Source organism: Peromyscus eremicus, chromosome 6 (genome assembly GCF_949786415.1).
Source record: "Peromyscus eremicus chromosome 6, PerEre_H2_v1, whole genome shotgun sequence".
Classification (NCBI taxonomy): domain Eukaryota; kingdom Metazoa; phylum Chordata; class Mammalia; order Rodentia; family Cricetidae; genus Peromyscus; species Peromyscus eremicus.
In genome coordinates, this window is record NC_081421.1 from 60,374,959 (window position 1) to 60,447,047 (window position 72,089).

The 72,089-nt window shown below is 41.3% G+C and overlaps 1 protein-coding gene and 1 non-coding gene across 4 annotated transcripts in view; both read left to right on the plus strand.

The window, feature by feature from the left end:
• The first annotated feature begins 4,882 nt into the window (after window positions 1-4,882).
• LOC131913900 (U6 spliceosomal RNA) lies at window positions 4,883-4,994 on the plus strand. Its single transcript, XR_009379977.1, has one exon. It is a non-coding gene; the product is annotated as a U6 spliceosomal RNA (small nuclear RNA).
• Window positions 4,995-43,515: 38,521 nt separating this feature from the next.
• Window positions 43,516-72,089, plus strand: part of Lrba (LPS responsive beige-like anchor protein) — a 561,905-nt gene continuing 533,331 nt past the window's right edge. Inside the window, exon 1 of one of the 3 annotated variants that reach the window (XM_059265566.1) lies at window positions 43,516-43,947. In XM_059265566.1, the coding sequence (XP_059121549.1) occupies window positions 43,732-43,947 (216 nt within the window). In that variant the 5' untranslated portion in view covers window positions 43,516-43,731. The remainder of the gene's footprint in view (window positions 43,948-72,089) is intronic. The other 2 variants (XM_059265567.1, XM_059265565.1) reach the window with 2 other exon arrangements.

Here is a 72,089-nt window from a genome sequence, read left to right on the forward strand (position 1 = left end):
GCCCTGAACTTCCTTGTCTTACAACATAGTAAATGTCCTTATTGTCTGTGAACATGATTCATGGGAATGGGTTTTATTAAGTGTTCACAACCAAAGCACTCTCACTGATCTATTATTACGTGTTCGTGTCTTTGGTAACTAGTTGCTATGGCTTGAATCTGAAATGTCCCCACCCAAGACTTTTGAAGCCTTGGTTCACAGCTGGTCGTGCTGATGAGAAGTTACGGGTCCTAAAGGGGCTAATGAGTTGGAGGAAGTTAGGAAGTAGCACCTACTTAGAGGAAGTAGAGGAAGGTAATGAGGTGATATCCTACTTCCTGTCCACTGTGTGCTTAGCATCCTTTTCCCAACATGACTGTCCAACATGACATTTTGCCTTGCTACAAGCTTACAAGTAGTAGAGCCGGGCTGGTCACAGACCGAGACCTCTGAGCCTGTGAGCCAAAATAAACATGTCTCCCTCTTATATTATTTTCTCAGGGATTCTGTCACAGTGATGGAGAGTATCCACCCAGCACACTGCTTTCCCTAGATGCTGGTAAAATATTTTCTTCAACTCATCCAGTACAGTTAGAAGACTCTGAAAAATACGCACAGCTCCAAGTTTACAAGTACTCTACAAGGTGTCCAGTCCCCAGCACCTTGTTAGGATCCGTTAATGTCAAAAGCTCTTGTTGCCATCTTTTTACAACCCACACTGCAGACCCAGGTGAGGTTTGAGAATGTAATTCTTTCCTTAAGCACATTAAAATTCCCAGGTGGTTAGAGGGTGTCGCTGAGCGACAGAGCTGGCGTAGCGTGTGTGGGGTCCTGAGGCTGAAGCAGGCTATTTAACTCTGCTTAAATTCCGAATTCTTTAAAGAAGACTGCTTGAGTAGATTTCTGACCCCATATTTCTCTTCTTGCTTGTCTTACTGACCCAAACTTCCCTTCCAGTGCTCTCAAATTTCAGCCCTGCCTGCCCACCAGGAACCATTTCTCCTTTAAGCATCTTCGTGTTCCTGTAGGTGTGGTGGGGTGTATTTACAAGGAGGAAATGAATAGCCCAGAGAACCCAGGAGATTTTCATCAGGATGACCACAATAGAGGTACCCAGTTTCTGTGCCTGTTTTCCTCTGTGAAAATGAAGAAAATTTATAAACTGTTAACTCTGTGCACTCCCATGAACTTCTCTAAAAAGTTCCAGAGGTATATTGAAGTCAGTTTTAACTACCAAAGATTTCAAAGAGGGATGGGGAGTTAATCAGAAAGCCTTATTTCAAGAGCCACACTTATTATTTAAAACATCCCTGGCAATCATTCAACATATAAAGGGAATAACTTCTTTAACGTAGCCATTTGTCATTTCTGGCCGCCAGCCCATTAACCCAAGTAATCAACCCTGGGTTCCTCTCAGTCCCTCTCAGCTCAGCGGGGCAGATTTTCCTTCAGCTGTGTTTCACGTTTCAGCCTCTCACTTTATATACACTTACAGGTATGAGTAGAAGTCAAATATTTTACAGCCTCTTTATTCTTACATAGCAACTCTATGAAATTTAATTTTCTACCCATTAAATACTTTGCCTTTTAATTACTTATCAATTTTTTTTTCTTATTTTTCTTGGAATGTACTCCTAAATTACTTTCCTATGTGCTATAGAAGTCTGTGAGACTGTTTAGTGTGAGTTAGAAAACATTTCCCTGTTTTCAGGTTCCCCTAGGACTTTTTTTTTTTTTCATTTATTTAATTAATTTGTTTTTCTTCCTTTTCTTTTTATTTTATGTGTATGGGTGTTGTGCCTGCCGGAATGTCTGCACACCACATGCCTGCAGTGCCTGTGGAGGCCAGGAGAGGGCAGTAAGTTCTCTAGACCTGGAGTTACAGTGTGAGCCACTAGGTGGGTGCTGGGAATTCAACCCAGGTCCTCTGGAAGAGCAGCCAGTGCTCTAAAGCACTGAGCCGTCTCTCCAGCCACTAATAACTTTGTTTTGAGATATGTCTCACTCCTGAGGGACTCAGTCTGCCACCTAGAGGATGGCCTAGAGCTCCTTATGTAGCCCTGGCTGTCTTGAAGTCATGGCAACGCTTCTGCTTCAGCTTCTAAGATACAGGGGTTATAGGATGAGCCACCACTGCCTGGTTCCGAAAGCCCTTCAAAAAAAAAAAAAGCTGTTTTATTTTTTATTTATTTATTTTTTTATTTATTTATTTATTTTTTTTTTGGTTTTTCGAGACAGGGTTTCTCTGTGTAGCTTTGCGTCTTTCCTGGAACTCACTTGGTAGCCCAGGCTGGCCTCGAACTCACAGAGATCCGCCTGGCTCTGCCTCCCGAGTGCTGGGATTAAAGGCGTGCGCCACCACCGCCCGGCTGCTGTTTTATTATTAAAAGAAGTTTTTTAATCTTTTGTGGAAAAGAATGAGAGACTTACAACTCCAACTCCCCAAAACAAACATTTTGTGCTCCAAACGGATACCAAGAAAGTGAAAAGACAATCTGAAGAATGGAAAAGAATATTTACAAACCATATATAACTGACTTACACTCAAATATATGACAAATGGTTATATTATGATTAACAATAGCCTTTTTAAATAATGAGCAGAGGGACCGGACATAATGGTACACACCTACAGCCCTTGGGTGGTGGACACAGGAAGTCATTCATCCTTGGCTTCATAACTATGTTGAGGTCAGCCTGGGATACATGAGCCCTTGTCTTGTGTGTATGGGAATACAGAAAGGAAGAAATTCAAGGATGGTCTATAAAGTTAAATACAGCTGGGTGTGGTGGTACACACCTTTAATTCCAGCACTTGGAAGGCAGAGGCAGGCGGATCTCTGTGAGTTTGAGGCTAGCCTGGTCTACAGAGTGAATTCCAGGCTAGCCAGAGCTACATAGTAGGACCCTGTCTCAAAAAAACAAAACAAAAACAGAAATGAATTAATAAGAATAAGGATTCAGGCCCTTCTTCCCAAAAGATGTGTGTGTCCACTAAGCACAAAAAAGATACTCAGAAGTATTAATTAGTAGAAGCCATAACACTATTTTATATGTGCAAGGATGAATGATTATAATTATAATTAAAAATGATAGACACTAGAACCCTTGGAGATGCAGAGAAATTGGAACCCTAGTGTATGGCTAGTGGAACTGTAAAATCATACTGTCACTGGGGGAATCAGACTGGGAATCACCTAAGTCACTTCCTGAAATGGCTTAATAAAGAGTTCTTATATAACATAGAAATCCCATGAAATTGAAAACAGTGCCAAGATACAAATATGCACACCAATGTGCACAGCAGCATTATCAGAACCAAAAAAAAAATGGAAGTGATCTAAATGCTAATAAACTGGTAAATTGATAAAATGTGTTGTGTACACTTAGTGGAATATAATTATGCCCTAAAAAGGAATGAAGTGTTGATACATGCAACACATGGGTAAACCTTGGAAACACTGTGCTAAGTGAAAGAAGCCAGGCATGCAAAAGGCCACATATAATTCCACTTCTATGAAATGTCCAGAATAGGCAAACATATAGAGCTTAAAATTTTGTCAGTATTAGCCAGGAGTATTAAGGAGGGAGAGTAAGGGATGAAGAATGAACCTAATGGGTATAGTATTTATGGACTATTGAAGACTATGTTCTGGAACTAGATAATTGTGATGTTGACAACTGACTAAATGGTTACCTCTGCATATAATACAGCCCAATGCATTGTATACATTGTAATTTTTTTGTGGTGCTAGCAATTGAACCCATGGTCTTTCATATGCCAGTCAAGTACTGTACCAATAGGCTACACCCTCAATTCTGCATATTGTATATCGTAAGGACAAATTATATAGTAAATAATTAGAATTCAATTAAGAAATCAATTATATTGTCTGGGAAGATTGCTCAGTGGTTAAGAGCACTCGCTCCTCTTGCAGACAGCCTGGGTTCCCAGCATCCATACTGGATGGCTCACAACCTCCTGTAACTCCAGTTCCAGGGAATCTGAGGCTGCTTCTGACTTTTGTGGGTTTCTGCATACACGTAGTGAACATATACTCAGGCACACACACATACACATAAAATTAATATTAAAACAAGAAATCAACGATTATATTTCTACTCTATTCTATTATAGTAACAAAACTGGTTCTAGAAATATCTTCAGAATCCAGAGAAGAAGTATATAGAAAAAAAATAACAATAGCTGGATGTGGTCATGCACACTTGTAATCCCAGCACAGGGGAAATTGAGGCAGAAGGCTTGAGAGTTCCAAGCCAGCCTTCACTATATATTGAGACAGACCCTGACTCAAAAAAATAAAACAAAACATAAATAACAATAGTCAGCAATGGCAAACCATATATGAATTCACATTCTACTTTTTCAAATATCTCACCATAATATATGCTTACATGCTTCCTTACTGTTTTCTACATTGAAATAATAACTACTTCTAGACAACTCTAACATCGTTGAGGTGAAGGGTACAATTAAGGCACAGCTCATCTGCTGCTGTTGGCTGGGGGTGGAATGCAAAAATAAAATCGTCTTTATCTGCTCTTTTCAATTTGCTCCCCAAACCATCAGATCTGAAAAAGGAACCCAGGTAGAAGTTGCTGTCCAGAAGGTGCGAGTCTCTGCCTGTCTCACAGAAAGATTAAAAAGTAGGAGATTTCAGGAGCTTTGGGTTCCTATTAAATTTGTTGTTTATGAATTTTTCATAATTCCTTAAGTGTAGATAGGCATCTCATGGATGATGAATCACAGAAGTAGAAATAGATCTCTGAAAAGTCTCCAAGCTTCACTGAACACTAGGGATGGACACATTAGAATAAGAAAAAGACCCTTTTAGGTCTGGAGTGGTTGCTCAGTGGTCGTGTACTTACCGAGGTGCACAGAGTGATTCAGAAAAAGCAGGAGCATCTATACTAAAATTGGAGCGACATAGAGAAGATTAGCACGGCCCCTGCACTAAAATTACATGCAAAAGCATAAAGCATTCTACATTTTTATAAAGGCAGTGTGTGTGAAAGTAGTAGGTATTGAATGAATAATATAGTTACAGTTTTTGCAGTTAATATTTATGTAATCTTGGATAATATGAATATGTAGTACAGGTGCTTGTTAATTACTTAGCTTATATTCAAATTAATGTATAGATTAAAATATGCAACTAGGATCTTAGCTCAGTATGGTAACATGTGCCTAATGTCCCAGCAACTTGGGAGGCTGAACTGAGAGGATTTTCAGTTCAAGACCAGCCTGACCAAAGAGTATGACTCCATCTTAAAAATAACAACAGTAATAAATGAAATTTAGAAGCTTATGCAAGAATACTGTTTTTAGAGATTACTTCTCAGTGTGGTTTTCTAGACATTCATTTCCTAAGTTAAGCATTTGGGGAATATTTTTTCTTTTTTCTTTTTTTTTGGTTTTGGTTTTGGCTTTTCGAGGCAGGGTTTCTCTGTGTCTCCCTGGCTGTCCTGGATTTCCCTCTGTAGACAAGGCTGGCCTTGAACTCAGAGGTCTGCCTGCCTTTGCCTCCTGAGTGCTGGGATTAAAGGTGTGGGCTACCACTACCCAGCTATTTGAATTTCTTTTTTTTTTAATAATTTATTTTATTTTATTTTATTTTATTTTTATTTTTATTTTTTTTGGTTTTTCGAGACAGGGTTTCTCTGTGTAGCTTTGCGCCTTTTCCTGGAACTCACTTGGTAGCCCAGGCTGGCCTCGAACTCACAGAGATCCGCCTGGCTCTGCCTCCCGAGTGCTGGGATTAAAGGCGTGTGCCACCACCGCCCGGCCTAATAATTTATTTTATTTTATGTGCATTAGTGTATGTATGTCTGTGTGAGGGTGTCGGGTACCCTAGAACTGGAGTTACAGACAGTTGTGAGCTGCCATGTGGGAATTGAAGGCAGGTCCTCTGGAAGGCAGTCAGTGCTCTTAACCGCTGAGCCATCTCTCCAGCCCCTGAATTTCTTATAAAGATTATGCATTTATGATACATAAAATAACATTTGTTCTTTTTTGTTTTTGTTTTGTTTTGTTTTTTTTTTCTGAGACAGGGTTTCTCTGTGTAGCTTTGGAGCCTGTCCTGGAACTCACTCTGTAGACTAGGCTGGCCTCGAATTCACAGAGATCTGCTTGCCTCTGCCTCCCGAGTGCTGGGATTAAAGGCGTGCACCACCACTGTCTGGCAAACATGTGTTCTTTTAAGAAAGATTAATGAAAATGTCCAAGTAAACAACACACCAGGATCCCGGTGGCCATTAATATTACCTATGCTTCCTTTCTCCACGATTCCCTATTAGTTTAGATTGAATGGTCAAGAAAGGGAGTGAAAACAGTTGGAAATTCATAGAATCAAACTCTAAGGCTTGGCACAGCCCAGTGATAGAGTGTTCATGTAGCATGCACGAGGCCCTGGGATTGATTGTCTGTCTGTCTGTCTGTCTGTCTCTCTCTCTCTCTGTAGTTTAGTAGGACAGTCTTCAGCCGGAAGCCTCCTCCTACTTTAGCCTCTGGAGCAGGCCTCAGACTCATACCACTGTGACTGCTGACCATGTTTATTTTCTAAACCAGAACTGAATCTTTATTTATTTATTTTTTTACAGTTTTGTTATTTTGTCTTTTTTTTTTTTTTCCAGAGCTGAGGACCGAACCCACGGCCTTTCGTTTTTTTACAGTTTTATATTTTTTATTTTGTGTATAAGCATTTATATGTGCATGCCTAGTGTGCACGTGCAGATCAGAGGACAGCTTGTTGGAAACGGTTCAAACCAGCATGACTGTGTAGCATATGCATGCAGTGCCCATGAAGGCCAGCACTAGATTTTCTGAACTGGAGTTACAGAAAGTTCTAAGTCGTCATGTGGTGCTAGAAACCGAACCCAGGTCCTCCAAAAGAGCAGCAAGCGTTCTTTTTTTTAATTAAAAAAATTTTTAATTCATTTTATATACTAACCATAGATCCCCTTCTCATCCTTCATCCCGCTTCTCCCCGCTTCCCCCCCACCAGACCTACCTCCCATCCCCTCCTCCAAAAGGGTAAGTCCTCCCATGGGGGGACAGCAAAGCCTGGTACATTCAGTTGAGGAAGGACCAAGCCCCTCCCTGCTGTATCAAGGATGAGCAAGGTGTCCAACCATAGGTAATGGGATCCAGAAAGCCAGCTCATGCACCAGGGATAGATCCTGATCACACTGCCAGGGGCCCCTCAAACAGACCCAGCTGTCTCCCATATGCAGAGGGTCTAGTCCAGTCCCATGCAGGTTCCACTGCTGTTGGTCTAAAGTTCGTGAGTTCCTATGAAATTGGTTCGGTTGTCTCTGTAGATTTCCCCATCATGATCTTGACTCCCCTGCAGCAAGTGTTCACAGCAAGTGTTCTTAACCACTGAGCAATCTCTCCAGCCTCTGGTAGTTTTGATTGTGAACTCAATGCAATCTAGAGTCATCTAGGAAGAGATTCTCAATGAGGAATTGGGTTTGTGTGTTGGCATGGCTCTGAGGGATCGTCTTGATTGATGTGGGAAGACCCTACGTCGCTTTTTGTAATGGCATTTGATCAAGACAACAGAAATAAAAGTGGGACAGCAGGCGAGCACTCTACCAACTGTATGACTCCACCCACGGTTATCTTGAAGGACTATTAAAAACCTGTAATTTAAAAGCTAGAAGATGTATTAATTGGTCCAACCCCTTCGTTTTCCACAGAAAAGTGGGTTGAATGGATATGATCCTGACTTAATGTCACATAGATAGATTGGGGCTACTTGGGGACATATCCCTGGATGTTTGATTAAAGCAGTTGTGCTGTTTTGTATCTCCAGGGGTGTGTGGGTAGAAGCCATAGAAAAGACAAGTTTCATTAGTTGTAAGAAAGAACATCCTGGCAATTTGATTTCTTTAAAAGTGAAGTGAATAGGTTACCACATTGTGTAAATAGGGTCTCTGATATTGGAAAGGTTTTAAAAATGAGCTGGGGCCGGGCGGTGGTGGTGTACACCTTTAATTCCAGCACTTGGGAGGCAGAGGCAGGCGGATCTCTGTGAGTTTGAGGCAAGCCTGGGCTACAAAGTGAGTTCCAGGAAAGGCACCAAAACTACACAGAGAAACCCTGTCTTGAAACACCCCCCCCAAAAAAAAATGAGCTGGGTAACTTAACTAATTAAGACAGTAAATTGAATCAGACTGCTTTCAAGAGTCCCATCCACTTTAACATATGATTTCATGTTGCTGTTAAGATGGAAAAGAATGTAAAGTAGGGATGGATATATATCTCACTGGTAGAGTATTTGTTTAACCCTAGCTTCCATTCACAGCATGATAAAACAAAAAGGAAAAAAGGAAAACAGATCATGACAGTTAAAACAGAATTTTATGATTAAAAAAATTGACTTTCAGCCGGGCGGTGGTGGCGCACGCCTTTAATCCCAGCACTCGGGAGGCAGAGCCAGGCGGATCTCTGTGAGTTCGAGGCCAGCCTGGGTTACCAAGTGAGTTCCAGGAAAGGCGCAAAGCTACACAGAGAAACCCTGTCTCGAAAAACCAAAAAAAAAAAAAAAAAATTGACTTTCACTTTCTTTTTCACAGATATATACACACATTACATTTTATGTCTGTGTGTGACCGCATTAGTGCGGAAGTCGGAGGACAGCTTGTGGGAATTGGTTCTCTATTTCTAGCATGTGGGTCCTGAGGCTGGAGAGATGGCTCAGTGGTAAAGAGCACTGGCTGCTCTTCCAGAGGTCCTGGGTTTGCTGCCTAACACCTACACAGCAGCTTACAAACATCTGTAACTCCAATTCCAGGGGTTCCAATGCCTTCTTCTAGTCTCTGTGGGCATCAGGCACACACATGGTGTACAGATATAAAGGCAGGCAAAACAGTCATACACCTAAAATGAAATAATAAATAACAATAAACAACAATGCGGGCATAGCAACGAGTGTGCTTACCCATTGGATCATCTTGCCATCCTAGAATTCTGTAATCTTAAAAACCAAACAAAACTCACTTTATGAAATTAATGCATTTCTAAGGTTGGAGGAATAGTTTAGTTGGTCCTGCACAAGCATGAGGATGTGATTGTATTTTCCCAGCACTTATATAAAAGAAAAGCCTGCTGCAAGAGTGTGTGTGCCTATAGTCTCAGCCCTGGTGAGGAGGAGACAGGAAGATTCCCTATGGTTTTCTTGCTAGACAGATAAACTAAATCGTCAAGCTCGGGGTTCAGTGATAGATCCTGTCTCAAAACAAGCTAGGGGCAAATGTGGTGGTGCATGCCCTTAATACTGGTACTGTGGTAGGTAGATCTCTGTGAGTTAAAGGCCAGCCTATTTACAAGACTCAAAATAAACAAACAGGGAAAGTTTCATAGTGTTACCCCTGGTTTCTGCATGTACCTGTGCATATGCACACAAGCATATATACATATTACACACACACACACACACACACACACACACACACACACACACTAATGCATTTCTATTAAAGAATACCAAAATAAAATGCAGGCCTGGTAACTGTGGTTAAAATAAGAGTAAAGCCATGAAAGCTAGGAGTTTTATTTTTTATTTTTTAATTTTATTATTATTATTATTATTATTATTATTATTATTGTTGTTGTTGTTATTATTATTGTGCATGCCTTTAATCCCAGCCCTTGGGAGGTAGGGGCAGGCAGATCTCTGAGTTCAAGGCCAGCCTGGTCTGTACAGTGAGTTCCAGGACAGCCAGGGCTACATAGAGAAACCCTGTCTCAAAAACAAACAACAACAAAAAGAGATGAGATGAGAAGAAAGGAGTGTGTAGATTTAGATTTACACAATTTGTAGAACTAGAGCAGGAGAGTGAAATATTCCCTGTGGAGGACAGTGGATAGTCACTGCAGAAAATCTCTGTAGGGAAGACAGCTAAGCAAGAGACAGTTCCCACAATTCCAGGACTGCCGCAGCAGAGCCAGCATGGATCACTGTGCTCAAACACCCATGACGTGCCTACAAGAGCTCAGCAGCTGGGCGAGAGCAAAGACCACAAACTTCAGAAGAACAGTTGGGAGGGTTCTCTCCTTCACCAGCCTCTTGCTAGGAAAGTTCCCTCATAGTTAAAAATAATCACCTATCAGTGTCCCCCATGCCCGCACCCCAGGTTCAAGCAACCTCAAGTAGAAAACGTTTAAAACATTGCATCTGCATTAAATATGCAACTGTGGTATAGCATTTGTATTACACTAGGTACTAGCAATTTAGCTAATCTAGAGATTAAATAAATTATGCAGGCAGTGTAACAGTATGCCATTTAAATAAAGGATGTGAGCATCCCCAGTGTCTGCAGGGGCTCCTGGAACAAACCCACCATGACACCGAGGGAACCAGTGTACTTTGATAACTAATGAGGCTATTGAGAAATAAAGCCCATTTGTAAACCCACAGGCTCATACAACAGGATGTGGCCTTTCCATTTCAGTTACTGCAAATGCATTCTTCCAGCTGCTTAAGCCCGAGACTTCAAACTTAGCCTCTTCTCCCTTGCTTTCATATTTTAGGCTTCAAACCCATACTCCAAATGCATTTCTTCAGAGTTCCAGCACTTCTTAACACCTCCACCGCAAACCCCCAGGTCAAAACCATTACATCTTGGATTTCCTTGCCTGTCTGTATCCTTCCTCCTTTTTTTTTTGTATGTTGGCTGACTTTTGAGACAGGGTCTCGTTCTGTTACCTGGGCTGATCTGAAACTCACTATGTAGCCCAGGTTGACCTTGAACTTGCGGCAATTCTTCTTTCTCAGCCTCCTAAGTGCTGGGACTACAGGTGAGCCACGAGGTATCGTGAGCCATGGTACCTTGCTCTTCTTGGATCCTTCTGAGCATTTGACTCTGTCTGATGCCCTTTTCAGTCAGTCCATCCTTAGCCCAGCTGCCAGGAAAAAAAATGCTTTTAAATTCTGTAGGTGACAACCATGTTTATCTTTTGTTCAAGGCCTTCCAGTGGCCTCCCACTGTACCCCTCAGAAGAGCCCACCAGGCCTTCCAGTGACCTCTCACTGTACTCCTCAGAAGAGCCCACGAGGCCTTCTGTGACTTGGCTCACTGCTTCTCTCAATCTCATCTGCCACATTCTTAAAATTTTAAATTTTATTTTGTGTGTATTTTATCTATGTGTACATGTATGTCTAGAACCACTTTCATGTCTGGTGCCCATAGAGGAACAAAGAGGATGTCTGATCCTCGAATGTGAGTTCCAGATGGTTGTAAGCTGCCAGGGAGGTGCTGAGAACCTGGGTCTTCTGAAAGCATCTGTGCTCTTGACTGCAAGGCCGTCTCTCCAGCCTCCGTACGCAGCACTCAGCTTACTGTGGAATCAATTCCTGAGTTTGCATCTTGGCACACGCAATGCCAAAACAAGCATGGCCAAGACATCAAAGGCCGGAGAAAGACCTGCGGCAGGCAAGGGGGTGTGGAGTTATTTCCAAAACAATGCCCTCTTTGAACAAAGGAAGCATGGAGACTTTATCCAGGAAACCCAAACATACTCACATAGGAAAATACGTTATGGCTGGGGTCATTCCTGAGCAGGAACAGTTAAGGACATTTTTCAGCACACTGTAAGGTTCAAGTAGGAAAGATAGCAGACACATTTCTAGGTGTGCTTATATGAAGGTCAAGAGGGTAAGTTTGTTTGTTTGGTTGGTTGGTTGGTGGTTTTTCGAGACAGGGTTTCTCTGTGTAGTTTTGGTGCCTGTCCTGGAACTCGCTCTGTAGACCAAGCTGGCCTTGAACTTACAGAGATCCACCTGCCTCTGCCTCCCAAGTGTTGGGATTAAAGACGTGCACCACCACTGCCCGGTGATGGACAGGAGCGCTTTTAGCATGCTTAGCTTAGTAGGTAACAACTCAATTCCTCTTTTCTTTGAGGCTTTTTATCTGGTAGAGATGTTGAAGGCGTTTCTGTATTGATTATGATGTTCATGTGATCTCTGTTCCTCGAATCTATTTATAAAAATGAATATTGATTTGCATATGTTGAACCAAACTTGCATCCCTGGAGTGAAATTTACTTGGTCAGGGTGTATGTATTACCTAATGTGTTCTGGAGTTTGACTTGGAAAAATTTTATTGAGCATTTTTGCATCTACGTTAATTAGGGGTATATTTACAATTGCTAAATCTTCTTGATGAATTTTCCCTTTATTAACATGTAGTGGTCTTAGCCAGGCATGGTGGCATACATCTTTAATCCTAGCACTTGGGAGGCAGAGGCAGGTGGATCTCTGTGAGTTCAAGGCCAGCCTGGTCTATAGAGCAAGTTCCAGGACAGCTAGGGCTATTATACAGGGAAACTCTGTCTTGAACAAAACACAAAAAACAACCCAAAAAAAACATGTAGTGGTCTTTTCATCTCCTTTTTTTTTTTTTTTTTGGCTCAAGTCTCTTCTGAGATATCAGAATAGATGTATCAGCTTGTTTGGGGTTTCTATTTGCTTGATAAAATGTTTTCCATTAACTCTTAGTCTGTGGATTTTTTTTTAAACCAGTGAGGTATGTTTCTTAGAGACAACAAAGAGTAGGATCTCATTTTTACATCTAGTCAACCAGTCTATATCTCTTCATTGGTGGATCGAGGCCACTTACTTTTAAGGTTATTATTACAAAGTGTTTAGTAATTCCCATAATGTGATTGTCTTTCTGGTTGGTTGGATTATTGTTTGGTTTTACTTTCTTTTCCATTAATATTAAGGATTTGTGGGTTGACTGTGTTGGCATAGTGGAGTCCTAGCTCTCCCATCTATTTCCCTATCAATGTATTCTTTCCTATTCTCTTGTGACTGAGAGTCCTTCTGTGCACATTGCTCCTTCCAACACGGTATTCTGCAATGCTGGCTCAGTGGTAATGAATTCCCTTACTTTGTGCTTGTATTGACATGTGATTATTTTCCTATAAAATTTAAAATGTAGCCTTACTAGATTTGGCAATCTTGGTTGGCAGTTATTACTTTCAGGGCTTGAGATAAGTCATTTGTGCTTTCTTAGCTTTTAGAGTTGCTGACATGATATCTGATGCTGTTCTGACATCTCTACCTTTGGAGGTGACTTGACATTTTTCCCCTTACAGCTTTTAATATAGTTTCTTTGCATTTTTGACATCTTGACTATAATAAGTTACAGAGAGATTCTTTGCTCACATCTATTCAGAATTCTCAATGTCTCCTGTATTTGAATGTCTATATTTTCCCCATAGATCTGGGAATTTTCTGCTTTGATTTTTGTGCCTTTAGTTTTATTTCAGCTCCTTCATCTTTATTATGGATTTCTGGGTCTGATTCCTCGATCGTATTCCAGAGTTCTTAGATGATGTACTCCTGTTAATTTAGTGTTAATTTTTCCTTATTGGTATGTGAATGCAGTATTTTATCTGCTTTGTTCTCTATTCATGGCATCATTCTTCTCCTCGCTTAAGCCATTGTTTTTTTTCCCTTTGATTCAATCAGTTTTTCACTTCTTAGATATCTTTTTTTTTTTTGGTCAAAATTTCAATTTGATTGCTAAATTTTTCTGCCATGTCATTGACTTTCTTGTCCATTTTTCTGATTTTTCTTCTGTGTTTATGACTTTCTTATCAAAGTCCTATATTGAATTCATCTACTTGTTTATATTTTCCTCCAGATCATTGCACTTTACCATAAATATTTTGGTAGCACATGCCTTTAATCCCAGCACTCAGGAAGCAGAGGCAGGTGGATCTCTGAGTTTGAAGAGTTCCAGGACAGGGAAAGCTGCCAAGAGAAACCCTGTCTTGAAAAAAAAAAAAAAAGGAAAGAAAAAGAAAAAAAAATATATGTTCATCTCATGGTTGGGAAGCAAAGAGAGAGGAAGTGGTCAAGATCCAATATATCTTCATTTCCCCAGTGACCTAATTTCTGCTAGGTTCTGCTGCCTGAAGATTTTCTTAGAGTTCTAACATGGTTTAAGAGTTGTAAACTGACAGTTCTCTCCTGCCCACCAATTCCTGAATAACCACTCAGAAGCTTATATTAATTATTACAAATGTTTGGCCATTAGCTCAGGCTTGTTACTAACTAGTTCTTACACTTAAATTAATTTGTAAATCTTATCTATGTTTAGCCACGTGGCTTGGTACCTTTTCTCATTTTGCTTCCTCTGCATTTGGCTGGCGACTCCTGACTCCCCCCTTCCTCTTCCCAGAATTATTAGTTTGGTCACGCTGCCTATACTTCCTGCCAGGCTACAGGCCAATCAGCATTTTATTAAACCAGTTCAAGTGACAAATCTTTACAGTGTGCAAGAGGATTATCTTACAGCAAAGATTCTGAAGTCTCTTCCTGATATTCACAACAGTCTTTTTGCTGTGAGCCCCTAGACAGTCGAAACAAGTCTCCTGACATGCAGGATGTTGGAAGGTGCTCTGTGACAGAACACCTGGCGAGAGAGGCTTCGGCTTTAAAAGGGAGAAATGGAGGAACAATAACTAAAGATTTGACCAAAGCAAAACCAAAGCCCAGCAGGGCAAACACCAGACCTTGCAGTTCCATGCCTGGCTACTAGCATCATTTGGGATCCAAGAGGTTTTGGAATCCAGCAGGACTGCCTTTCCTGTGGCACAAGTGGCCTCTCTCTTGGGGCTTCTCCTCTTGGAGACTTCAGCTTTCTCCTGTGAACACCCCATTCCTGGACTCTCTGACATAGTGGAGTCTCCACTGTAACTTAGGTTCCCCCTTCACAGCTTCATACACAGCCTACTCAGGAGTTCTATTCAGAGAATCTGCCCCTGCCATGCATTGCTTGCTTGGCCTCAGTAGATTTTTAGAATATAGGTGCAAATCTCTATCGCCCCTTGTGTGGGCTTGTGTCTAGCACCACACAGATGACGTATGTTCTTGTTACCAACTTGAGATGTATCTTAGCTCACCTCTACTACAACCACAATCGCCTCTAAGCATCTGCTTGGCTGCACCTGGGAAGTACTTTCCTAGCAAGCCCTGGATGCTTTGGAGTCTCTCTTTGTTCAGGTTCTTTCTTTCTTTCTTTTCTTTTCTTTTTTTTTTTTTTTTGGTTTTTGGAGACAGGGTTTCTCTGTGTAACAGTCCTGGCTGTCCTGGAACTTACTTTGTAGACCATGCTGGCCTTGAACTCACTGAAATCTGCCTGCCTCTGCCTCCCAAGTGCTGGGATTAAAGGCGTGCAGGTACTCTTTTTTTCAAATGAACTTTTATTTTTGTGCACTGGAGCCTTTGGGAGTTGTCCTCAGCTCCTTTCTGACCATCTCATTACAAAACGCACAGTTCTCTTTAATAGCATCAATCTCTAGCAATTACAGCCACTTTTTCTGAACCTACATTGTTCAGCAAATTTAACTATTGTCACTACTGAACAAACTCAACATGTTTTATATATTCCTGTTCTGCTTTCTGCTTTGAATTTTCCCACTAAATGCAGTGAGCAATAACCATACCATAGTATACTGTCTCAAGATTCTTTCCAATAAGATAATTGGTCCATTATTTCAAAACTGAGAAGGCTTACTCAGATTTTCAGGGCACATGTAGAACACAAGCAGATGCTTTGCCAGAATGTAATATGAATATCCTCCAGTTCAATTCCCAGTCCTTGTTCCTCTCTTAAACCTCATAAGCAGTCTTTACTGTCTCCATTTCTGGGATTAAAGGCTTGCACCACCACCACCCAGCTTACTGTCCCCATTTCTGCTGGCATCATGCTGATCCTCTGAGTTCCCACTAGAATGATCTGTTAAGTTCATCTTAAAGAATTAGAAGGCTTCTCTAGGATGAAGCGCCAAGCTCTTCTACATTCCTCCTCAAACCAGTTCAAAAGCCTATAAACAACATGGTCAGGTACATCACAGCAACAGTGCCACTGACAAAAGCAACTGTGGATGTTATTGGAGAGGATCTCTGGGTGCCCTGTGACGTGATGATGTTAGGATTCTGTTTGTTTCAAACAACAAATTGGACGTGACACAGAGTAGTAGCAATAAAAGTATGGATTTGTTAAAAGTGAGAGTGAAAGCAGGCAGTAAAGTCCATAGAATAGGAGCAGGCTTGAGCAAATGTGACTCAAGAGCCCCGAGCTCTTTTCATGAGTCTAGGTAAAGTGAGGAGCTCATTCCCATGGGTAGGAATGATCTTTACCCTGATTGACAGATAGCCTGATAAAACTGTTATTATTATATTGCATAACCTGCATGTGAGCAGGCCATACATTCCACAAAAGCACATGCATATGATGTCATACATATGCATGAGATGATAAATAGAACTCTTTCCTAACTGTCACTTCAAGGACAGATTGGCCTTCACTGCTTGTGCCCAACGCCACTTAAGCGGGCCTTGTTCATCTTTCCTTTTACGAGGAAGTACCTGACCACAAGTTACCCACAGGAGAAGAGGTGCCTGCACAGGCATGCACATGTATACATATACTTACACAAACACATACATACACACACATAAATAAGCAAAAATATCTTTTAAAAAGGGCTGAGTGAGATTGCTTATTGCATGAAGCCATTGCTGTGCAAGACTGATGGCCTGAATTTGGTCCTCAGAACCCACATAAAAGTGGAAGGAGAGAACCAATTCTACAAATTTGTCCTCAGACCTCCCCATGGGTGCTGGTCTCTACACACAAGCATGAGACAGAGAGAGCTAACTTTGAATGACATTGACTTTTGAAATCTCAAAGTCCACCCCCAGTGACATACCTCCTCCTACAAGGCCACACCTCCTAATCCTTCCCAAATAGTTTTACCAACTGGTGACCAACTATTCAAATGTATGAGCCTAGTGTGACTCCTCGCAGAGCCTTGGTGCAGTGGGAAGAGGCTTGGACCTGCCTAGGCTCAGTGTGCTGGGCTTTGCTGACTCCCCATGGGAGACCTCGATATGGGGGATGTGGAGATGTGGGGTGGCTTGGGAAAGAGGGCTGGGGGTGGAAGGAGGGGGGGTCTCTGGATAGCATGTGGAGTGAGTAGAAAATTTCTTAATAAAGAAAAATGGAAAAACAAAACAAAACAAAACAAAAAAACAAATATATGAGCCTATGGCAGCCATTCTCATTTAAGCTACCATAATACCAAATGCCTTTGTTATCCATTTCTACATGAGAAGTCATTTTTTTTAAGTGAAAGTGGGAGCTGGAGAGAAGGTTCAACAGTTAAGAGAGTGTGCTGCTCTTCCAGAGGACTTGAGTTCAGTTCCCAGCACCCATGTGAAGTGGCTCACAACCCTCTGTACCTCTAGCTCCAGGGGATCGAATCAACACCTCTAACTTCTCTGGACACCAACACTCAGGTGCACACATATCCACAAACAGACATATACTCATAATTAAAAAGAATCAAAGCAAAAAGTAAAAAGTGGTTAATTTCACAAAGCTGGAGTTTGGTGACATGTAAGTAACAACTGAGACACTTGCCTAAATTCTACACTTGGAAGCAAAAGCAATACCTCTCCAAGGTGGATCTAGACACACACGGCAAGCTTAGTCCAATGGAAGTAAACAGGGAAACGGGCAAAGAGCCTTTTAGAAGAAATATGAACATGTCACATTTGGATTTTATGTAGGCACTCTATACTTCTCCGTTTTGGGATAGATACACTTACATTTACACATTCTAGACATTTAAATAAAGAGGTATTCTTTGTTCTTTTATCCTGTATTACAGTCAAATCTGTCTGCTGCCAAAACACACCCCAGGGGCTAGGGGTACAGCTCAGTGATAGGATACTTAGCATATGTGAGACTCTGGGCTTCATTTTCAGCAATGAAAGAAAAAAAAAATCCTAAACAGAACTAACGGAAAATGCCTACGGGGCATGGTGGTGGTGCATATCTGTCTCCCAGAACTTGGGAGGTGGAATGGGGGGGTTGAAGTTCAAGGTCATCTTCAGCTATGTAGTGAGCTTGAGGACAGTGTGGGCTGCTGAGACTCTACCTTCAATCTCCTCAAACTAACAAACAAAGCAGTAAATGTTTATTAACACTTTCTTCAAGGCAGAGCACAGTGGCAAATGCCTTTAGCATTCAGGAGGCAGAGGCAGGTGGATCTCTCTGAGTTGAGGCCAGCCTGTCTACAGAGTGAGTTCCAGGCCAGCTAGGGCTATATTAAAAAAAAGTTTCCTCAGACTGGGAATGGTGATTTGTGCCTGTGATTTTAGTACTTGGGAGGCTGATGCAGGAGGATTACCAGATCATCATGAGTTCTAGGCCAATCAGGTTTACACAGTCAGTTCCAGACTTGTTAGGGCTACAAAGCAAGACATTAATCATACAAAACAAATGGGAAAAATTCTCTGATTATATTGATCTTTGCCTTAAATTTTTCATTCTATGAGATAAAGTATTCATCTGGAATAATTAAGGAACTGAATATTATTTTACTTTATTTTAACAAGGGAGAATATAACTAAACAGAATTTCACTTATGTATGTGTTCCAGTCATATTTTGATAATGATCAACACCATAAGAAAATACAGATTTCCCCTCTCATAATATATAAAAGCAAAAGCTTCCTATAATAACCATGGCAGCTATTGGTCAAGTTATTTGAAAAGTTAAAAAACAGAAACCAATTGTGAATTATGTGTATAATTGACTATATTTATACTTCAGTACACTATTTTTCTATTCCAAGGTCTTCATAGAAAATCTAAGATGTAATGCCAGGCATGGTGGATCAAATCTGTATTCCCAGAATTTGGGGGGTTCAGGCAGGAAGATGGAGTTTGAGGCTAGTCTGGGGTAAGTAATGCCATTCTGCATTTATAAAAGAATTACCACAGAGTGAGATAGTATTTCACTTGTATGATCTGAGTGTTGCTCTAGGGTCTGGGAGTTCAGTGAGAAGCACTTTAAGGCCATGACCTCAAGAGATTCCTTTTCAGAAAGTGAAGGTAGAATTCTTAACACACTTCCTCTCATTAACCAGGAAATGATTTACTTAGCACCTACCTACCTACCGTCAGGCCCGGTGTGGGCCCTGGGGTTCTAAGATTAAAGATAGCCTTTACCTCTGTAATGGTTGGGTCACAAGTAATATAGCAGTCAATTAAAATCTCTAGGTCCTTCAATTCTCCCCCAATTTATAATTTCATCAATTCTTCATCTGTAAAATGGGGTTCATATACAAATTTGTTAGCTTTGTTACCAGCATGAAAAAATATCATGTAGCAATGTGGATCCTGGGTAGTCAGGCTTCTAACCGGCTCACTGACTCCAATCCGCGAAGTAGCAATCCTATTTCATGCCTCAGTGGACTGGCAAATTACTACATGTCCTGGAGTTTCAGGACTACTTGTGACATTTAAAACCTCTAATGCTAAATTGTGGGATGTTGGATCCACGAGGTAAGTACTATGTTTGGGGTAAAAGTAGGCTGCCGTGGGAATACAGAAAAAGGACACTTGCTGTTGGGGTTGTAGTCCAAGGGTGGAGTGTTTTTCTAGCATTCCAGGGCCTGGATTCTACAGGAGTGGGGGGATAGCCTGGGGAAGTGATAGGGGATAGGTAATCCTGAGGTAAGGTGTAGAGGAGAATTAGTGCTGCAGCTGGGATCCACTGCTTTAGAGAAGCCATGAATACCAAACCACAGGTTGAGAAGAGATTTTTTTTGAGACCACTCTGGTCCACTTGCTAAAGCCCATGAAGCTGACTTAGAATAATGCTTTTAAATGAATAAAGTAGGGAAGCAGTTATAGCAGCAGTTATCAGAATATTTAAAACACAAGTGCAATGTATACGTGCATACATTTATCTACTCATCAATAATAAGGTCTAGCAGTAGGTGTAATAACTACTGTCATTTCTGGGGCTGGAGAGTTGGGCCAGTGGTTAAGAGCACTTTTGCTCTTGAAGAGGACCTGGGTTTAATTCCTAGTGCCCACAAGGTGGCTCACAACTGTCTGGAACTCTAGTCCCAGAATCAGATGCCCTCTTTTGGCCTCCATGGTCACCAGGCATGCCTGTGGTATGAATACATACGTGCAGACAAAATACTAAAAAAACAAAACAAAACAAAACAAAACAAAAAGCTTTAAAAATAGCTACCATAATTTCACAATAGCAATAAGGATAGTGTTTTTTAAAATATCTCTAATAACTGGAATACACTGAATATTTTGATTTCTAATGATTGTAAAGTCATATTGTTTATTTTATTTTTCAGGTAGTCTGGCTATGTAGCACAGGCCGGTGTGGAATTGTGTACCCTTCTGTCTCTTGCCTCCTGAAGGGTTGAGATGATAAGAATGTGCCACTATTCTGGGACTCTTATTTTATTCTGTTTATGTTTTGCCACAATGAGGATCTTTTTTCCCTCTTCTTCGTTCTCTAACCCACTTTATGCATACTAAGCAAGCAGTCTACCACTAGGTATATTTTAAGCCCGGATATTGTTAATATTGGGATTTATTTATTGCACTCACAATTACATGACATCTTAAATTTCAGTCAGATACGAGTAAAAAATAAATGTGTATTTTTTCTGGGTCTCAGTTCAACCTACCCCAGCCTCCAGATTATGAGCCCCTGATTATACTCTGTAGTCTTCTAGTAGAGCTCCCTGCATTCAGTCAGATCCCATCTCTAACTCTGGTTAAGCCATTACCCTCCTTAAAATTTTTCATTGGTTCCCTTGGTCCTCACAGTTAAGTCAGAGTTATTATTATTTTCTGTGAGTCACAAATCCCTCTAAGATGGGTCTGTCTCTGCTCCCCAACTTCTGTTCTCTTTTCAAAATAGAGCTTGTCAAACACAGTTTACTCCCTCAACCCCAGATAGGCTCTTGCTCTGCAGGCCAGGCTGTCCTCAAACTCAGGTTGTCCCTCCTTAGACTACTGAACCCTGGGTTTACAGGCAGGTGCCACGCCCAGCTATAACCCTGTCAGGGCTCTGTGATATTACACCACAATGTGAGAACCCCTCTGTTCACTGTTTTATCATCAGAGTTTCCCAAGTGCCTGGAACACAATCTGCCTAGTCCCAAAGTGCTACACAATTCTAGGGTGTGTCTTTCCTTCTGAACGCTCCTGGGATTGTGTAACTATCAACCCCAGGCTGACAGTATTTTACTGAAGAATAAACTGGCCTCAGCTGAATGAGGAAGAGGTCTCCAGTGGACAAATTTAGGCAGGAGTCATCCTGGGATTATATGTACTCAGTTTTCTTTTTTCTTTTTCTTTTTTTTGTTTTTCGAGATAGGGTTTCTCTGTGTAGCTTTGTGCCTTTCCTGGATCTTGCTCTGTAGACCAGGCTGGCCTCGAACTCACAAAGATCCGCCTGGCTCTGCCTCCCGAGTGCTGGGATTAAAGGCTTGCGCCACCACCACCACCGGGCTGTACTCAGTTTTCTAAATCAGGTATTTTTTTATCTTCTTGCATGTTCGTAATCATTTATAATGCAAAAGCAATTATAATTGCAGGAGTCTTTTCTGATTATAAGTAGAACTGTTTCTTTTACAACTTCTGAGTAAACTGTTTATTTACTGGATTGGGGTTTATCAACTCTGGCCAATGAGCTAAATCTGTTCTGTCAAATGTTTTTGTGATACTCGAACTAAAAATGATTTTTACACTTCAGAATTACTGGAGGGCAAAAGTCAAAAGAATACTGTATCATGTTCATAAAGTTTTATAGGAACATAGTCACCTTCTTTCATTTAGATACCGTTATGGCTACTTTCCTGCTATGGGGCCAAGTTCTTAGGTTTGTAGACAGAAGAAAGACGCCTGAACCCAGAGAGGTACAGGCAAAGCTTTCATTGGTTGAGATTGAGTAGAGATGCAGCTCAGACCAAGGGCAAGTCACGGGTGGCTCCTCAAACAAGGAGGACGTAGTAGTCAAACACAGAAAGATTTCCCACCAAATTTTCCATTCAGGTTCGTCACTCAAATAATGGGTCCAAACTTGCTTCGAGTGCCCGTTCCTGAGTGGTCAGTGGCAGGTCCTCCACCACGTCAGTAAGGAATTGACCCTTGCAGAGAGTGTTGCTGTCTGGGCAGTGGCTAGGCTCACTTGTAAGCAGGTCATTGGTCAGCTTTGGCGTCAGGATAAGGCAGGGTTTCTGGAGGCTGGCTCTTCTTCGCATCTGTGCCAGTCGGATGTGTTTATAGCTTCTGTGGCTTTAACTCTGGGGCTGCTTGATCTCTGGGTCCTCACTTATGTCCTTGCTTGATCTCCTTGTGAAAGCCCCAAACAGGTATGATCCCTGTAGGGTCCCCCTCCCAGCCGCTGATTATACTATCCTCCTTTTGGGTAATTCCACTCTGTCTCATTCTCACTACAATGTCATATTTGAATAGTTGAAGCAGACATCATATGGCTTCGCTGAGAGTGGTGGGGCACGCTTACAACCTAGCGCTTGGGAGGTGGGAGCAAGAAGCTCAGTAGTTGAAGATTATCCTCAACTATTCAGTGAGTTCAAGGCCAGCCTGGGCTACATAAGAACCTCTCTCAAAAGAGCCAACTCAGAAAAGTGGGGAGGGATCATCTCGTTTGCAAAGTCTAAAATATTCATACTTCCTTTTATCAACAATGTTTGTGACTCCTGCATTCACTCTCAAACCCTTGATGGCACAGTCTTGTAAATAAAAGGCATTCAATATTCAATACGTGTTTGTTGGGTTGAAGTGAAGTTCTAAAGTGTCTTGATTTAACTCGTTGTTGCCATGCTATGGATGAAATCTAGACCTGACACTGATAGGCAACTACTCTACCACTGAATTGCCTGTCTCTCTCCTTCCTTTCTGTTTCTCTCTCTCTCCTTTTCCTCCTGTCCTTCCCTTTTCCTTCTTCCTTCCTTCCTTCATTTATTTATTTATTTATTTATTTATTTATTTATTTATTTATTTATTTATTTTTGGTTAAAGATAGGGTCTCCTTGGGACTGGTGAGATGGTTCAGCATTTAAGGGTTAAGAGCACTAGCTGTTCTTCCAGAGGACCCAGGTTCAATTCCCAGCAGGCACATGGCAGCTCACAACTATCTGCAACTCCATTTCTAGGGGATCCAACACCCTCATACAGACATACATGCAGGCAAAGCATCAATGCACATAAAATAAAAATAAATCATAAAAAAAGACAGCGTCTTCTGTATCCCAGACTGGACTTGAGCCTAGAATCATCCTGCCCTCTGGAATTGCAGATGTATATCATCATGCCAAGTAACCCTAGCCTTCCTTTTTTTAAAATTTAATTTTATGTGTATGGGTGTTTGGCCTATATGTATGTCTATATACCACTTGCCCAGTGCTCAAGGAGGCCAGAAGAGGGCATGGGATCTCTCCAGCTCCTACCTCAGTCTTCTTGATTTAGGTTTTATGACTCAAATTCTTTGCCTGACTGTGGGCAGAGTTTGTGTTGGGACCACCAGCTCCAAAATAACCACCCTGAGACTTAATATTAATTATAAATGCTCAGCTGATAGCTCAGGCTTGTTACTATCTAACTCTTACATTTTAAATTAACCCGTATTTCTTATCTACTCTCTGCCGTGTGGCAATACTTTTTTTCAACATGGCACATTCATCTTACTTCTCTCTTTGTCTGCTGGAGACTCCCCTGACTCTACCCTTCTTCCCAGCATCCTCTGTATCTTGCTGTTCTGCCTATACCTCCTGCCTAGCTACCAATGAGTCAGCTCTTTTACTAAACCAATCAGAAGGTGCCTTGGCAAAGACACATCTTCACAGTGTACAAAAAGATTATTCTATAACACCTGGTTCTACATAAATAATACTGATTTGAATGGATATTATCTTAATAGTAAAAGTAGTTTTAGTTTCTTTTGCTTGTTTGTTTGTTGAGAAAGAGTCTGGTTATATAGCCCAAGCTGGCCTCAAACTTGTGATCATCCTGCTTCATTTTCTCAGGTGCTGGGACTGCAGACATGTTCCTGCCTGGGTACAAATATTTATGAAAATGTAGCTGTTTCTTTTAGGCATATACATTCGATCTGTGTCTCAAAAACAAAAATAAACAAACAACACCTACATATTCTCATTCAGCAAAACACTAACATTTACTTTCCTTTTTTGGGAAGAAAAGGCAGAGGCAGAGGCACCAGAAGTTCAGGGTCAACATAAACTCCCTTGTCTCAAAAAACAAAAAACAAAAAAAAAACAAAACCAAAACCCAAAAAACAAAAAACCAAGGGCTTGAGATAAGATATAGAATAGGTGATACTATATGAAAGACCCTGAGTTTCTAGTTCTAGCACCAAAGAAAAGGAAATTGTACGTGGGTGCTGGGAATTTCATCTGGATCTTCTGAAAGAGCAGCTGGTGCTCTTAACCACTGAGCCATCTCTCCAGCCCCTATTTCCTTTTCTTATCTACCTCCACAAATCTCCTTCCTCTTTCCTAATAGTCCCCCAGCTTACTTCATGAGTCCCCTCCCAGATTCTGTATATTCAAGAAACATGCAATGCTTATCTTTCTGACTGTGACTTAACATGATAGTCTTCTCCACCATTCATTTTCCTGCAAAGGTCATGATTTTTATCTTTTTGGCTAAAAACCACTTTTTTTTGTATAGCATTTTTGTCTTTTCTTTTGTTTTTCCTTCCTTCCTCCCTCCCTCCTTTTCTTTCTTCCTTTTTTCCTCTTTTTTTGTGTGTGTGTCAGGGTCTCATTATTTTAGTCTGACTGGCTGAGAACTCACTATGTAGACCAGGCTGGCCCTGGCCTTACAGAGATCTGCCAAAGGCATGGCCACCACACCAGGCCAGTACATGTTCTTAATTCATCTGTTGATGGGCGTGCAGCCTGGTTCCATATCTTGGATATTGTGAATAGTGCCATGATAAACAGGGACACAGAGTTGTTTCCTCCAACAACTCCCCCAGATAGGTTTGCTGTGTACAACACAGGCTTTTTTGAATTCAAGGTCCCCCTGCCTCAGTTCATTCAAATGTCATGCATACTCCCTTCTCTGGTCTTTTCTTATGTTTGTGACAGGGTCTCATGTTTTTCAAATAGGTCTCAAACTAGCTATGTACCTGGAGATGACCTTGAACTTCTGATCCTTCTGTTTTCACCTCTAGGGACAAAGAACAAAAATAGGTTCCAGCTGGGATATGGTTGTCCATTGGAAATGATAAGGCCCCTAGAGTGTGGTGGTATTGTGTTCCCCAAAATATTGTGCATGCTAATAAACTTATCTGGGGTCAGAAGAGAACAGCCACAATATTAAACATAGAGGATAGGCAGTGGTAGCACACGCCTTTAATCCTAGCATTCCAGAGGCAGAAATCCCTCTGGATCTCTGTGAGTTCAAGGCCACATTGGAAACAGCCAGGCATGGTGACTCACACCTTTAATCCTAGAAAGTGAGCCTTTAATCCCAGGGAGTGATGGCAGAAAGCAGAAAGGTGTATAAGGCGTGAAGACCAGAAACTAGAAGCATTTGGCTGGTTAAGCTTTTAGGCTTCTAGCAGCAGTTCAGCTGAGATTCATTCTGGATGAGGACTCAGAGGCTTCCAGTCTGAGGAAACAGGATCAGCTGAGGAATTGGCAAGGTAAGGTAGCTGTGGCTTGTTCTGCTCCTCTGATCTTCCAGCATTCACCCCAATAACTGGCCTCAGGTTTGATTTTATTAATAAGACCTTCTAAGATACCTGCTACAAAGCCATGCTGGGTGTATCATGGAGGCAGACGCAGAATGGTGGGGCTCATCCTAATACCTGGCTCCAGGTTTGATTTTATTAATAAGACTCTTTAAGATTCATGCTATACCTCGAGTTTCTATATTCAGCATTTACTTCTTTCATTTGAACACAAACTTCTATGGAAAGCACACCCCATCCATAAAAAAGGCTCCTGGAAATCCCAGTATTGTGGAGAGCAGAGTTGGGTCAGGAGGTAGTTCAAACTCAAAACAGAGTAAGGTAGAGGTGGGCAAGAAGCTTAAACAGCTTCTGTGATTGCGAGAAGAAAGGGCAATTAAAAATGACCCTGGATGGGGCTGAGGAGAGAGCTCAGTCAGTAGAGTGCTTGCCTCAGAAGCATGAAGACATGAGTGTGGTCCCAACACCAGTGTAAAAAGCCCAATGGAATGTGTACTTATATAATTTCAGCACCGGGGAGGGGAAAACAGGAGGATTAGCTGTGGGAGCCCATTTTCAGGTGCCTCGTGGCTTTACTCAGCAGGTCCACATAGAGAGGATGATTAGGACCACGGGCCTGAGTGCAGGTGTCTGAGATGGTCTGCACTTGGCTGTGCTGGGGGGGGGGAGGTCTTTTGCTCCACCCCTTGGCATCTCTATAAATACCCTGGGGCAGAGACAGTCGGGGCCGGTTGGAAAAGGTTCCGGGCCCTCTCGAGGCTATCCTTTATTTTCTATCTGCTTGTCTCTGCAATATAAATCCTTCTATCTAATATTTCCTGCTGCTCACATTCAAGAAAACTCTGGGGAGCTGTGGGTTGATGGGTAAATACCTCACAATTAGCACTTTAAGGCTGACTTTGGATACATAAGCCCTTGCCTTAAAAACCATAAATAAATAAATGCATAAATAAGTAAATGAATAAATGAACAAACAGATAAGTAAATAAATAATGATTAGATGTTTTAGTATATTCCTTCCTTTAGTTTCTACTAAATACTAGCACTTAACTGAAGGGGGTACACAGCTCCCAGGTCTTCGTACTTTTTATTTACCTCATTTTCTCCATTGTCAACATGGTTGGACAATCTGTTAGCTTGGGGACTGTCACCTCTCTAATCCAAGGGGGTACAGTGGAATCTGTGGAGCTGGGAAGAGCAATTCACCTCTCCAAACTGTGTGTACAGAGCAGCCCTATGGTGGCGAAGAGCGTGTGCAAGCGAGAGTGGGCAGACAGACGAGGAGGTGAGAATGGAAGGATCAACCAAACCTAGTTTGCATGAAAATACCATAAGGAAGCCTGGTACTTGATCTGCTAGTTTAAAAGTTAGATAATTCACTTAATGCAGTATGCACACAGCATCAAGAAAAAGCGTACCATTTAAAAGTTATCAGCAGTTTAGTACAAAAGGGGGAGCAGATGCTGGGGCTGTAGCTCATTCAGTAGAGTGCTAGCCTCATGTGTATGAGGCCCTGGGTTGGACCCCCAGCATTGTACAAACAGGGTTTCATTCTCAGTCAGGGTTTCTATTGCTGTGACAAAACACCGTGACCAAACGGCAAGTTGGGGAGGAAAGGGTTTATTAGGCTTACACTTCAGCATTGTTGTTCATCACTGAAGGAAGTCAGGACAGGAACTCAAACAGGGCAGGATCCCGGAGGCAGGAGTTGATACAAAAACCATGGAGGGGAGCTGCTAACTGGCTTGCTTCCCATGGCTTGCTCAGCCCACTTTCTTATAGAACCCAGGACCAGCAGCCCAGGGATGGTACCACCCACCATGGGCTGTGCCCTCCCCCATGATCACAAAATGAGAACATGCCTTACAGCTGGGTCTCAGCTGAGGCTCCTTCCCCTGATGACTCTACAGCTTGTGTCAAATTGACACACAAAACCACCCAGTACAGTTTCCTTGTCAGACCTGTAATCCTAGCACTCAGAAGTTCAAGGTCATTCTCTACTACGTAGTGAGTTCAAGGCTAGCTTGAACTTGTTGCAAATGAAAACATGAAGACAAAGCCCAAAACTGGGCCAGTGGGCTGACTCATTGGGTAAAGGCCCATGCAAAGGCTTGATGACCTAAATGTGATCCCAGGGATACACATGGCAGAGGGACAGAATTGACTTTTGCAGGTTATCTTCGGATATGCGCACACACATTGTGGCATGCGCCTCCTCCACTACAATAGATGTAATACATTTTTAGAGAGTGAAGCATATTGGTAATTGCTTATGGCTCCCTGTGGTGATATATTGTGTACCCTAATAAACTTGCCTGAACATCAGAGAACAGAACAACCCACTAGATTAAACATAGAACCAAGGTAGTGGTGGCACACACTTTAACCCTAGCACTCAGGAGGCAGAGAGCCGTCTAGATTTCTGTGAGTTCAAAGCCACCCTGGACTACATGAAATTGACTCAGTCTAGGAGAGAAACAGCCAGGCAGTGGTGGCACACACCTTTAATCCTAATACTTGGGAGTCACATGCCTTTAATTCCAGCACTAGGAAAGCTGAGACAGGAAATGATATCGGTGGGCTGAGAAAGGTGTATAAAATGTGAGGAGACAGGAACTCAAGTCTTTCGACTGAGGAAAGCTTTTCAGGCTGAGGAGTCCTAGAGATAAGAGGTGACTTGTTCCTTTGTCTCTGATCTTTCAGCATTCACCCTGATATCAGGCTCCAGGTTTGTTTTTTTTTTTTTTTTTAATAAGACCATTTAGCAATTTGTGCTATAGCTCCCAAATTCAATTTCAGTTTTGGGAAACCCAGAATGGTGTTATTTTGTAAGTTTTTTCTTTTTTTTCTTGTTTAAAGTGGGGTCATCAGTCTTGAAGCAGTCAAACCAGTTTGATGGGTGCCCATCCCACTTCTTCCAACAGAAACTGACCAGACCTTCCTGCTCACTGGTTAATGGTTAGAGCTGGACTGACAGGTACAACAATGGGGGTGAATGGATTGGAGCTTTGCAAAGGCCACCGAGAAATTTTGTAAATATAAATGAAGGCTGTGTAAATATAGTACCTGCACTTTCTCTAATTTCCATGTCCTGGTAGGTAGAAAGAGACCACGGCAGACAGCTAACAACCCACAGAATAAGTGTTTGTTTAGGGAGGGTGCATAGAGGAAGGACGGTGTTCGACTGCTGCTTTTTTTTTTAATTTTAAAGATTTATTTTCATTTATTTATTTATTCATTTATTTATTTATTTTCCAGGCAGGGTTTCTCTGTGTTGTTTTGGTGCCTGTCCTGGATCTTGCTCTGTAAGACCAGGCTGGCCTTGAACTCACAGAGATCCGCCTGGCTCTGCCTTCTGAGTGCTGGGATTAAAGGCATGCGCCACCACCGCCCGGCTAAAGATTTATTTTTTATCTTATGTATATAGGTGTTTGCCTCTATGTATGTCTGTCTTTGCAGCATGTGTATGCATTGCCCTTGAAGACCAGAAGAGGGGTTCGTATAGCCTTGGAACTGGTTGTTGGCTGCCTTGTGGGTGCTGGGAATTGAACCGAGTCCTCTGGAAGAAGAGCCAGTGCTCTTACTTCCTGAACATTCCCTCCAGCTTGACCACTGTTATTCTCATCTAAAACAACGCTGGCCAAGCTTTTGATGTCATGAGCTCCCGTGTAGTCCCTGAAAGATTGTCAGTGACTGAAAAATCATTAGGACATAACTGAGAGGTGAGTTCACTGCAAAAGAAGTCAGAATTATTGCTGACACAGGGACAGAAGGGTGTATTGAGGTAGAAATAAAGAGAAATTTGTAGTCTAGGAGCAGGTGAAGGATTCCCTGAAGGGTCTAGGGTGATGAGTGTGTTGATGGGTGGGACGGAATCCAGAAACTCTAATCTTTGTAGCTCTGGTATGAACTTTGTGTAGCCTTCTCTCCTTCATCTGCAAAAAACTGCAGAGGAAGCAGACAGCAGTGTCACCCGGGCAGGCAGAGCGGAAATTGGTTCTGGCGTGCTGGGGTTGGTCAGTTCTCGTCATCTTACTTGGTAGACTGCTCCTAAGCAAAGAGAAACCCACTACCAAGAGGTACCCTCTTCAAAGAACATCAGGAGCCAAACATGGTGGACACATCTTTAATCCTAGCACTCAGTGTGAGTTCAAAGTCTGACTAGTCTACATAGTGAGTTTGAGGCCAGTCAGGGTTACTTAGTGAGACCCTATTTCAAACAAAAACAGACAAACAAGCTCCTCTAAAATAACAACAGCAGCAGCAGAAGAAAAAAAAGGCGATGGAAGGAGAAAGAGAAATAGAAAATAAATTTAAAATGTCCTCTTTTGATTTAAGATCTGAAAAGTATCTGTAGCCCAAACAACTTTATTTGACTGTCACAGATGCTGATCAACCAGTAGACAAGAAACCGAACAGACAAGTTCACCAGAAAATAGTTTTCATATTTTTTCCCAAAAATTTAAAATAATTATGCTTTACTTATTGTAAAATTGGCTTATCTTTATTATGCACTGTGCTGTGGGATGTATGGCAAATGTGTTGCTAATTAATCAATAAAATACTGATTGGCCGTTGGCTAGTCAGGAAGTATAGGTGGGGCAAGGAGGAGAATAAAGCTGGGAAGTGGAAGGCTGAGAGAGAGAGACACTGCCAGCCGCCACGATGAGAAACAGCTTGTGAAGATGCCGGTAAGCCACGAGCCATGTGGCAAGGTATAGATTAAAGGAAATGGATTAATTTAAGCTATAAGAACAGTTAGCAAGAAGCCTGCCACGGCCATACAGTTTGAAAGCAACATAAGTCTCTGTGTTTACTTGGTCGGGTCTGAGAGGCTGTGGGACTGGCAGGTGAAAGAGATTTGCCCTGACTGTGGGCCAGGCAGGAAAACTTAAGCTACAAATGGCGTCCAACGTGGTGGCAAGAGTTTCCACCTAAAAACTGAGAAAAAAGATTCTAAAACAGAGCTAAAAACAGCTTCCTAATTGTCTCTCTCAAATGAGCGGCAGCTGCTGGTTTGAGCTATTGGCGGGTTCCTAGCGCGTGTACTTGATCTGCAGTAGGGCGGAAATGAGGCCTCTGCAAGTGGCACATTAAGCTGCATGGTGGATTTAGACATTGCTAGTATAAAACAAAAAAAGAAGTTTCTGGACTACATGCTGCTTGGATAAAAGCATAGACCCATGATAGCTCCCAGAGCTGGTGGTAAACGTAGCCATGTTGAGAAGCTGTGGGTGGAGCCAGCAGCCACAGCTGCTGCAGCTTAAAGCAATAGATTCACAATAAGACAGATTCAGATGTAATAGTTTACAATGTGTGTAAAATATACGTAGGCTTGAAAAAGACAAAAAAGGTGATATATACAGTTATAGAAAAAAATACATAGTTTTAAAAAATAAAGTCTTTAAAGAGACAGTAAAATTAATATAAAAAATAAGCCATGTGAAGATGACTATTACACAGAGAATCTGGATTGTGTTGTCTTTGGGATTTTTAACTGCAGAAAAACATTTGATTGTAAAAGCTGTTGAGTTATGCCAAAATGTATATTTTAAAGGTACCTTGACTTCAAAATTTGGATATAAGGATATGTTGCTTTGGAAAGGAGTCTCTGCTTTTGTTCCCACAGAAAGCCAAAGGCTATGGAATTGTTCCAGATTAAGATACATCAGGTTTGACCAGCCAAGACCCCCTGAAGGTCTCCAATGACACCATGGCCCAGATGATCCAACATCCAGAATGGTTTGAAGGCATCTGGCTCAGACGATACAGCCTCATGGACTATTCCATAATTCTAAAATTTTCTTTGTTTCCCCATAAGATACAGCACCCCCTTCCAGCAGGAAGTAGTAAGAGAAGCTACGCCCAAATTCCCAAATTATATGTAATTTTACTTTGTTAAGGTTAAAACCTTCCTTTTTGAAAAAAAAAAAAAGGGGAAGTGCTGTGGGATGTATGGCAAATGTGTTGCTAATTAATCAATAAAACACTGATTGGCCGTTGGCTAGGCAGGAAGTATAGGCGGGGCAAAGAGGAGAATAAAGCTGGGAAGTGGAAGGCTGAGAGAGAGAGACACTGCCAGCCACCACGATGAGAAACAGCTTGTGAAGATGCCGGTAAGCCACGAGCCATGTGGCAAGGTATAGATTAAAGGAAATGGATTAATTTAAGCTATAAGAACAGTTAGCAAGAAGCCTGCCACGGCCATACAGTTTGAAAGCAACATAAGTCTCTGTGTTTACTTGGTCGGGTCTGAGAGGCTGTGGGACTGGCGGGTGAGAGAGATTTGCCCTGACTGTGGGCCAGGCAGGAAAACTTAAGCTACAGCACTGATTGCCTATAACCTGCCATGCTAAGAGCTTTACTGTCATCTTCTTGATATAAACAATTTATAGATGAAGATATGCAAAGTTCAATAACTTAAATGATTTCACTAGAGCAATTGTGATTGCACATGCCTATAATCCCAACACTTGAGAGACAAGGATAGGAAACTCAGCCTCAAACTAGACCTTGTAATCAGGAGTTCAAGGTCATCTTCAGCTGCACATCAAGTGAGAGTCTAGACTGGGTTACATGAGGCCATGTCTCAAGAAAACAAAGTAACAACAACAACAAAACCCACCTAAAAATCCAACAAACAAAGAATTTCTCAAATGCACGGAGCTGGTCAGTTGTAGAAACAGTGTTTAAGTGTTTGGTGCCAAAGCCTATGCTCTTAGTGAACTACTATACAACTTAATGATGTTTATAATAATGGCCAATTGCTGTATAAAACAGACAATAGCCTAAACCATGGCTTAGTACTCTCATGTAATAATTTATAGTTACTAAAGTCATGCTTGAAGGCCAGTGGAGCGGCAATGTTAGTGACATAATCTCCCAGTGAAAAAAACAGGCTTCCGGTCTGTTTACAGCAGTCTCTTTTATAACACATAACCTTTACAGGGAACATATACCTACGCCAGGCTTAGACCCATTACTTTTGGTTATTTTTGCAATGATAAGCATATGGGGATTTTTCCCATTTTTTTTTTTGGTAGCTTTTCTGAGTTTTCCAACTTTATACAATTAATATCAATGACTTCTTTTTGCTGTTGTTTTGTTTTTGTTTTTTGTTTTTTTGAGACAGGCTTTTTCTTTCTCTTTGCAGCTCTGGCTTTCCTGGAACCTGCTCTGTAGACCAAAAGAGATCTACCTGCCTCTGCCTCCTGAGTGCTGGGATTAAAGGTGTGTGGAACCACCCCCTACCCGGCTTGTTTTTGAAAAATAGAGTCACACTCTGTAGCCTAGGCCTGCTTCCAACTTTCAAGTCTCTTGAGTGTTACACAAGAATAACATGCATTACTTCTGTAATGGTATTTAAAGTACAGTAGAGAAACACAATAAGCAGAATAAGAAATACATCGTCCATTCCACGGCAGATTACAGTTGTGGGAAAGGAGGGGTAAGAAGTGTGCCCTTCGCATGCAGATGCAGCGCAGGTGCAGGCCTGTTGCAGACATGCCTCATAATTTCCCACCAGTCAGCACCACCTTCCCAGGACCGTGAACCAGCACGAGCACACCCTGCGCATTTTCCTCCTTGCAGCGCTTCCCTTTTCGGCTCTGGTGAGTCTTATTTTCTGTCTGTTCTACACCACGGTCTCTTCTTTTCTTAGTCTCCACTTTTCTCCACGCCTCATCGCCTTCACGTTTCAAATACCTGCAGGCCTGGACAGAGGTCTCTCCATCATCTACCTCAGAAGCAGAAAATAAATGACTTCAAGAGCCAGACCAGTGACAAATGACTGAAGCTCACTTGATTTCACTGTCAGCCCTCGTCAGCCTAACCCAGTCATCTCTGCTTCAGTCGGTGTCAATGCAGCAATTGCTCAAGGGAAAAAACTTCTGGGACATCTTCTTTTCTCTATCCTTCATCTTCAGCTTCACCCCCTGGCACATGATACATTAGGAAATCATGGGATTTAGTTTGTTCCGCTGTATTTTCAAAGTGCATTTTTTTTTTCATGCTAGATCTTGTCAGAATGGCCTGAACTCTTAATCCTCCTGCCTCAGTCCCCTTTCAGCTGGCATCACAATGTATCTTGAGGGGGTGGGAAGAAGGTTTGGTGGGGGTGAGTAAAGCACGGCCTGAGAGACTGAATTTCAATCTCTGGGGCCCAAGTAAACCTGGATGCAATAGCTTCCATATCAGTAATCCCTGTGTTCCTAGTATAAGATGTATCGGTACGCTATAGAGCAAAACTCTATTTAAAAAACAAAACAAAACCACACAACCCTCCCCCTTCCTGCCAGAAAAAAACCCAAGAAGTAATTAATGTTAACTGTGTAAGTTTGGAAAATTCAGAAAAGCTACAAAAAGATGGGAGGCAGAGACACAGGAGCCCCAGAAGCTCGTGGGCCAGCTAGTCTGTGTACCCAGAGGAGACAAGAACAGTCCTGTCTCAAAGAGGGTAGAGGCAAGGGTTGACACCAGAGGTTGTCTTCTGATCTACACACACACATACACACACACACACACACACACACACACACACACACTCATACACTGACAAAAAGGTGTATATGTATGCATATATATATTCTGAGACCTATCTGGAAGGGGCCTACACTCACATTACATCTGCATATACATGTATATGTTTGAATTCCCCCCTTTTTATTTTCCACCAGTTTGTACATCTGTGCCTTCACTTACTTATTATTATTTTTTTTTTTGGACAGGTTGCCCAGGCTGGTCTCAAACTTCTAGGCTCTTAAGTAGGTGGTACTATAGGAACATTCGGCTGCACCTGGCTTTTGCTCTTTTTTGTCTGTTCGCTTGTTTTAGACTGGTTCTCTTTGTGTAGTCCTGGCTGCTATGGAATTTGCTATATAGACCAGGCTGGCCTAGAACTCAGAGACTCTCCCGTTTCTGTCTTCCAAGTGCTGGGATTCGAGGCGGGCACCACTATACCTGGCTTCTTTTGTTCCTGTTTTTTCCTGTCTTTTGCTCGTATTCTTAGTTGATCTCCATGTATTCTTCACACACAGCCAGGCAGCAGCACTTATTTCTGAAATTTGGAATCAGAACTCCAGAAATGTGGTTCTAGTTTTTTAGAATAATTTTTATTGTGAAGACAAGATTTATCCACATTGGATGAACTGATTTAATAGTACTAAAAGGCGAATTCACTTTTGTTTCCTAGCAGTCAAATATTTGACAACTTAAGGAACAACAAAAACAACAATAACAAAAACCCTTTTGCTTGGGGTCAGCTTGTGGTATTTGCTACAAAGCCTGACGACCTGAGTTCAATTCCCAGAACCCCCTTGGGAAGAACTGGCTGCACACAGCTGTCCTCTGTCCATCACACACCGAATGTAACAGGCAGTTATGTCCCCACGCATCATCATGCATCATCATGTACACATGCGCAATAGTAATACATCTGTCTGCTTGTTCTGTCCACCTTGTTAATCTCGGCTAATAAAGGCTCAGGAAAAACTGAAAAACAGGAAAATGAAATTCTCTTCTTAGTTTTCATCCATCTGTAAAGAAAACACACAGGCAGAATGAAATGAATGTGTTATGGTCTGGAGGTAGCTGACTAGACTTGTTTCTACTGAAGTCAGTCTTACTCATTTTCCAAGACCTCAGTTCATAGAATTATGTTTTTCTTTCAAGCTTTTACAGTATTGACTCATGTAACTAGAAATAGAGCCTCAGAACTGCTATGTGTTACTTTCTGTATTAGTTTTTTCTCATCTAATTCAAATGACATAAGCAAAATACCTTTTTAAAAAGCTTAAACACAAAGTCCTACTGACAGACGACCTCCATTAAAGAAAGTTTAATTTAGCAGGGGAACAAAGACCTTATAGTTCTACTGTACAGCACACAACAATTTCTCCAACCACTTCTACTGTAGTTCCATTAATCTCACTTACACTCTGGAAAGTATAATTTTATAATTATAATGTTAATTATCATTTCTAGTTCAGTAACTACATTTGCTTTAGAACTCAATTATTTAAAAGTTTCATACCAGAGTTGTGTTGTCTTTAGTATGGAATCTAAATATATTTTCTTTTCTTTACACAGAATGCTGTTTTCTCTCCTTGTTTAGAGAGCTAAGGCCTTTAGGAAAAAAAAATCAGATCATCCAGATTTGGGGACACTGTAGTTGTTTCTAGTAATCTTAATAAGTGATACTAAAAATCTTCATACAAATTGATTTTAGACTTAGCCGGGAGCAGTGGCTCATTTTGTCCCAGCTACTCAGGAGGCTGAATGAAGCAAGAGGATCACGAAAGCCAGGAATTCAAGACCAGCCTGGGCAATAGAGTGAGACTTCAGCTTAAAAAAACAAACAAAACCCCTTAACAACAATCCTCGTAAGCTGTGTACAGTGGTTCATACATGGCTGTAATCCTGGCACTTGGGAAGCTGATTCTGGAAGATGATAAACTTGAGGCCAATCTATGCTATGTAGTAAGATTTGGTCTACAAAATAACACAAAAACAAAACAAAAAAGCCACTATACACAAACCACAGAAATCTCATTAAACTCATTATAATATATGTTACCAAAGGAGCATCATGAAATCAAATAAAAAGTAAAGCGATCTCAGTAGTTATTGTCTCACATATGAGTTAGCTATAGCCAGTGTGGTTACGCCTGTACCCCCAGCACTTGAGAGGCAGAGACAGAGGCAGGTAGATCTCCTTGAGTTCAAGGCCAGTCTATTCTACATAGCAAATTACAGGCCAGCCATGGCTGCAGAGTGAGACCCTGCCTCACACAAAATAAAATAAAATAAAATGAACAAAACTAAAAGAAAAAGCAAACAAACAAAATAATTGACCAGGCAGTTGTAATAAAATCTTGATGTCTGGATCTTACTCATGATTCTGATTTAATGGGTCTAACACTGGAATTTATAAAAGGTTCTAGATGATGTTAAAGGTTCCAGGTGAATCTGAAGACCTATCACCGAGACCACTGGATTAGGCTGTAACAACTCAAGATGGCGTTTTTCTATAATTGAGGCTAGCTGCTCATATGACAAAGGTGATAGTATATTCCTGCCATATCACTTTCCCAGAACTACATGCAACACACAGTAGAAGTGTATATGTTTTAGGTATATGGCTATAGCTAAACAATATCTATGTTTCCATATTCCTTACTAAAGATATTGTGGAATATATCTATGAGGTGACAACATTGATATTTTATTTTTATTTTCTGAGGAAAAGCCTTAAAATGAATCTCCTAACTCCACATATTAATACTTGTAAAAATTATAAAGCAGTATATGAAACTACAGTCCACCAATAACATACAATGGCTAACTCAACCAAAATGTGTAGTGGAAATCTAAAGCTTCTAGTGATTTTCTTAAGAGGCTAGTAAAACTCTGCTACTTTATTGCTCAGAATCTTTTCAAGGTAGATAGATGATTGTCCTCGGGATGGAATTTGGTCCTTAACTAAGTTTATCACGGTCTGCCCTATCTCTTTAGCTGAACTTCTGGTTCCAGTTCAGTCATAAACAACTTGCTGCTCCCAGGCTCACCTCTGTGTGTGTGTGTGTGTGTGTGTGTGTGTGTGTGTGTGTTACTAGAGACTGGACCTAGATCCTCACACACATCAAGACAGCACTCTATTCCTAAGCTACATGACTACTACATTTTCCCCTCCATTCCCTTATGGGATACGTTCTAAAGAGTAAAGTGCAGCCTATAGCAGATGTGCTGTCCATCACTGTGCATCTGCAGTAAATTAGCGTGGCTACTTCCCCTTTGCCCAATACTATCTTAACTTTCATTTAGTATATTTGAGCAGGTATATGTTTCTCTGTGGAGAAAGTAATTTGGAGTACCTGTAAGGAAATGGGTGCTTGCTTTAATAAAACTAAACCCAGTTCTCGTTTAGCAAAAAAGGAAAAATCCTGGTGCCAAATTGCACCTTATAACCCCAAGTATGATTCCATACAAATCATCCTTCTTGGGGTCTCCAACTAAACACAGCGATAGCACTGCCTGCAACATGCAGGCCCGGCTATAGGGAATATGAATTGCAGCATAGCTGTGGCCAGTCTGCAGTATTGGAAAGTTTTTCCTCTGGACAAACAGAGTGTAACTCAAAACTTGAGAATTTGTTTTACCTGATGTTTCGTCTTCCATCTGGATGACAACTCAAGATTCAGTTGCTTACATCAACACGTATCTAGTATCTTTCACAAACTCTGTGTGGGTCAACAGGTTCTGCATGGATTCTGACATGTGTTGGCTGGGGCTTTAGTCTTCTCAGGGCTAAGACTGCGACATTCAAGATGATCTTACTCACATGGAAGGCAGGTGGGTATGGTTGTTGGCCAGATAACAACTTGAGATGTTGGTTGATGGGCCTTGAAACTTCTCTACATGGCTTCAAGTAGCTTGGATCCTAAGAGAGATTGTTCCAAGCATGCTGCCCTATGCAGGAGTATTTTTTTTCCCCTGAGACTGAGTTCCTCTGTGTAACAGCCCTAAGTGTCCTGCAACTTGGTCTGTAGACCAGGCTGGCCTCAAATTCAGAGATCCACCTGCCTCTGCCTCCTGAGTGCCCGGCAGAAGTAATCTCCACTTAGAGACTAACAAGTGTTTTTTCTCCTTGTATGGATAGTAAACTTCTCCTTTCAGAGGAAGTCCTAGTCTCTCAGAGCCCTCAACCGGAGACGGATTTTAGGATATAACTAATAGACGCAGTAAGTACTCCAGTGATATGCACTCATATAAATTGCAGTGGTTATAGGATTGTAACTCAGTGACAGTTCTTGTTTAGCATTCTAGATGCCCTGGGTTCCATCTCCAATGCTGAAAAAAAAAAAAAAAAGTGGAGTGTTGTGGTGACCTGTCATAGTGGAATGTCACTGCAGTCGAATGGTACAATCAAGAAGGAACGGCATGTATGTGGTACCTGCTTACACATCACTTAAGACCAGAATGGAGTCAGGTGTGGTAGCACATGCTTTCACCTCACTATTTGGGAGGCTGAAGTGGGATTGCGGCAAGTGTGAGACCAGCTCAGGCTATATAGTGAGTTCTAGGACAGTTTGGACTCCATAGCAAAAGAGTCTCTAAAACTCACCTTATCAACCAAACAGAAAGTCAGTAATGAGGGCTACTAACTTGTGAAGTTTTATTTAATCATAAAAGTAGTATTTGTATAACCTGCCAGTGGGCTCAGGCCTGGAGAAAAATGACTCTCCTTTTCCTGGTTAGCCATAACAACACTAAATGGACCCAGGAATCCTCATGGGCAGCAATTATTAGAGAAGAAAAGGTTTTCAGCATGAGAGGGAGCGAGAGGGAGGCATATGAAGCAGCATCGGAAGGAAGAAAAGAGGGAGGGTAGAAATGATGTCAACATAGTATCCTCGTAAGAAAGTCTCAAAAAATGTAAATAATTAAAAAAAATGTTTGACTTTCTCACAAGAGGAAGCAAATTAGAAACATGAATTTTCAGCCTATACTTTCCTAAGTTATGCAAAAGAAGAGTTGAAATTCAAAATCCAGAGGTATGCAAGGGTACATTGCCAGTCCCATAGGTTGTACTTCCCTTGTAAGTTATCATTTAACCTATATATTTACAAAGTGCCAAGAGGTTACAATTGAGTGGACTGTTTTCCTGATAAAGAAAATTCCATCCCATCTCTGTTCTCATTTTTTCTTTGTATGTAGGTAAGAGTTCATAGATCAATAGTCTTGATTTCAGTATGAAATTACATTCTTTTTGCTTGAGTTCTTCTGAGTTATGCAGCAAGCTTCCTGTTCTGAATTCAGCCTCCCCCGTCTCTTTCCTGGGGACTGAACCCAGGCCCTCACACATGCCAGGCAAGCATTCTTTACTGTTGGCCTACATATATTCCCAATCTTTAAAAAAAAAACACAAATATTTTTATTATTTTGTGTGTATGAGTGTTTGACTTCCATGTAGGTTCATACATCACATGCATGCTTGGTGCCCACAGAGGGCAGAAGAGGGTGTCAGATCCCCTGGAATTGGAGTTACAGATGGTTGTGAGTCACCAGGTGGGTGCTGGGAACTGAATCCTGGTCTTAATAAGTGGTAACAAGTGCTCTTAACTTCTGAGTCAATTCTTCAGCCCCTCCAACCCCTTTGTAACTTTTTTCTTTTGAGATAAGATTTCATTAAGTTGTCCAGGTAGGCCTTGAATTTGAGATCATTAGGCCTTAGCTGGAATTATAGGCTAACTACCACACCCAACTTTTCTTTCTCCCTTTTGTTATCTGCTATGGCTTCAACGTATGCTTAAGATAAAGAAAATTAAAAAAAAATCTTTGGGCTTAATTCCAAGACATTGATATCAGATAGATACAAATTAGATAGCAATATGAAACTAGAACTTAGCCGGGCGGTGGTGGCACATGCCTTTAGTCCCAGCACTTGGGAGGCAGAGGCAGGTGGATCTCAAAGAGTTCAAGGCCAGCCTAGTCTAAAAAGTGAGTTCCAGGACAGCCAGGACTGTTACACAGAGAAATGGAAAAACAACAACAACAAAAAACAACATACACACACACACACACACACACACACACACACACAGACACGAAAAGAAACTAGAACTTGGCTTTCCAAAAGGTAAGCTTCATCCCCCCCATCCCATTTTCTCTCCTCCCCGTCCCCCCTTGTGTGTATGATACAGCTCAGAAGGTACTACAAACTTAGCTGCGGATAGCTCATACGAAGGCTTTTGATTAGACAAACTTCCACTAGTAACATCAAAGATGTCAACTGATAAAACCGGTTTTCATATCAAAATGTCCATTTATAACAGAATTTTCCTCACTTCCAATGGTAGCAAGGGCTTTCAGGCCTCAAAAATTAAAGGAAGTACAGTCAGTGTTTGATTTGATCCACATAGTAGAGTATACATAGAGTATTTACAATGTACACTATCTTGTTAAGGAGCTCATGGACTGATGGGCAGAAAGTTTAGCCCAAACATCCCTCAATCTACCGTGCATCTAAACGGCTATCTACAGGGATTGCCCTTTAACCAGGGCTGGCCCAGCCCCAGGTTTCCTCTTCTGCTTTTATTACGCTTCTTTCTGCAATGAACCTCCAAAGAAAAACAGGAGGTGGAAAAATAAAACTGGAAAATGATTTAGAAAGTCTACAATTTGTTTTGAAATAATTAGCTAGTTGTCCTGTATCTACTTTGGTTTCCCAGGTAAAAGAGCATTACCAATAATCTCAAAGATGCGGGAGACACAAACCTTAGCCCAGATCCTCCAGACTGTTTAACTGTGACCACACTGACGTGGGCATTGTCATTCTTGCTATCTGCTTCTTTTATCGGAAGGTATTTAATCCACAAATTATTAGTGCCTATAAACTAGAAATATTAACTTAAACTATCTGCCCAAATCCAAGGAAGCAAAATCTTACCAGAGGATTTTGGTAGCTTAGTCATGTCCCCCACATTTAAAATAGAGATGTGTGAAAAGTCAAGTGAAAGTTTTCTCCATCCTGCAGGGACACTTCACTCCCTTACTTCAGACTTATTCACCGAGATCTGAGCTGTTTTATTCTTTTCAGGGATTTCAGCATCAGGAGGCCACTGATGTTATTACCTCTATCCCTAAAAGTTCACAAAGGAGCAATTCACAGAATCAGAACAATGTCTGCCTCATCTTTGGAATATGTAAATCCATTTTTGAGGCAACTGAATTCCTTTTAAAAAGCAGTTTTTTGAGCATTTAAGAAAGGTGTAATACTAAAGACACTTCTTTGCAAGAATCTTTCCTGATGTTGCTTCTCTCAAATATCTACGTGATAGTTAAAATCCTGTCTACTTTTCCAGGATATTTCAAATAACTCCTTTTCCAATAAACTATTTCATTTCTCGAACCAATCTCAAGGTTTTTATTGGATTCTTTCAAAGTACTTCCTTTTACTTGATCCGGTCTTTTGCTTCGCTTTCATTTTAGGAACCTGGGAGTATTTTAAATATGTACTTTAAAGTCTTATCCAAGAGAATACGAACAGGTTGAAAAACTACCTCCCATGCTATTTTTTTTTTTTTTTTAAACTAATGCCCTAGGTGTAATGCTTTGCCGTTAGCAGAGTCGGTGAAGAGAATGACAGTATAGACTATGACGATCTGTACTGGCTTCAGACCCTCATTTTTTTTTTTTTTTTTTTTTTTTAAAGCCATCTGAGAAGGAGGCAAACTTTCACACTGGAAAACCGAGAGGCAATCCCCCTTCCCGTTTCAGGGCCCAGTGAATCCCGCCTCCACTGCTCTGAGCAGCTGTCTCAGGAATGAATCCTCTTCTCCTTAGAATGTGGGGAGAGCTCTGCTGGGGCGGCAGCTGCGAGGCCAGGAATCCTCCGGGTCGCTGTCCCTCCCCTCCGAGCCGTGGCAGCTGCCGGGGCATCCCAGTGGAAATCTTTCCCAGTCACCGCCAGCGCGGCGGGCGAGCAGCAGCTGAGCGCGGTCCGGGGTAGGGAAGTTGCTCCCGGGAGAGGCTCCAGCGCCGCCACCTCAACGACTCCTAGGTCCCTCAGGTGGCCTCCTTCCAAGTCCAACCAGAGGACACCTTGGCAACGTGGGGCGGGTTCCCTCGGCACCCGGACACCTGCCCTAGCGTGACAACACTAGCCTCTGCGCTGCACGAAGCAAGGTCTGGGCGAGCGAGTTCAAGCGGCGAAGGGGGGGGGGCGGGAGGGAAATAGCGAGCGCCGCTCGGCACTACCTGAGCAGCGCGCTCCCAAAGAGGCGCGCGCGCGCCCGCCCGCCCGCCCGCCTGCGCGACCCCCGCCAGGAAGCGCGTGCTCGGCTCCCCTCCCTCCCTCTCCCCCCTCCCTCGCGGTGCCCGGGCCCACCCCGCACGTGCCCCCCCCCCCCACAACTCCTCCGCGCGCCGCCGCCTCCGCCGGGGCGCCCGCGCGCTCGCGCACGCGCACGCCGGGCCGCCCCCCGGCGCTGTCATGGCGGCGCGGAGCAGCTTCCGTGGGCGCAGGGGCAGTCGCGCGCGCCTGGGCTGGGCGGTCCGTGGCAGTAGCATCCTCAGCCCCCGCCGCAGCGCGGGTCGCGGCGTCGCCGGCGCCTGCAGGAGCCGCTCGAGCAGGGTCGAGCTTAGTTAGGGCTGGGGCGGCCTAGTGTGTGGTGTGTGTGTGGTGGGGGAGACCGTGGAGTTCTAGGCAGCCGCGGGCTCCCGGGGAGCGGACTAGGCAAACTTGGAGGCTGCGACCAGGTGCATTGACCTTCCTCCTCCCCCTCCCTCCTCTCCTCGCCGTGGCGCGCGGGGCCTGCCTTCCCGCCCCCCGCCCCGACACACACACACACACCTCCCTCCCTCCCTCCCTCCCTCCCTCCCTCGCCCCAGCGCCGCTCAGGTGCCGCCGGGGCGAGGTGCTCCACTCCACTCCTCCCCCTGGGCCGAGCGCGGAGGAGAGTCACCGCCCCCTTCCCCCGCCTTTTCCTGCCCTGGATCTCCGCCGCCGCCTCCTCCGTCTCTCTGCGCCCCGGCGGGGGTTGAGGACGAGGCCGGCGGAGTCTTCGGGGTGAGGAGGGACTTGGTACCCCAGTGGTGGCGGGGGGTCCCCCCTCCCGGCCCCCGCGACTGTTTCCCCGCGGTGCACCTGCCTGCGCCCACCACCTGCGCGGGGTGGCGGGGGGTGGAGGGGGAGGCGTGAACCCGCCCGCGGGCCTGGAGGACCCGCCTTCGCCAGGACCCGCTCCCGAGCCCGGGAGGAGCGGCCGGCCGGCTGGCCCTCGGGTGCCTTGAGTAACTTATCAGACAAGACAGTAACTCTTTGCCTCTCCTCCCTAAAAAATCCCACGGCGGAACCCAGCCTGGTTAACATATGTCTAATCTTCCAATAGGGTTTGGCGTTGTTGTCAGCCTCGGGGAGAGAGATTGGACAAATAGTCTCCAAGAGGAGGAGGAGGAGGAGGAGGAGGAGGAGGGCGACGCCAAGGACTTTTCCACATCAACTGCTTTTTGGGGTTTCTCCCCAAGTTGGAACCCAAAGCCCTTCTGGGCTTAGCGTTTGCGTGGGTCGTGCCTCCCGTCGGTGCAGCGGCTGCTGGCCCAGGGTGACTCTTGAGTTGTCCTTTCTCGGGAACTAGTAATGGCTAGTGAAGACGACCGTGCCCCTTCCCGGCCACCAACAGGTGATGACGGGGGCGGTGGAGGGAGTGAAGAAACCCCTGCGGAAGGGGGTGCGTTGTCTCTGAAGCCGGGGCTCCCCATCAGGGGCATCCGAATGAAATTCGCCGTGCTGACGGGCTTGGTTGAAGTTGGAGAAGTGTCCAATAGGGATATTGTAGAAACTGTGTTTAACCTGGTAAGTAGATGAATAATTTATAAGCATATACTTTTTCTCGGTGAGTTGGGGAACAAGACGAAGCTGGGGTCATGTGCTTCACTCAAACTAATGGCTTTTTCCACAGAGAGACACAAAATTCCACTTGACCTAAATGAAACAATTACTTGTATTTCAGTTTAAAGAGAATTATGCAAAAGTTTGACACTTCAGGTTTTGAATGAACAGATCACTTTTGTGCTAAGGGAGCAAATGTTGATATGGAAGTGTAGTTGTGTGTGTGTGTGTGTGTGTGTGTGGAGATGTCAGGTGTTCAGTGGAGAATTTGGCTGTAATTCCCCCCCCCCTCCCCCCGGAGTGTATGTTTTAAGCCTGCATTTCTCTTTAACATTTTAAATGAGTGACTTTTTTGGACTTGGGAGCTAATATATATAAGTCTTTGCCTAAGTTATGTTTTGCCATAGTTAGTTTTAAATACAAAATTCATGTCCATAGTGTTAATAAACGGCTAATATTGCAAATTAATATTTTTAATTTTGACTCGTTTTAGTTTTAGAAATAACTAGCAAAGGTTAAATTTTGGAGTGAATCTAGCATTAATATTTAAAGTGATCTTATAATAATTGAATGGCAATTTGAAAAAGGCCTGAAGCAGCCACAGTATGAGCTTTATGTTTTTGTAAATTCATGTGTAGCAGTAAAACACAGTTGGTCATTGGAAGTTGCTGATTATAGTATGGTGGGCTATGACTATTATTTTAAGTGGATATGAGATACTTTTATTTTTTTCTTTCATTCTATTCTTAGAAATTACCTTTAGTGGAGCCTTCTTAGACTTTTTAATTTTCTGTTGCTTGTCAACTTAAAAGAGTCAGAAGTCTGGCTTTAAAATAATTTCCTCTCTTTCACTCAGCCAGTGTTAGATACCAAATATGAATAGTTGTAGTAACTGTTTCACGGCCATCCTTTTTCCTCTGTGTTGTCAAGGTTAGACTTGTCTTACTCCAGGCAGTTAATTATTTCCTCCAGTAGGCCTTTACTAGTAGTCGAGTCATTTGCAATACAGACTCCAGAATGACTAAATAGGTAGGTGAATTCACTTGCTTTTTTTTGTTGTTGTTTGTTTTTTGTTTTTTTCAAGATAGGATTTCTCTGTGTAGTTTTGCGCCTTTCCTGGATCTCGCCCTGTAGACCAGGCTGGCCTTGAACTCCCAGAGATCCCCCTGGCTCTGTCTCCCGAGTGCTGGGATTAAAGGCGTGCGCCACCACCGCCCAGCAATTCACTTGCATTTGAAGCATGAAAACTTGAGACCGTATTTTATTTCTCTATTGGATTGTTGTATTCTCACTTTAGATATAAATACTGACAGACACATTCATACACGCGTTTTGAAACTATATATTATGGAAATGACCAAATATATATAAGATTGAGTAGTATAGTGAACGCTATATCCATCATCCAGCTTCAGCATTTTGGAGATGTTTTTTGTGTGTTTGGAGCTTTCAACAGTGAGATAAAACACGGATTCTTCTATTCCTTTACATCCAAAAAACTTTTGTTTTTTTTGGTTTCTTTTTTCGAACCTAATGTACTGTGGAGCGGATGATAAACAGAAATCTGGTAGTGCTACCGTCCATACTTAGTTGTTTGTGTGTGAAAACACAACGTTCTTTGGCAGGAAGATTGAGACTCCTCTGTTCTTTATAGTGTGCCGTGCTGGGGTGGATGACCCAACAGGAATTACTTTCATTTTTATCATTGAAGAAAATCTAAATTCTGTACTAATAGTTTGCTGAGGTGTAGGCCCGCTAAGGATTTTAAGGTTAGGCCCCTCACGGTTACATGTTTGTAGTCAGTGGCAGGGGAGAAAGATGGACAGTGGGTCCATCGCACTTCCTCTTCTTCCGTGGTCCTTCTCTGTAGGGTGAGGAGAGTGGCTGAGAGGAGGAGCTGGCGGCTCCTTTCCTTTGTCATCCTTTAGAGTACTTTGTATGACTAAAATAGGGGCTCTGAGAAAATTAGGGGACTCACATGTTGGTAGTCCAGCTGGTTCATCCCCTGGTTACTATTGCTGTGCCCCATCCTAGTGGATATAGTGTGAGTTGTAGTTCTGTTACAAGGAGGAAGCATCTGTTCTGGGCTAGGCGCCGGGCCAGGTGGCTTTCTTATTTACGTCCTTTCTGAATAACTCTTCTAATGCATATGTGCCATTTCAAAGATGAGGAAACCGAGGTACTGAAAGGTTACATAGATGGCCTTCAATTTGCTTTTTAGGATTAGTCTTTTCAGGAATATATCTGTCATGTGAATTGGTGTGGAGTTGTTTTCATCTCTAAGCAGCTTTTTTGTACCTCTGGTATTGCTTTCCGAAAAGGACGCAGCGGTCATTCATCTTGATAAATATTCATGGCTGAACCTTCACCAGTGGATTTTATTCCTTTTTTTTCCAACTTTCAAAATGCTTTCTACAATATTGCTTTAAGAAGACCTTAAAACTAAACATAATTGTTTTACTTCTTCACATCATTGGTTTCTCATTCAGTTTGTGCAGAAAGTTGATTATTAACTTTTTTCTTTTCTTTTTTGTGCATGTGTATGTGTTTGTGTGTATGTACTAGTGTATGTATGTGTGTAGGCTAGAAGTTGATGTCTGGTGTCGTTCTCAATGACTTCTCCACCTTATTTATTTAAAATATTTTATTTATTATTATCGTGTGTGTGTGTGTGTGTGTGTGTGTGTGTGTGTGTGTGTGTGTGTGTGTAAGTGCAGGTGAGTGTGCCATGGCATGGGTGTGGAGGTCAGAGGGCAGATTTTGGGTGTTGGTTCTCTACTTCCACCTTGGTCAGGCAGAGTTTCTCTTGGTTGTGCTGCTCTGTGTACTTTGGGCTAGCAGGCCCTTGCATTTTGGGGTGATTCTCCTGTTTCTGCCTCCTTCCTCACTGAAGGAGTGTTGGGATTGCAGATATGAGGCCGAGCATCTGGCTTTTTGGCCATTCTGGGGATGGAAATCAGATTGTCCACAAGTGCTTTTACCAGTTGAGCCATCTGACTGGCCCCATCTTTTTTTCCACCCCCCTGAGACAGGGTTTCATTGTGTAGCTCTGGCTGTCCTGAACTCTCTGTAGACCAAGCTGGCCTCCAACTTGGAGATGCGGAGTTCTGCCTGCATGTGTTTCTGTGTGAGGGTTCTGGATCTCTTGTAGCTGGAGTCACGAGCAGCAGCAGCAGCAGGAAGAGGAGGAGGAGGAGGAGGAGGAGGAGGAGGAGGAGGAGGAGGAGGAGGAGGAGGAGGAACTGTCTCAGGTCTAAGGCAAACCCTATGTGAGCTGCCTTGTGGGTGCTGGGAATTGAACCTGGGTCCTCATGAAGAGGAGCTAGTGCTCTTAACCACTGAGACATCTCTCAGCTCCCTAACTTTTTTCTTAACAGTAAATTGAATTAAAACTTCCAAAATTGTGAAAAGTTGGAAACAAGCAACAGCATGAGACATATGTACGTCATGAAATTATAGCAGTGTAGGCCCTGTGTAGTTTCGGCCCAGTAGTGGCGGCACATGTCTGTAATCCCAGCACTCGGGAGGCTGAGGCAGGTGGATCTCTGTGAGTTCTAGGCCAGCCAGGGCTACACAGAGAAACTGTCTTGGAAAAACCATTAAAAAAAAAAAATCAAACCAGAAGAGTTAGTCTCCAGTGGAGTTTTCATTAATAAATATAAACTATGTTTTTGGGTAGTTGGGATTACTATTGCTGTGATGAAACACCATGACCAAAAGCAAGTTGAAGAGGAAAGGGTTTATTTGACTTATTCTTCCACATCACTTTTCATCATTAAAGGAAGTCAGGACATAAGCTCAAACAGGGCAGGAATCTGGAGGCAGGAGCTGATGCAGAAGTCATGGAGAGGTGCTGCTTACTGGCTTGCTCACCATGGCTTGCTCAGCCAGCTTTTTTTTTTTTTTAAAAGAACCCAGGGCCACCAGCTCAGGGATGGCACCACTTACAGTCGGCTGGGCCCTCCCCCATCAATCATTAGTTAAGAAAATGCCCTACAGACTTGCCTACAACCTGAACTTATGGAGGCATTTTCTTAATTGAGGTTCCTTCTTCTCAGATGACTCTAGCTTGTGTCAAGTTGACATGAAACTTGCCATTACTGGTATCATAACTTTTTCCACTTTTTAGGCATATTGTTATTAAAGTATATGCTTTATATAATGTTCTTTTGTTCCTGTTTGGTAGATGAGGTCTCTCTGTTAACCTTGTACTCCAGTATTCAAAGTGATCTTTCTATTCCAGCCTCCCCAGTAGCTAGGACTAAAGGCACACACTAGTGTTCCCAACTAAAAAAACATGCTCTACAATCTTTTTTTTTTTTAAACTGATTAAATATTTGTCACTTTAAACAATAAGTTCCTAATGTTAAAAACCACTGTTTCCAGAGTTGTTCAGATAGTAAGTGGGGATATATATATATATTTATAATGGGGATTTATTAGAATGACTGTGGTCCAGCCAGTCCAACAATGGCTGCCTATAAATGGAAGGTCCAAGAATCCAGTAGTTGTTTAGTTCATGAAGCTGGTTATCTCTGCTGGTCTTCAGTATACTCCAGAATCCTGAAGATGTAGGCCCTGATGCCAGTGAAAGAATGGACTTGCTATTGAGGCGAGAGCAAGCAGGCAAAGAGCAAAGCTTCCTTCTTCCATGTCCTTATATAGGCTTCTATCAAAAGGTGTGGCCCAGATTAGAGTTGAGTTTTCCCAGTTCAAAAAGTCTGAAGTAAAGGTGTGTCTTCCTGCCTCAAGATCCGGATTAAAAGCATGTCTTCCTATCTCAAAGATCTGGATTAGAAATTGATCTTCCCACTTCAAAGTAAGCTAAAAACCTCCACAGATATACCCTTCATATTTGGGTTTTAGTTAATTCCGGATGTAGTCAAGTTGACACTCCCCACCCTTTTTTTTGGTGGGGAGGGAGGGTTTTGAGACAGGGTCTCTCTATGTAGTTCTGACTGTAGTAGAACTCACTCAGTAGAACAGGTGGCCTCAAACTTACAGAGATCTACCTGCCTCTGCCTCCTGAGTGCTGGGATTAAAGGCATGTCCAGGAATTTCCTGTTGCCCCCCCCCCACCTTGTTTATTTATTTTTTGAGACAGAGCCTTCTTATGTAATATGTAGTGATGCTGAGCTAGAACTTTCTGTGTAGCCTAGGCTACTTTTGAATTTGAGATCCTCCTATTTCATCTTCCTGAGTATTAGGATTACAAGTATATAATAACACTACCATGCACAGCCTATGATTTTTAATTTAAATGTTAAAGCTTGAAAAATAGAATATGATTTTTATTATTTACTGTGTAGCAATTGACATATATTTTTGATTAAAAGGAGGAGTTAGATATTAAATCAATCTTTTTATTAACAGTACAGAATACCCTTTGTGGACTTAAGGTTGCAGCAGCTATTCTGTTCTAGCTGATTATTGTCTCACAGTAATGTGAACTCAATGGTTTTGTACATCTTTAGTTTTTGGAGGAGAAAATTAGGAATCTTGATTTAAAAAGCTTTAAAAATAGAAATTACAACATTTAAAAATTTTGTACAGACTGTATAAATCCATAGTTGGTTACTTTTTAAACTCTGTGTGTGTGTGTGTATGTATGTATGTGTATGGTGTATGTATTTTTATACAGGTGTGTGAGCCTGGGCACATGTTCACAAGCATATGTAGAAGTCAGGGGATCTTGGGTGTCTTGCTCTATTACCTTCAGCCTTATTCATTTGAGATAGGGTCTCTAACTGAATCTAGAGCTAGGCTGGTGATCCAGCTCCCCACCTGTCTCTATACTTTTAAACTCTTATATGAACTTTAATATAAAGATAACTCATCCAATGTTTTTTTATTGTCATGTTAGTATCTAGATTACTTCCTATATAATACCTGTAATTATACATATGAGGATTAAGAATAATCTACTCTATAAACATTCTTGTTAATGATCCTTTTGTAATTGGTATTAGTGATAAAAAACTCAACTGCTGGTGGGCATGGTATTATATGCCTTTAATTCCAGCACTGGGGTGGCAGATTTCTGAGTTCTAGGAGAGCCTGGTCTACAGACATGTTCCAGGACAGCCAGGGTATCACAGAGAAGACCTGTCTTGATAAACCTGCTTCTCCTGCCAAAAAGGAAAACTCAATTGCTTTGAGCACAATAAAAGGATTTATGGAATTATTTATCTGGAGTCCAAAGGTAGAGCAAGATTTCAAGTAAAGTTTCATTTTGTTTCTGTTATGTTTTTCCTGATTTTAGCTGCAGTCTGGTGTATTCCTCTCAAGTTGTAGTTTGGTTGGTTACCAGGCAGGGCGGTGGGACCACTTGAGTCATTATTCATATCTTTGGTGGAGTGTCTGTGTCCCTATGTTCTGAACTAATTGGACCATTGACCAGGGAAATGTGCTGATGAGCTTAAGCAGTATGTGTTGTTGGTTGTTTTTTTTTTCTCTCTTTTTTGCCTGCCACCCAGCTCCCAAATAAATCACACACCGAGGCTTATTCTTACTTAGGAATACCCAGCCTTAGCTTGGCTTGTTTCTTGCCAGCTTTCCTTAACAAATTACTCTGTCTGTCTATTGCCTCTGGGCTTTTCCTTTTATATTCCTGTATACCTTTCTTTGTTTCTTACTCTGTGGCTTGCTGTGTATCTGAGTGGCTGGCTCCTGATGTCTTCCTCCTTCTCTGGCTACTTCCTCCTTGATCTTTCTGCTCCCGGATTTCTCCTATATATTCTCTCTGCCTGCCAGCCCTGCCTATCCTTTCTCCTGACTCTCTATTGACCATTCAGAGCTTTATTAGACCATCAGGTGTTTGAGACAGGTATAGTAACACAGCTTCACAGAGTTAAAGTAACATACCTTAAAATAATATTCTACAACAAGTATGTATAGTTTCTTTATATAATTCTGTTATTTCAAGTCAATTTATAGAGTTTTTCAACCATTATTACAATTTAATTTTATTTCATTTTTATTATCTAATTTTGGAATATTTATATCCTGTGTTCAAGACATTAAAATTTTTAATTAGCCTGTGATCGATTTTGAGTTAACTTTTGTAGGATGTGATTTTTTTTTTTTTTCATGGTTATCTGATTGCCTTGTTGCTATTTGTTGAAAAGCTAGCTGTTCCTAGTATTGTTCTGTCTTGGTGCCTTTGCTGAGACTCAGTTGACTGCAAGTGTAAATATCTGTCTTGACTCTTTGTTTTCATTACAGAGTTTGTGTGTCTGTATGTGTGCATGTGCATGCAGGGCATGTATGTATACTTGTATGTGTATGCATGGAGGTCGGAAATTGAGGGCTGCGTATCTTCTTCAATTGTTGTCCACCTTGTGACGTTCTTTTTTTTGTCAGAATAGATTTTTTTAAGATTAAAATTTAATTTTATCATTTGCTCCCCCGCCCCATTTTGCTTTGGTCCAGCCCTTTCCGTTCATACTTCCCCCCTTGCTCCATTTCGAATCCATGGTCTCTTATTCTTTATTATTGTGACATATATATGTATATGTATGTCAACATATGTGTGTGTATGTGAACACATTAATGCACACACATGTATGTGCAACCTGCTGAGTCTGTTTAGTGTTGCTTATATGTGTTTTTTTTTTGGTGGGGAGGCTGACTGTTGGCATTGATAACCATTTAGGGTGCTTGTCTCCGAGGGAGAAAAAGTCTCCCTCTCTCAGCAGGTCTTAGGGGTGGGACCCCAAGTGATTCCCCATCCATGTTGTCAGCTGGTGCTGTCACTGTTGAGGTCTGGTTTAAGCAGCCACACTGTTGCCATTCCTGGGGGTCCTTTCCTTGTCATACCTAGGAGACTCATCTTGTAGCAGCAGATGGACTGGTCCTCTGGCTCTCAGACTCTTTCCACCCCCTCTTGTGCACTGCTCCCTGAGCCTTCAGTGTGAGGTCGTGCTAGTGCATCAGGTGGGGCCAGACACCCCACAGTTGGTTGGTATATGCATTTTGACTAGTTGCAGCTTTCTGTAGTGGTCCGTGTCTGCTGAGAAAAGAAACTTCTTTGATGAGGGTGCAAATTATACTCATCTGTGGGCACTTTATATTTTGAGACAAGGTTTTCACTGAACTCATTTGGCAAGTCTAGCTAGCAAGCAAGTCCTAGGGATCCTCCTTGCTTGACCTCCTTAGAATGAGATGACAGGTATGGGATTTATTTATTTCCTTTAGGCAGGTCTGCCTATATAGCTCGGGATGACCTGGAACTTGCTATGTAGACCAATCTGGCCTTGGACTAAGAGAGATAGATCCTCTTTCTTCTACCTCAGGAAAGCTGGGCTTAAGGTGTACACTATCATCCCTGGTGCTGATGGGCTTTTTAACACAGTGCTAGGGATGATACTCAGTTTGACATGTTTGTGGGACTAGCATTTTGCCGATGGAGCTATCTCCCTAGCTCATTACATTATATATTTCTATTTTATAGAGCTGTAGATGAAACCCAGGGCTGTGTGTATGCACATGCACTAAGCATGGACTGTACCCCTGAGCTACATTCCTAGTTTATTTATTTTCCATTGATCTGTATGTCTTTTTACATTATTATCAAACTATGCTGATTACTGTAGCTTTGTAGTAAGTTTTGAAACAGTGAATGTAGCCCTCTTACTGTGTTTCTCTTTTTCAAGATTATTTTGATTATTCTAGGTTCTTTTATTTCCAAGGGAATTGTCGGTTCAGATTATCAGATTTTCTGAAAAAACAAGTAGGAATTTATTATTATTATTATTATTATTATTATTATTATTATTATTATTATTATTTTTCTTCAAGACAGGGGTTCTCTGTGGTGTTTTGGTACCTGTTCTGGATCTCGCTTTGTAGACCAGGCTGGCCTCAAACTCACAGAGATCCGCCTGGCTCTGCCTCCTGAGTGCTGGGATTAAAGGCGTGCGCCACCACTGCCCGGCAGGAATTTAATTTTTAATTTTTATTTTTTTGAGACAGGGTCTTTCTCCACATAGGCCTGGCAGTTCCAGAACTCACTATGTAGATATAGGCTGGCCTCAAACTCATAGAGCTCCATCTACCTCTACCTCCTGAGTGGTGGGACTAAAAGTGTTTACCACTATGCCTGGCTAGCAAGCGGGGATTTTGATAGGCAGTGGTGAATCGGTAGACCACTTTGGGGAATATTGGTTCAGTTCATGAACGTAGAGCATTTCTCCTTTACCTAGCTCTTTCATTTAGTGATTTTTTTTTTTTTGGCATGTGTATATGTGTGTGGTGAGCATGTGTATGTGTGTTCACATTGATGTGTAGAGTCTGGACCTTGACATGGGGAGTCCTCTTTGTTCTTCCCCTCATTCATGGAGGTAGGGTCTCAGAACCAGAGCTCACCTATTGGCTAGTCTAACTAGCCTGCTTGCTACAGAGTTCCTGTCTTTGCCTTCTAAGCCCTGGAGAGTTGAAATTACAGGTCGGCGGTCACACCCTCATGGGCATTGTGTGGATCTCAGCCAGCAGTTTATCCATTGAGTCTTCTCCTGACTGTTCTAGCAATTTTCAGTTGTTTTTCTTTTTGAATTTGTAATTCTCCTGCTTAAGCCTCCTGAACACTGGGGCTATAGAGGTGTACCACCATTCCCCGTTTGTAGATATTTTTGTACATTCAGTTTCCTGTAAGAGTGAGGGGTTCAAAGAGTGTGAGTGTGAACATTTGTGGGACTTAATGAGTAGATTAGATGGATTGCTAATGTTGATAAAAGTGAATGGTGAATTGGTGAAATTTTAAAAACTTTAATAATTTTCTAGATGTAATTGTTTGATAGTTTAGGCATTATAAGTATGCAAGTTCTTACTTGAATTGTTCTATTTTAAACTGAGAAATAGTTTGGTAATAAAAATAGATTTTTTTTCTGTTTAAGGATTAACAGAAAAGGTAAGTAAATAAGAATTTATTTCTCTTTCTGACTTAGATGACTATTTCAGTGTATTTAAGTTTTATAAAATATCTTTTTAGATATACTTTTTTTTTGGGGGGGTCTGTCTAATATAGTTTAGGCTGGTCTCAAACTTGGTGTAGTTTTTGTGTGTTTGAAATAAAAGTGCCCAAATACAGTTTTTCCCTCCATAATATATAGAGCAGTGGTTTTCTATTATAGTTCCTCATGTTGTGGTGTCCTCCAATGATAAAATTATTTTTGTTGCTACTTCATAACTGTAATTTTGCTATTGTTATGAATTGTAATGTAAATATCTGTGTTTTCTGATGGTCTTAGAAAGAGGTCATGACCCACAGGTTGAGAACCACTGATATAGAGGAACCATAAATTGTTTTATCTTTGACCCTCTAGAAATGCTCATAATGCTTAGCACTCTGAAGCTATTTGCTAAAAGCTGGGTATAGTAGCATACCTCTTAATACTCTTTTGCTTAGTAGGGTGAGTCCTGAAGATTTCTTGAGTTTAGAAATTGGAGCCAGCCTGGACAACATATATAAACTGCCTTAAAATAATCTAGGTTGCTGGCGGCGGTGGCACACGCCTTTAATCCCAGTACTTGGGAAGCAGAGGCAGTTGGATCTCTGTGAGTTCGAGGGCAGCCTGGTCTACAGACAGAGATCCAGGATAGGCACCAAAACTACACAGAGAAACCCTGTCTCAAAAAACCAAAAAACCAACCAACCAACCAAACACAAAAAAACCCAAAAACTAGGTTAAATTTAAATATCTTAATCTTTTTTTTTTTTTTCCGAGACAGGGTTTCTCTGTGTAGCTTTGGAGCCTTTTCTCTATATATAGCTGGTCTAGAATTCAAAGAGATCCGCCCGGCTCTGCCTCTTGAGTGCTAGGATTAAAGGTGTGTGCCACCACTGCCCAGCTAAATATCTTAATCTTTTTATTAAATAAACTGTAAATATTAGAAAGTCTAGTTCCTATTATTTTCCGTACAAAGCTATGCCATGTAAATAAACCTGGCGGCGTATTTTGTTTGTATTTTTATATTTCATTTGAAAGGTACTTGCTAGGCAGCTTGTCCTTCCTTCCCTCCCTCCTTCTCTACTCCTCTCCCTACCTACCTCCTCTCTCCCTGTCCATTCGTTTCTTCTTTCCTATGGAATCCAGGCTTTTGTGGCTAGGCAAGCAGTGTACCACTGAATTATACCATATCCCTTCCTTTCTTTTCTCTTTTAAAAACAGGCTCTTATTATATAGCTCAGGCAGGCCGTGAACTCACAGTCTTTCTGCCTCATCCTCCTTGGCACTAGTATTATGGGCTTGCACCAACACGTAGCTCAGCTGTGTTTTTGTATGTCTGTGTCTGTATGTGTTTGCATGTGTGTGTGAGCTTTTGTGTGCATATGCACATGGATGCTGGAGGTTGACATTGGTTGTCTTCCTCAGTTGCCTTCTACTTTATTTTATTTTTTGAAGCAGAGTCTGTCACTAAACCTAGAGGTCACTGATTCAACTAGCCTGGCTGGCCAGTAAGCCCCAGGAATCTTGCTGCCTCTACACCCCCTTGCATTGGGATTGTAGTCCATGCCACCCTGGCCTTTTTGCCTACGTACTGAGAAGCCTAACTCATCCTTGTTATGCAAGTACTTTACTAGGTTTATTTGTTTATTTATTTGTGTATTTTGTTTTGTGTGTGTGTGTGTGTATTGTGTAGGCGTCCAAGTATATTTGTTCACTTGCCTGTTTATGAGAGTATAGAGGCTGATATTGATGTCAAGTGTATTTTCCTATGGCTTTCCACCTTATTCTTTGAGAGAAGGTCTCTTACTAAACTTGGAACTTGTTTCTTCAGCCAGATGAGCTGGCCTGCAAGCTTGGTATCTGCCTGTCTCCCCCTCCTGGCTCCAGTGCTGGGGTTATAGATGTACACTGATACACCCAGCTTTTACATGAGTGTTGAGGATCCGAACTCAAGTCCTTATGCTTGTGCAATAAGTACTTGACCAACCAGCCTCACAGATATGGCTGTTATCATACAACTCTGAGTTACCTCAGTATTCTTTTTGCATCTAAAAGAGCAATTCCATGAATTTTCTTTCTTTAAAAAAATTGCTTTAGATCTATTTGTTTATTTTATGTGTATGAATGTTTTGCCTACAAGTATGTTTGTGTACTACATACATGCCTGGTCCCTGTGCAGGTCAGAAGAGAGAATCATATCATCTGGAACTGGTGTTAGGAATGGTTGTGAGCCATCTGGTTGCTGGGACTTGAACCTAGGTCCTCTGCAAGAGAACAGGTGCTCTAAACTGCTGAGCCATCTCTATAGCCCCTCATGAACCTGCTTTTTTATTTTATTTCATTTTTGGTGGGTGTGGAATTTAACCCAGGGCCTCTTACATACTAGGTGAGTACTTTATCACCGAGCTCTATCTTTAGCCCTTTTGGTTTCTATTTTGATACAGAGCTTCCTAAGTTACCCAGACAGACTCTCATGCCTCAGCCTCTACCTCCAAAGTAGCTGGTATTACAGGTGTGGACCGCATGATAACCTGCTGTAGCTGAAAGTTTTCCTGTGTCCCACCTGGTCCACAGCCACTCAGACCCAAGTAAACACACAGAGGCTTATATTAGTTAAAACTGCTCAGCTGTTAGCTCAGGCTTACTACTGACTAGCTCTTACACTTAAATTTAGCCCATTTCTGTTAATCTGTATGTCACCACATGTTCTGTGGCTTTACCTATGTGCCATTACATGCTGCTCTCTAGAAGGTGGACTGTCGTCTCCTCTCTCTCCTTGTCTGCTTATCCCGCCTACACTTCCTGCCTGGCTACTGGCCAATCAGCGTTTTATTAAATCATTGTACAAAAGCATTATCCCACAGCAACCAGCTGTTAAAGTAATTTTCCCCCCTTTACATTATTATTCTTTCATTGGCTCTCAAAAAATAGGGTGCATCCTGAGTGTCTTGATTACTATTCTGTGGCTGTAAAAAGATACCATAACCAAGGCAACTCATAAAAAGAAGCCTTTAATTGGGGACGTGCTTACAGTTTCAGAGGATTAGTCCATGATCATTGAAAGGACAAGTATTGGCTCAGGGCCCCCAAGGCCAAGTTCTCAGCACAAAGGAGATTTATTTGCCCCAGGGGGACAGAGGACAAGGAATAAGAGACAAATACAGGAGATAGAGGACTTGGGATAAAGAGAAGGGGACAAGGGAAAAGGGGCAGGGGTATTTTCCTTGGGGTGGGGGTGGAGCGACAAAGGACTGACTCTGGACAGACATGGCACATAATCTTAGAAGTCACTTGGTACCTAACTTATGGAAAGTCAGAAATATCCTACTTCAAGGGAGCACATTTCAATCACAGAAGTTAATTCTGGGTAAACCCAGTTAAATCTGAAAGAATCAAGAAAGATGTACACATATACATTTTTTTTTTTTGAGACATTGTTTCTCTGTGTAGCTTTGCGCCTTTCCTGGAACTCACTCTGTAGACCAAGCTGGCCTCGAACTCACAGAGATCCGCCTGCTTCTGCCTCATGAGTGCTGGGATTAAAGACGTGTGCCACCACCACCTGGCACAAAAATTTGCATCTATAATAAATATTTTATTAAGTAAATTAAAAATAATTTGTGAGTGGCTGAGGAAGGTAGGAACCAAGTGACTTCTAAGATTATGTGACTGATATTTGTTCTGTGGTGGTGGTGTCCTTGTTTCTCTTTGGTGTTCCCATTTGGTTCTCAGGCTTTCTCTAGGTAATTTATGTTTTATAAAATCATGGTTTTAGAAAGTGGTGAGTGAGTGATGTTTTTTCCCTCTTCTCTTTCTTCATCACCTCACCCCTGTGTATATTTCTGTCTTCATTTCTTTGTTTTTTTAAGTTTATTATTTATTTAGAGCCTCTCTAGGCTGGCTTTGAGCTCTCTATCATTTTGTCTTAGCCTCCCCATTGCTAAAGACATGTGTCACCATGATGGGGTTGTGTGTATGTGTGTGTTTTCTTACAGAAAAGAGAGAAAACCCATGATTTCTCAGTTTTATTTATTCATTTTTTATTTTAATTTTATTTATTTATTTTTTTTTGAGACAGAATATCATGTAGCCCAGACTGGTTTGTAACTTACTTTGTCGTCAAGGATGACCTTGAACTCTTCCTGATCTCCCTTCTATCACAAATTCTGGAATTGCTTCCCTGGGCTACTACACCCAGCCTGCCTTGGTGTTTCTTTTGAGAGGAATCTATTGTTAGGGAAATGGAAAGGATGTTCTGTTGTCTAATGAGATGTTTGTTCAATGCATAGTGACTTCATTGGTATGACATTTTTACTTATAAACTATATTGAGTCTCATAAAGCTGTGAGAATTTAAAATAATTTTACCTCTCATGAGACTGATGAGATGTTATTTTTTTCCTACTAAATGATACTTCTCTCATGAAGTAATATATATATTAAATCCTATAATATAGTTTTTGTGTTCTTTGAGCTGATTTAATGTTAATTTACAAAAATTAAACAGCTTTATAATATAATAATCAATTTCAATTGTGATGTCAGGCTATGATTTTAAAAACAAAGTGGCTCTAATTTAAAGCAGTTCATTAGTGTTTAAAATGGTGAGGAGCCTGGGCATGGTGGCAGTCCCAGCATTCAGGAGGCAGAGGCAAAGGCAGAGGCAGGAAGGTCACTCTGAGTTCAAGGCTTCTAGTTCTTCACACCAGAGTTCCAGGTCCAAGGCCAAGATCAGCTGGTTCTACACAGTAACATTCCAGGCTAGCCAGAGTTAGAGAAGCAAGACCCTGACACAGTACACAAAAACAAAGACGTAAAACAACAAAAGAAGAAAAAAAAAAATCAGCATTAAAGGTTATATAAAGCTATTTAGGAAATGATTATTAATATCATCACCAATTTTCTTAGATTACTATGAAATTACTATTCAAAGGGATATTTTACACTTTCTTCACCTGTTGTATCTAGACAACCATTGAATGTGGTAGAAAAAGGAAAGTGATTTCTGAAGTCTTTAAGCAGGCATTGCTTGCACGTCTCCAAGTTTCTCTTCTTCTACAATCTTTGTATATGGCTAAGGCTTTCCTCTGAATTTTGTTAGAAGTTGTGTATGAACTAATATCACTTCTATATTATTCCCACATTATTCTCTTTATTTTAGATTAGCTCAGGCTGGTGTTGAAGTCACTGTGTAGCTGAGGAAGACCTTGAACTTCTGATCTTCCTGACTTAACTTCACAAGTACCACCACTCCCAGCTTTATTCTGTTCTTTAGTAGTTCTGTAGGAGGTGATTGAAATCAAAGTTCTAAGCTGTAGTGTAATATTCACTTTATAAATGATGAAGCTGATGTAAAGCAAATATAACTTACTTAAGTCATTGCCTGTCTTAGTGGGTTCTATAGCTGTGAAGAGGCACCATGACCGCAACAGCTCTTATAAAGGAAAGCGTTTAATTGGGGCTGGCTTACAGTTTTGGAGGTTTAGTCCATTGTTATGATGGGAAGCATGGTGGCACACAAGCAGACATGGTGCTGGAGAGGTAGCCGAGAGTTCTATGGGATCTGCAGGTAGCAGGAAGAGAGAGAGCCACTGGGCCTGGCTTGTGCTCTGAAACTCCAAGGCCAACTCTAAGCTTCACACTTCCTCCAACAAGGCCACACCTAATCCCTCTCAGGTAGTGCCACTTCCTGATAACTAAACATTCAAACATACGAACTTATGAGAGCCATTCTTATTCATTCTATATTCTGAGCTTGAAGGCACTAAGCCATTGGTGGTGTATCACAGCAGAGAACCATGACTGTTAAATAGTGGTTTAGCATGTCCTTTAGTTATTTAACTGAATTATGTAATTGAGTCTGGAAAAGTAGCTATGTTGTTTAACTTGTCTAGTGTAGTCATATTTGCCTTTCAGAAGCCGGTGGTTTTTACTTGTTTTGCTTTAAAGAACTTAGAAAGGTGTGTTAGAAAAAGGGTGGTTTTAATGAGTATAATAGTTAAATTGAGTGGAATCAGTAACATAGTTTATTATTGTACAAAATCTTGGACTTTTCTTTTATTCGTATGCTTAGGATTTAGTTTGGGGTCTGGAGACAGTGGTTAAGAGCGCTGGCTATTTTTCCAGACGACTCAGCACACACATTTCAGCTCACAACTGTCTGTACCTCAAATTCCAGGGGATCCGACACCCTCTTCTTGTCTCCAAGGCCACCAGGCACGAATGCGACAAAACACCCATCCAAATTAAAAAAGAAAAAGATTTAGTTGGCTTAATTTCCAGTATTGAAATGACCTTTTATGTTGATCATGTAAGTCTGGAATTTGGGCTGAGGTATATATAGTGGTAAAGCATTTGCCTACCATGCTTCAGGCTCTGAGTTTGATCTCTAGCACCACAGAAAACAAAAGAAAAAAAAATCCTAATCGTTTTTGTGAATTCATATGTTGACCATGTTGGTGTTATTTATTTATTTATTTGTAGTTGTAGAAGACAAAGCCTGGTGTCACCTTTAGTTTTGAAAACTTTATTAATAGGTCTCCATAACTCAAATGCCCCTTCCTTGGGTTGGCTTACATCTATGATAGATTTACTCAATAAAGTCACACTTATTCAAATTTTTGGGGCAAGATTCTTCTCACTGGTTAGGGTATGAATTTAATCAGGGTTTAGCATTTAAATGTTCCAGTAAGTTATTTAAGAAGTCAAAGAATAAACTATGAAAAATGTTTTAAAGTAGAATATTTATATTTTACTTTTTTGACTATAATTTTTATGTTTCAGTAATTTGATATTACTTCCCTTCATGAAACAAGTAAATATTTCCATTCAGTGTACCAGTCATGGGAGTAGTGGTGCAGTGAGTAATGTAATGAGCAAGGTGATTTGCCTCTTGCCTTTATGGAACTTACAGTATAAATTATTTTAGCTTCCAGGGAACTCATTTTTTCCACCTATATCCTTTATTCTTTGATTTGATTTTTTCTTTTTTTGTGTGTTGGTAGGACTTGAACCCAGGGTCTAGTGTACTCTAAGCAAGTATTACAAAACTGAGCTATTTTCCAAGCCCACAAATGTATTTTCTAATATTTCACAACTGTACCTAGTTATTATTCCTGCCTTTAGAATTCCTAAGAAAATAGATTATATTTTTATGATTTTTGCCTCTGGACCATGCTGAGCACTGAGAAGATGGTACTGTTTCTCATACATCTTTCTTTAGGAATTCTTTTTCTTCTTTAGCTAAGCCGTCGTGATGGATACTCTTGTGCCAATATGTAAGTGTAGTTCTGTGGGTATTTGGTTTCTGATTCTTTTCTACCTCATTTGGAAAGGTGTTGATTGGGGATAGTCCATATGGAAGGATTTTTAGTGCATTTTTCTACTTTTAAACTTTGTGCTTTTTTTGCTAAACAGCGATTTGTTTAGACGTTTCTGTATTAACTTTGGGTCATTAATTTGAATTTGATGTTGGGAAATATGATGTCAATACTGACTATTCAGTAGTCTTTCCCATCTTGTATATGTTTGGTGCTACAATATTAGTTTTGGCACTTAATCATTTTTTTTGCATGTACATTTAGAATATTGTTTTTTCCCTATTCTATCTTTTTGAATCTTCTTTTCTTTCAAATAACCTTATATAACAACTGTAGTATTTTATCAAAATTGAAAATCTGACCATTTGATGATTTTGTTTCAAAAATCCTTCTGATTTTTCATTACTTTCTGAGTAAGGGCCAAGTTTTGTCGTGTTCCCCCCCCCCCCCTTCCTTTTCTGAGACAGGGTCTCACTTTGTATTCTTGGTTGGCCTGGAACTTGCTATGTTGATCAGGCTGATTTTGAACTCAGAGAGATTTACCTGCCTCTGCCTCTGGAATGCTGAGATTGAAGGCATGTGCCACCACACCTGGCAAGGCCGAGTTCCTTAATACAATATTTGAATAATTTGTATTTTGGTTTGTGTCTTGACATTTTGTGCATCAACTTAATGATACTGAATTTTGGTCGCTCCCTCCAAAGAAAAGGAGATTTTAGTGAGTGTACCCCTCCCCATTTAAAACTATAGGCTGGTAGGTTAACTCAGTTGGTGAGGCACTTGAGAAACATGTTTAATGCCCTGGGTTAATACTGCGTACTAGAGACAGAATAAAACAAAACACCATTAAAAAACCAGCCACATATCTGTTTTGTGACTTCTGCGAAAGGGTCATTTGAATCCAATGGGGTCGCTACCCACAGATTGAGAATAACTGCTTAGAGGGTAGCTCCATTGTACTTATGACCCAGTTCATTCACTAGTATAAAACAAAGCAAGAAGCTTATGGGTTCGTGTTCTGTGGTTTTAATTTCTGAATATGGTTTGAGGTGTGGATTTAAAGTGGGTTCTTCCTGTCTGGATTGGTGTTTGCTCTGTTGTGCTCCAGTCACTTACCACCTTGAACGGAAGTTTCAGTTTGAGTGTTTCTAGACTACACAGGTAGATTCTGTCCTCACACTGGCCTGAGAGCAAATACACCAAATGCTTCTCATGCCAGCTCTGCTGACACTTTGCTCTCTAGCTCACCCACTGGGTTTGCCCTTCAGATGGCTCACCTTGCTCTGGCCTCCAGCTTTGTGTCCTTTGCTTTCTCATCACCCTGCTTCTACACCACTGGGGATTGGTAGCTGCCTCCCGAGAGGTGCTGTCTTCAGTGCTTTCCAGAGTCTCATTGTTATCTTGTTCTTCTAGGTCAACCATGCCTGCTTTGTCTGAGATTTAGCATTTTAGGATTATGAACCATGGACGTTTTTCTGCACACCCAGTTTACTATATTGCCAGAGATGGGTCTGACTTCTTTCCCTAGTTCTTTGTGGTTCTTTCCTTCATTTTGTTATAGTTTCTGTTCAGATGTCCCCTTTTAAAGAAGGTTTTATTACTTCAAAAAAGTTCCCTTCTTGTCACACTGTCTCTTGTGTCCTGCAGTATTTTCTTCGAGACTCCACTAGGTATTTTATTTGTTGTGTCTTTTACATTAGAACACAAGCTCCTTGAGAACAGGGACGTTCTGTTTTGTTTATTATTTTGTTGTAGACTCCTAGAATAGTGTCTCGTCATATTACATGCTGTGCTGAGTGCTCTACATATTCACTCTTACCTCCTTTCACCCACAGTTCAGTATCTCCTACCATCCCCTCGTGTAGTGTTGAAACTTAAACCCAGGGCTTCAGTGTGCCACACAAGTGCTTTCCTAGAATATTGCACTTCCAGACTTAGATTATTTATTTTCTTCTTCATAGTAACTTTTGGGAAGTAGTGGTGTGTGTCTATGTGTTTTAAGACAGGATCTCACTGTGTAGCTCTGGATGGCCTAGAACTTGCTATGTAGATCAGACTGGCCTTGAACTCACAGAGATCTACCTACTTCTGGTGTGATTAAAATTGTGTACTACCACATAGAAATAATGATTTTATCACTGCCTTTTTTTTTTTTTTTTTTTTTTTTGGATATATGGTCCCATGTAGCCCAGGCTGGGCTGAAATTCCTTTCTCTGCCTCCCACATGCTGGGATTACAGGCATGTGCCATTAGGTACAAGCTTGACCATTTTATTTATTTATTTTTTTGAGACAGGGTTTCTCTGTGTAATTTTGGTGCCTGTCCTGGATCTCTCTCTGTAGACTAGGCTGGTCTTGAACTCACAGAGATTCACCTGGCTCTGCCTCCCGAGTGCTGGGATTAAAGGCATGCACCACTGCTGCCTGGCCCATCATTTATATTTTAAAGTCAAGGGATTAGGCTTATTTAGTTAATTTACCCATCTAGCATCATAGAAATTCTGCTCTGGCAGTCTAACTCCAGATTTTTGTAACTAGATTCTTAATACTTTCTATACTGCATTTGTAATTTTTCCGTTATTGCTGGTATTAGTAGTTTTTTTTCCTATTTGTTGAGTAATAGTCTGTTTTATAAATTTACTAAAATTTGAGTATCTACTTACCAGGTAGTTTCTATTGACCATTGTAGATAAAGTTGTATATAGACCTTTATGTGTATGTGCTTTAATTTCTCATGGGTAAATGTCTGGGGGAGTACTTTCTAGCTTATGTGGTAAGTGTATATTAAACTTTGTAAGAAACTGTCATACTTTTCCAGAATGGCTGTGGCATGTTGTATTCCTACCAGTAATGTCTGGGAGTTGTAGTCGTTATTGATTCTTGCCTGCAGTTGGTGTTGTCAGTACTTTTAATTTAAGTCATCAAGTTTGTGAAAGTGTTTTAGTGTCTTCCACCTCCTCTGCCTTCTCTGTTTCTGTCTTTCTGTGCTTGTGATGGAACCTAGGGCTTTGCACATACTAGGTAAGTATCATATTACCAGCCTCTCCCTCCCTCCCTCCCTCCCTCCCTCCCTCCCTCCCTCCCTCCCTCCCTCCCTTCCTCCCTCCCTCTGTTTTAACAAAACACATTCATTTAGTATACTGCAAAGAGAGCATCAGTCTTGGCAGGAATATTAGAAGAACTACCTGTTCTATTTCTTTTCTTTGTGCACGTGTGTGTGTGTGTGTGTGTGTATGAACATCCATGTGTATGTGAGTATGTATAAAGGCCAAAAGGCAACCTTGGGCATTGTTACTCAGGTACTATCTACCTTGTTTTGAGGTAGGGTCTCTCATTGGCCTGGAGCTCATTAATTGTGCTAGGCTTGCCATGGAGCTGAGGATGACCTCGAACTTCTTATCTTTTCGACTGTGTCCCCAGTCTGTCTCTCTGTCTCTCACTTTTACTTGCTTTCTTTCTCAAGGTCTCATGTTTCCTAGTCTAACCTTGAACTTTCCATGGAGCTGAGGATGACCCCGAACTTCTTATCCTCCTGCTTGTACCTCTAAGATTACAGCTGTATATCACCACACCTAGTTTATTTGTTGCTGGTGATCAAACGTACAGCTTAGTACATCTAGGCAAGCAATCTCCTGAGTTTTGCTGTTTTGTCTCCTCAAATGGCTTTGGATTTAAAATTGTTCCAGGTGGGATTAAACATAGTTTGACTTTGCATGCTTGAGATATGAACCATAATCTGTGATGCCGATTTGGGTTTGACATTATGGTTAATTTTTAACAAGATGCGTGAACTTGTCCATTGGGTGCTTTTGTGACTTGAGATGCATACTTCCATAAGTACCTTACTTTAGTGACACTGCAGGCATTCGCACAAGTTTCTTTTTTTTAATTTTAAAAATTTATTTATTTATTTTACATCCTGACCACAGTTTCTCCTCCCTCCTCTCCTCCCATTCCCTACCCCTTATCCGCTTCTCCTGTTTCCATTAGGAAGGGGCAGACCTCCCATGGGTATCAACAAAGCATAGCATTTCAAGTTGTGGTAAGAAAGACTAAGTAAGCACTTCCCCTTGGATTAAGGCTGGCCAAGGCAATCTCGTATGAGGAATAGGTTCCCAAGAGCCAGCCAAAGCATTAGGAACAGCCCCTGCTCCCACTGTTAGGAGTCCCACAAGTAGACCAGGCTACACAACTGTCACATATATGTAGAGGGCCTAGGTTGGTCCCATGCAGGCTCCTGGTTGGTGTTTCAGACTCTGCAAGTTGCTATGAGTCAGGTTAGTTGGTTCCGTGGTTGACCCCTCTGGCTCATACAATCCTTCTTGTCTCTCAGCAGGATCCCTCAAGCTGGGCCTACCTAATGTTTGGTTGTCACACAAATTTCTTTCTTTTTTTCTTTCTTTTTTGGTTTTTTGAGACAGGGTTTCTCTGTGTAGCTTTGGAGCCTGTCCTGGAACTCACTCTGTAGACCAGGCTGGCCTCGAACTCACAGGGATTCACCTGGCTCTGCCTCTGAGTACTGGGATTAAAGGCATGCGCCACTACTGCCCGGCGTCATACAAGTTTCTTAATACTTTATTATAACTACAGCTTGGAGAAAGATTTGATGTGTTTTTTATTTTAGTTCCTGTCAATATTGAAGTTCTTGGTAAAATACTCTTTTAATTGCAAATTATAGCCTATTACAGTGCCTTGGCCTGCAAATCAATGGAACTGTTGCATAATTTATGTTCTTAATTTGTCTGGAAGTGCCGTATAATTGGTCCTGGATAATTAAAAAAAAAACCTTTCCATATAAATATGAAGATATGAAAACTTACTATAGACCAAAATGAAGGATAATTTTGCCTGAGGAAAGTCAAATTTTGAGTAATGAATATACATTCAGTTGACTTTTCTGCTCTCTGCCCCCACAGGGTATATTGTTAGTTGATTGGTAATCCTAATCATTATTATTATTATTATTATTATTATTATTATTATTATTATTATTCTGTGCTTTAGACTCAGGTGGAAATTTCCACAAAGATTTTCTTTCTCCTTGTCTTCCCTAGGGCAGAGAGAAGTAGTCCCTTGGGCTGCCTCTTCTTTTCCTTCAAATTTATATTCTGTTCTTTTGGAACTGGAAGCTTGGCCTTATAGCCTATAAAATCCCTCTTTCAGGGTTCAGAAGGTGGGTGGGTAGGTCTTAATTTTGCTTTCCTAATAATTTCACATCCTTCAGTAGAATGAAAAAATGCTAACGCCAGGTCTGGTGATTTTTCACCAATTGGCTTGGAAAAGTTGCTTTACTAACGTATCCTTCTCCTTTATTTTCACCACTTACTAATTTTGCCAGATCTCTCCATATTTTATTTCAGATCATGTTTTATCATCTTTCCATAGTTAAGGAGGCAAGGGGGTCGAGTGGAGCTGGCAAGATGGCTTAAATGCAAAGTTGAACTCCGACCTCCACAGATGCAGCATAGTATGTGCACCCCCTTGTAGTGGCCATTTTTTTGAGTCACCAAACAGCTCCCAAATAAAGACACAGAGACTTATTATTAATTATGAATGCTCAGCCTTATCTTATGCTTGTCCAATTAGCTCTTTTAACTTAATTTAACCTGTTTCTATTCATCTTTGTTTTGCCTCAGGTCTTTTTACCTTTTTTTCATTCTGCGTGTCCTACTTTCCTGCTTACTGCTTGTCTGTCTGTCTGGCCCCTGGCATCTCCCTGGGGTCTCTTTCTCCTCTACCCTCCCACCAAGCCTAATTCTTCCTCCTACTTACTCTCCTTGTCTAGCAGTCCCACCTATACCTCCTCCCTCACTATTGGCCATTCAGCTTTTTATTAGACCAGTCAGGTGCCTTAGGCAGGCAAGGTAAAATAGCAATACATCATTACATGAGTAAACAAATGCAACACATCTTTGCATAGCTAAACAAATATTCCAAAATACCCCCTGGTCCCCAAAGATGTAAGTAAAAGAGGTAGGAAGGTTGCTAAGTTCATAGTACCTACCTCACTTCTATATAAATGGTTTATATGTACATACACTAATATATAGTATCTCAGCCATGAATAATACCCAATATTAGGAAGTAAAATAGGAAATTACTGTATCACTTGTAGTATGTAACTATTTGTTTAAAGAATAGCTTTGCAAAGAACTTTTTTTTCTCTATTAAGTTTAATATCCACCCAGTAAAATGATGTTAAGAAACTTAGGAGAAAAAAAAAATCAAAGCTTGAAAACCCTGTAAATAAGGTAGGAGGATCAATTGGAGGGAGGGAGGGAGGGAGGGAGGGAGGGAGGGAGGGAGAGAGAGAGAGAGAGAGAGAGAGAGAGAGTGTATGAAAACAATTAGATATAAAAATTTTCTAATTCCTTTTGTGTGTGTGTTTTTGTTGCCAAGGATAGGGCCCAGGGCCCTGTGCATTGTGAGAGAGACATTCTATTACTTAGCTATACCCTGGACCCAAGAAATGTTAGTGTCTAATCTAAGTATAGGCTTAAAAATATTAGAAAAGTAATTTTCTGGGCCTGAAGGGAGGACTCGGCAGTAAATACTCACCACTCTTGTAGAAAACCTGGATTTGGTGCCCAGCACCTACATGGCCGCTCAGAACTGTCTGTAACTCCAGTTGTAGGTCATCCGATTCCTTCTGGGTGTGGCACCAGGCACACATATGGTCCATGTTCAGGCAAAATATTCATACACTTAAAAATAAGTAAAAATCTTTCAAGTGCACAGACACAAAACTAACTTTCTCATGCTGCTCTTTGTATTAGACAATGATATTATAGTGTAATATGCTGAAGTATAGAAATGACCTCATTTTGAGTGGAGGCTATGAGTACATAGAACACATCTTTAGTCTGTGACTTTTGAATCTACTTTACAGATCTAGATGGATAGTATTTGGCTTATGTATCAGCTGTTACTCAATGTTTTATTATTCGCTGACATGTACATGGTTTTATTTTTTAAAAAATTATTTATTTGTATTTTATGTGCATTGATGTTTTGCCTGCATGTATGTCTGTGTGAGGGTGTTGGATCCCCTGGAACAGGAGTTACAGACAGTTGTGAGCTGCCATTTGGGTGCTGGGAATTGAATCCAGGTCCTCTGGAAGAGCAGCCAGTGTTCTTAACTGTTGAGCCATCTCTCCAGCCCCCATGTACATGATTTTAAAATTTCTTTTGGTGCAGATTTTGTATGGTAGTTAAAAAAATTTAGACAGACTTAGGTGTTATACTTATAACTACTTGGAGTAAATGTAAAGAAGTAGAGTACTTTTTCCTCCTTTTTTTTTGAGACAAGGTCTCATTATGTAGCTCTGACTGTTCTGGAACTCACTATGTAGACCAGGCTGGCCTTGAACTCATGGATATTAGCCTGTCTCCGCCTTCCAAGTGCTGGGAATTAAAGTGTGTGCCACCATGCCTGACTGGAATATTTCTTGTCATAGCTTTAATAATTTTATTTTTAATTTATTACATTATTTATTTTAATTTATCATATTATATATTATAATATACCATATAATCATATACTATATATGTAATTATAGTATATAATATGTAATACAAGTTATAGCCATTATTTATATTTAATTATATAACTTAATGAAATTGTTATATTTAATTATTACATATAATAATTTAAAATTATTGTATTATGTGTATGTGTGTGTGAGTAAGTGTGCATGCACGCGTGTGCGTTTGTATGTGTGTGTACACATGCCATGGTGTGCTTGTGGAGGTCAGAGGACAGCTTTCAGGGTTGGCTCTGGCCTTCCATTGTGGGCTCCAGCCATTGACCTGAGGCTGTCAGGCTTGCACAGCGGGTGCCTTCACCTACTGAGCCAGTTTGCTGACCTTCTTCATATCTTTTATCTTATTGAATTTCATTTGACTTAGTTCCGTTTAAAGTATAATTTTTAGATCTAAAAGGATGATTACTAGAGTATGTTTATTTCCACATTGTTAATAATTTAGGCAAATGGCCTGTTACTGTAAAGTATGTACTTTTACATATTTAAAGTACATATTGTTACGATATTTATGTATTTGGTATACTGAACTAATGTCAAGTTTTTTTCCAGTGTAGGGTTGTAAAGAAACATTTGGATCATTAACTCATTCTTGTCTTCCTCTTTTTCTCATCTATCACAAGATTATACAAATATGCCTGTTAAATCATGTTGATCTCCAGATTACAGTATGTATTAATATTTTTATCATGGTTACAATTAAGAATATTAAAGTACAATTTACATTTCCCTAACTAACATAAAATCGTTAGTTTGACTTTTACTATTAAATAGTTTCCTGGTAGGGCTTACCCACAGGTTTCATTTAGAATTAAACATGAATTTATGTTTTAGCTGTGTGCTAGTTAGTTTTTGTCAACTTAACACAAACCTAGGCATTCCCGGAAGAGGGAATCTCAATAGAGGAAATTGCCTCCATGAGACTGGCCTCTTGACATGTCTGTGGGCATTTTCTTGATTGCTAATTAACGTAGGTGATCTAGCTCAGTGTGGGTGATGCCATCCCTGGGCAGGTGGGTCTGGGCTATATAAGAAGGGTAGTTGAGCCAGCTAGAGGAAGCAAGTCAGTAAAGAAGGTTCCTTCCTCTATGATCTTTGCTTCAGTTCCTGCCTCTGTGTTCCTGCACTGAAATTCCTTCATTGGCTTCCTTTGATGGTGGGCTGTAAGCTGTAAGCCAAACAAACCCCTTCCTCCTCCAAGTTGCTTTTGGTTATCACAGCAACAGAGAGGCAAACTGGAGCATGCTGTTAGCTTGAAACATTAAACTATTTAGACTTGTTAAATGTAATCTTCTGAAGAATAAGTTAGCCATGAATACACATTCAAGTGCTAAGGTCTTTTATGCTGTTGAATGGTTTTGTTTCCTCTTTTACTGAAGATGCACTGTCATAAAAGGAGTGAAGTATTGATACTATACCATGAATGAACCCTGAAGACATGTAAAGTGAAGAAAGAAGCACATTGCAGAAGGCATTATATTTATTCTGTCTGTATGAACTACATTTGTACTAAATATTCAGAATAGGCAAATCCAGAGTGACAGAAAGTAGTTTAGTAGTTGCCAGGGTTGGGAGAGAGGGAAGAGTGAAAACTGCCAGTGAATTTGGGATTTTTTTTAAAAAAGATTTATTTATTTCTTATGTATACAGTATTCTGTCTGCATGTATGCCTGCAGGCCAGAAGAGGGCACCAGGTCTCGTTATAGATGGTTGTGAGCCACCACGTGGTTGTGGGATTTGAACTCAGGACCTATGGAAGAGCAGTCTGTGCTCTTAACCTCTGAGCCATCTCTCCAGCACTGAGATTTGTTTTTAGGTTAATGAAAATGTTTTAAAATTAATAATGGAAGCTGGATGTGGTGGCACACAATTTTAATTCCATTACTTGGGAGGAAGAGGCAGGTGGATCTCTATGATTTCAAGTCCAGCCTGGTCTACATCGTTCTAGGTTAGTCAGAGTTGCAAAATGAGACCCTGTCTCAAAAACAAACACCTCAAAAATTTAGATAATAGTGATGATTGCACACTCTTGAACATACTAAAAAACTTTCTGAACTCCACATGTTACTAGGGTGAGTTGTTTGGTACATGAATTATATTTTATGAAAACTCTTACAAAAATAGAAAAGGCTGAAGGACTTGGTTTAGAGAACTAATTTAAAATAGCAGTTTAATCAATGGGCTAGCCCTATCATCAGGAATTATACACATTTAGGTCTAAATTTTTTCACTTGAAGATATGTTTTATAATCTTGATATCCCTAGAAACTACCACGTGTCTACCACATATAAGCAGATTAAAAGAATGAATAAGAGGGAGCAGGGAAAAACTATTACACTTCTTTTTAGATTGCATAAAATTGTAATCCTCCAGGTTTCGGGTTGGGGTAGAGGGCTGCAGCTAAGACCTGTTGTAATTCTCTGAGATCTAACCTGACAGGTTGGTGCTGTACTTAGGTTGGGCTTCACCCTGCCTTTCAACTCTGGTGGGTTCAGGTTATCTTGTCAGTGGCATCGAAGTATTCATTCTAGAGGCTTTTCAAAAATGTTTACCCGAAGCTGCTGTTAGTCCTAAGGAGGTTTGATCGTATGTGTGGCTGGGCAGAGCTCTCCTCCAAAGGACTCTTGTGAGTGGAGGTTTGAGACAGTCTTCCTCTGTAGACCAGGCTGGCCTTGAATTTGTGGCAACTCTTCTCCCTCAGTCTTTTAAGTGCTGGGATTATAGATGAGCCCGACCGCACCTGGCAAAATTCTTACTGATGGGAAAGAAAATGAGTAACATTCTAGATTTTAATTTTTAACCCCTTAGAAGAGAAGAATTTGTAGGAGATATGGCAATACTGAATCCACTTATGGTGAATTTTTTTTTGCTGATTTGGAAGTAAACTGAGCAACAATGCCATTTTAGTTCTGTTTTTGTATTTGGTAGTTCAACAAATACATTTAAAGAAAAAAATGTTTACTGAATCACGTATGCTGGCCCCAATTTGGAATGGAAACTTTTAAAACAAAATGGAAGAAAATTTTCAGACTGGATAATTCTTAGGAAATCTGTGTACTGTTTTCTTCAAGTTTCTAGTTTGCAGTCATCATTTGTATAAATGCACAGGTTACACTGTCAGTATTTAGATTGTCTCCCAGCCTGGTGAATCTCCAGCGTTTCTTCTGTTACATTCTGTCTCCTGACTCACTCACTCTCATTGAGAAATACTGCTCTGTATTCTGTGGCTTCTTTGTTCACTCCTTGTCTTCTGTAGTCATTTATTTGACCTATCTTAATGATCTTCCTTTAGCTTCTTCC